The 72,089-nt window shown below is 38.5% G+C and overlaps 2 protein-coding genes across 4 annotated transcripts; both read left to right on the forward strand.

The window, feature by feature from the left end:
- The first annotated feature begins 20,384 nt into the window (after nucleotides 1-20,384).
- On the forward strand, nucleotides 20,385-29,609 carry nod2 (nucleotide-binding oligomerization domain containing 2). The gene is made up of 10 exons (XM_073837036.1): nucleotides 20,385-20,884; nucleotides 21,192-21,318; nucleotides 22,790-24,554; nucleotides 25,163-25,246; nucleotides 25,345-25,428; nucleotides 25,567-25,650; nucleotides 25,742-25,825; nucleotides 27,060-27,143; nucleotides 27,244-27,327; nucleotides 27,933-29,609. The coding sequence occupies exons 1-10, from the start codon at nucleotides 20,405-20,407 to the stop codon at nucleotides 28,003-28,005; spliced, it is 2,949 nt and encodes a 982-aa protein (XP_073693137.1). The 5' UTR covers nucleotides 20,385-20,404; the 3' UTR covers nucleotides 28,006-29,609.
- A 627-nt stretch (nucleotides 29,610-30,236) lies between these two features.
- Nucleotides 30,237-56,072, forward strand: cyld (cylindromatosis (turban tumor syndrome)). 3 transcript variants are annotated; one of them, XM_073836060.1, is made up of 17 exons: nucleotides 30,237-30,560; nucleotides 36,309-36,939; nucleotides 37,233-37,538; nucleotides 40,097-40,202; nucleotides 42,046-42,138; nucleotides 43,423-43,539; nucleotides 45,045-45,436; nucleotides 45,711-45,876; nucleotides 49,421-49,562; nucleotides 49,676-49,798; nucleotides 49,960-50,051; nucleotides 51,603-51,669; nucleotides 51,788-51,920; nucleotides 52,793-52,901; nucleotides 53,071-53,189; nucleotides 54,173-54,389; nucleotides 54,489-56,072. In XM_073836060.1, exons 2-17 carry the CDS (start codon nucleotides 36,448-36,450, stop codon nucleotides 54,671-54,673), a joined length of 2,859 nt encoding a protein of 952 aa, XP_073692161.1. In that variant the 5' UTR covers nucleotides 30,237-30,560; nucleotides 36,309-36,447; the 3' UTR covers nucleotides 54,674-56,072. The 3 variants fall into 3 exon arrangements, with proteins under 3 accessions (XP_073692161.1, XP_073692162.1, XP_073692163.1); XM_073836061.1 differs by lacking the exon at nucleotides 43,423-43,539; XM_073836062.1 differs by lacking the exons at nucleotides 42,046-42,138; nucleotides 43,423-43,539.
- The last annotated feature ends 16,017 nt before the right edge of the window (nucleotides 56,073-72,089 follow it).

Below are 72,089 nucleotides of genomic sequence, written 5' to 3' on the forward strand. Positions count from 1 at the left end.
ATTTAGACTATTATTGGAATATTGACTTTATTTTCGAAATATTTAGACTTTATTTTTTAAATATTTAGACTTTATTTTTTAAATATTTAGACTTTATTCTCGTAATATTTTTTAATTTATTCTCATAATATTTGGACTTTATTCTCAAAATATTATGAGTTTAATCTCGTAATCTTAGATTTTTTTGTTAACGCTGTCATACTTTTGAACTTTCTATTTCTTCAAAAAAAATCATAGAATCATTCTCGAAATATTTTGACTTTATTCTCAAAATATTTTGACTTTATTCTCAATGTATTACAATTTTAATCTCGTAATTTGTTTTAATGCATCACTGAGATGCAATTGTACAAAAGAACAGCCTTTGAAACAGAAATTATTATTTTAAAATTTGATCATTTTAATGGATCCTAGTATTAATATCTTTCAAACCACCGCAGACTTTGGAAAGCCAGATTATGTAATTTAATACAATTTGCAGTATGTGGGCAACACTATGGGCATAAACCAATTTACTGTACTGTACAATTGACTTGTACAGTCTTAAATTCTATTTAAGACTGAATGTTACACAGAACAAATATTTCAATGTAACGGTGCATTCAAAGTATTAATTTTTTATCAGCATGTGTGTTCCCTAGGGGTCAAAACCTATGACCCTAAAGCACTGCTGGCACCATGTGCTAACATTTGAACTTCTAGAACACACCTACTTTCCTCTCCCCCAGGACTTTTTTCTCCTCAGCTCAACAAATATTTTCACAAGAGTATAAAAGTGACACCAGGTTCACATTGGGTGCTGGATTTGTGTGGTGAGGATGAGGGGGACTGTAGGTGTGAAAGAGCCATATCTCTGTGTTACAAAAACAAACAGACAGCGAGCGAGCAAGCAAGCGAATGATGCTATTGACTTGAGCGTGAGTGAGGAGGCTGCTTCCATATGTGTGGAGTGTGCTTTGTCTCCTGTAGATAGACACAGTGCTTTGAAGTGCGGATTGGCCCAGTGGGGTGCTAGCTTCTGTTGAGAGGAGATGCTAAACACAGAGGATGTGAGGGACACGCGACTACGCGCTACACTATTACCCATACAGGAGCAAAGAGGCGAAAACGCAAATCCAATGATAATGTACATCTGTTCCAGAGTATTTAGAGGCTTTGAACGTTTTTTTTTTTCTGTGGGATAAGTGGAGCCCTTTTTCTTACAGTATCTCACAACTTCAAAGCAGATTCTCTGGATAATGCAAATGATTGGAATATAGCGCTTTTCTGCAGGCTTGAAAGCATGAAAAGAAAAGAGAGAGGAGAAAAAAAAGTGAATTAAAGCTAATTGGTGTGGCAGGCTTTTATGTATGAGAAGATGGGTGAAAATAAAGCACTTTATTAACTGTCAAGTTCATTGAATTAGGCGAGAAGCTGGCAGAGTGCTAAAGTTCACATTCCCTCTATCTGTCTTTGAGGTTTGTTTGGAGGACTCAAGGTCTCGGTGCCCTGTTGACATTTGCTCCAAGGCGACTTCTGTTAAGAGTATGATGAGATGACACTCATTGAGATTAAGAGCAATCACAAAGGAACGTTGTAATCACAAAAGTGGCTGAGAGGGAGATGGTAAATGGAGGTGTGAATGTGACTGGCCGCATAGGCCTATGAGTACATAATGCAGTGGAAGTCTTAGTATGACAGTGTTTTACAAAATATATCAATTTTAAGTAAATATGTGACCTTGGACAACAAAAAGCACGCATATATTCCATGGCATTGTACATTGTATGGGTCAAAATTATCGATTTTTCTTTTATACCAAAAATCATTAGGATATTAAGTAAAGATCATGTTCCATGAAGATATTTTGTACATTTCCTACTGTAAATATATCAAAACGTAATTTTTGATTAGTAATATGCGTTGCTAAGAACGTAATTTGGACAACTTTGGTGATTTTCTCAATTTTTTATTTATTTTATTTAAATTTTTTTTGCACCCTCATATTCCAGATTTTCAAATTGTTGTATCTCGGCCAAATTTTGTCCTATCAGATGAAGTTTCAGTTTTAAAAAAATGGACCCTTATGACTGGTTTTGTGGTCCAGGGTCACATATTTTCAATTAAATAAACTCTAAAAATGGGTGAAATATGGACAAATCTAGCGATTATTAGTTTTATTTAATTCAAGTATTGCTTATTTATTACTATATTTCTTGCTTAAGGGGAGACACTGCGGGCAAAAACACAGTTTTTTCATGCACCTGTCAAGTTTGAGATTTTGGGCTTTTTGGTGTTTAATAAAGTGTTTTTTGAGACTAGTGGAAAGTGTTTCTTTCATAGCACTTTTTCAATAGATTTCAATTACAATACATATTTTTAAAGGCTGTTTTCTCAAAATGAGTTTTTTTTGTCCTACACTGAAGCATAAATCTCCACTTCAGTAGCACACCAAATTTTACATTTTTATTCCTGTCTATATTCTAAAGGTTTTTTTCAGAGGGATTTGTTCTTGATTTTATACATTTTATTCCCCCAAAAATGGTAAAAAAAAATAAATAAATAAAAAATACGTGGTTATCTGTCTGTTCTAAGCTTTTTCTGAATTATGGAGTGACAAAATGATACCCAAAATCCCCTCTGTAAAAAGTGTTGACTCTAATACGTCCAATAAATTAAACAAGAATTTTGAGACTGACTTCATCTAGTGTTTAGATTTTTGTACTATTAATGTATGCAAATTAGCGCATATATAATTAAATAATGCCTCATTTGCATATTTAAACCTAACATTTTAGAAAACTTGTAATACAAAAAATGTTTGCAATTATCAATATAACCAGTCAACTGGGTACGTAAGGTGATAACTATTAGTTACTTTATAACCTGCAGTGTCTTTTTAAAGTTGCTTTTTTACTAAATGTTCACCTTTTGATCATTGCTGATGCCCGTAATTATGTATCTGATTTTTAATTTACAACCTATTTTGGTAAAGTATATTTTAAACAATAATTGAGTTAAATAAAACTACCCAGAAGGTTGGGTTAAACATTTAACCCACTGGCTGGGTCAAAACATCCCAATCGCTGGGTTTGTCCATATTCACCCAGCAAATTTTAAAGTAAAAGTATTAATATGACTAAAAATACAGTTGTGATGAATGAAAATTAAAAATAGCTTATGGTTAATGTTATTGATTTTGTTATTGTTGTAATTATTGCGCTTTATGGAATCCTTTCTAAACAATGGCTTTGACCAGTGTTTTTTTTTAACTGATACTCAAACTATTAAAGATTGTTGCTGAAATAAAAACTTAAATCAAAGCTGAAATAAAGTAAAATATAAATATAAGATGAAGAACTTAAACTTAAAAAAACATTTCCTGAAATTAGTATCTGAAATAAGTTTAGATACTAAAATAACTTACAAAAAATAAAAAAAATAAAAAAAGCAAAATATATATTATAAGCAAAAACTTATCAAATGAAAAGCATGTAACATTAAATTTACATTGTGATAAAAATAAATTCACAATGTAAAAATATTAATAAATAGTTTAATAGTGATATAGAAATAATACTAAAATAAAACTGACTGTGACTCTATCTGTCTATTGTGGTGCTGTTAAAAGACTTTGAAACAACTGAAGAACGTACTTACATAGTTAACATAAATCATAAGAATTTAATTTTAAAAAATCATACATGTTTAATGCTGATTGCTACCTCTCCAGAAACACATCAGAGAAACATATTCAGATAATGACCTCCAGCTATTTATAATAATGTTTTTGGACGGATTGCTCCATCATAACTATCTTCACATCAGCCCAGGGTGTAGTGTGACTGGAATGTGAGGGTGTGTGGAAACATCGAGACATTTTTAAAGTCAGGAACCCAAGGGCTAATGAACTGTAGTGAATTATTTAGATGGAGAGCAAGGGGGGAGAAGAAAAAGAAAATGCTTGAGGGCTATTTTCTTTTTACAAGACCCCTGTAATTACTGCATTTTAGATGGTAAATTAATACTGATAAGAGAAACACAATATGACATGTTTAAAAGCACTTTGTCATTAAGAGATTAGTTACTTTGCAGAGATCAGAACTCAAGTCTTCCTATAAAAGTTAAATGGATAGTTCACTCAAAAATGAAATTTTGTCATTAATTACTCACAAAATTGTTTAAACAAAACATGACATTGTTAAATAAAGTTGTTTTTGTTTTCTTTGCGCACAAAAAGTTTTCTCGTAGCTTTATAACATAATGGTTGAACCACTGATGTCACATGGACTATTTTAATGATTTCCGTACCACCTTTCTGGGTCATAAAACGTTTCAGTTGTCTTGCTGTCTATTCAGGGTCAGAAAGCTTTCGGATTTAATCAAAAATAGCGTTTAAAGATGAATAAAGGTCTTACAGGTTTGGAACGACATGAGGGTGATTAATGACAGAATTTTCATTTTTTGGTGAACTGTCCCTTTAAAGCCCGCTTTCACAGCGTAACCATGCCTTTACGAACATTAAAACCATTTTTCATTTAGCTTGAACCAGTGAGTTAATAATAATGGTCTGATTGTGCTTCACCTGCCCTTTTGTTTCTTCTGTTATTCTCAAGGACTTACTTTCTCAAAAGTCTGCAGGATCTTGCACTTGCATATCCTAGTCTTGAGTGTTTCCGCCTGTGATCCTTCTACAGAGCCACATGCTTCACAGTGTTCCCTCCTGAGTCACCTGCTCTTCTGGAGTCTTTTCATGGTAAATCAGCCCGATATACAAGAAAGCATTGACTTGAACCTCTTCAGCTTTACGACTGAATTGGTGATCCCTGATGTGTATATTCTTACATGACATTATGTGCAAGTCTTTTTTAAGAGAAGAAATTAACTTTTTACTTTCAAAAGTGTGTTACATTTCTGTGGTCAGTCTCTAGAGAAGTAAATAAGAAATACAGAAAGTTTCCACTGGCATTTAATCATTTTGAATGCTGGTCATGAATGTTTTGAACAACCTTGACTCTCCACAGTAAACCAATGATTTATTTAATTAAATATGCTGCGGTTCAGTAGATTTCCTCTTTGGGGTATTGGAGTATTAACATGCTCACACTGCACTGTGCAGGGGAGGCTTTCATTTAACATATTCTAAAAATGTTACTGTGTATTTTCTTATTTTGAGGTGTAAAGGTTTTTAATAAACCACACATGAGAAATGCATCAACCTAATATATAAAGTAAGAGCAGGCGCAGCCATTTTTAACTTAAATATATTTGAGGCTTCTGATGTCAGCTATACAAAAAAAGTCTGTTATGATGTTGCAAACTGGTATTTAGCCTATCACGTTATTTTATTCCATTAACACAATCATAAACACATGATTACATTTACAGCATTTTGGTCTTTTATATCTATTATCTACCTTTTTCTTCAACGTGGAAATATATGGGTAAGACTTCCGCTTCATTATCTGCTATAGAGGGTTTGCACTTATGTCAGTTACCTGGATGCATGGCCAAACTGGAATGCATGGTTAATGTACGACTGAATCTGTTGTTCTGCTCATTTATGCTGTCTAAACCATGGAAAAAAACATGTGGAGGCTGTTAAATCATATAGAGAAGGACTTAGTAAGCAGGAAAGGGCATAATATTTTGACAAACTAAAGTTAATAGGTGGTTGTTATGAAGCAGACGGGACCACAAGGTAAGTATAATACAAGTGATGTTTATTTTGTTAAGAGCAGCAGTGCCGGAGGTGAATGGAGTTCTCGTGATGGTGAGTATGACTTGTATAAATGAATTCGGAGCCGGGTGAAGACGTGGAGTGAATAACAGGTCCTTTCTTTTGCAGGTGGCGAGACTGGAGGATTCCAAGAACGATAGCCGGAGGGATACTGAGAGTTCGTGAATCCGCCACCCTCCGCTGACGCGGAAGTCAGCTTACGGCACACACCACTGACGACTGGAGACTGAGAAGACACAGAAGACTGGAACTGGGGGGACTGGAACGAGACAGAGATCAGGTAAGTACAATAAGGTAAGTATTTCAGATAGTGAGACTCGTAGAGAGACACTAGCAGTCCGCTTTCGCTAGAACGAGTAAACGAGCCCGGACCATGAGTGGTGTGTGGAGAGAGTTCATATAGTGAGGAGGATGATTGAGGACAGGTGCGCGGGTGATTAGATCCAGGTGACGGTGATCTGTGAAGATGAGTTGAGTGAGGAACGACTGATACGTGACATATGGCCCCCCTCCCGGAACGGCGCGTCCTCGCGCCGAAATGGATACACCAGCGGAGGGAGGGTGGGGGTTCAGGAGGCGGGTGTGGAGCAGGTGACGAAAGGGAGCTGGACATGTGATCTGGAACGTGAGACCAGGGTGGAGTGGAGGGAGGAAGGAGCCAGAGTGCAGTCAGGAGTAGGAGGAGGCGGATGGTGGTCCAGAGCCCAGCCAGGATGACACCCCAGGGCGGAGTTGAGGGAGGGAGGAGCCATGGTGGAGAACTGGTCCACGACACCCTGGGGACGAGCGACGGAGACGAAGCCTCTGGGGAAGATGAGCCAGGAGCAGCCGAGCAGACAGAGAGCCAGGGTGACACCGCAGGTCTGGAGGGCCAAGGTGACGCAGCAGGCTCAGGGGACCGAGGCAGAGCTGGGGCTCCGGAAGGCCGCAGTGACACCGGAGCGACAGAGGACATAGGCGGAGCTGGAGGGAAGGAGGAGCCTGACGGAGCCGGAGGGACGTAATGACGAGGTGAAGCCGGAGGAGTGAAGTCCTGAGGCAACGGATGGTCAACGACTGACCAAGGCGGAGCCGGAGAGACGAGGGAGCCCGGTGGAGCTGGTGGGATGACGGGCCACGGTGGAGATGAGGGAGCCAGGAGCCAAGGCGGGGCCGAAGGGTCGGAGGACCGAGGTGGAGTCCAGGACTCGGAGGATGTAGGCAGGGACTGGGGAATGATCCGCCTTGGCGCAGCTGGAGCCTGGATGTCCAACGATGGCACCACACTCCTAGGTGGCGCTGCCTGAGGGTGAGCTGTGGGACAGACGGGCGGCAGCGGAGACAGGGCTGGAGGACTGGCTGGCTTGCGTGGAGGCAGGAGAGGGAGGCTGGGTGGGAACTTCGGAGATCTTGGAGCATTTGACGGAACCAGCGGAGATTCTGGAGAACTGGACGTAACAGTGAAGGTTCTGGACAGCTGGACGGGACCAGCGAAGGCTCTGGAAGGCTGGACGGGACCAGCTGAGACTCTGGAGGACTGGACGTAACCAGTGAAGGTTCTGGACAGCTGGACGGGACCAGCGAAGGCTCTGGAAGGCTGGATTGCACCAGCGGAGACTCTGGACGGCGCTCTTGAGGAGCGGGCTCTGGGCGGCGCTCTTGAGGAGCGGGCGCTGGGCGGCGCTCTTGAGGAGCGGGCTCTGGACGGCGCTCTTGAGGAGCGGGCTCTGGACGGCGCTCTTGAGGAGCGGGCTCTGGACGGCTGGACGACCCCAGCGGAGATTCAGGAGGGCTGGGCGTCTCCAGCGGAGACACTGAAGGAGCTAGCTCTGGGCGAGTGGTCACTGGAGGGCGCTCTGGTGGCGCAGTCACTGGAGGGCGCTCTGGCGGCGCAGTCACTGGGGGGCGCTCTGGCGGCGCAGTCACTGGGGGGCGCTCTGGCGGCGCAGTCACTGGGGGGCGCTCTGGCGGCGCAGTCACTGGAGGGCTGGGTGGAACCAGCTGAGACTCAGGACGGCTGGGCGGAACCAGCGGGGAATCAGGACGGCTGGACGGAACCAGCGGGGAATCAGGACGGTAGGAAATTATTTCTCCAAACCAATCAATCAAATCTGCTTCAAATATCTCCAGTAATTCCTCAAAGTAACCTCCACAGCGCAGTTTCAGCTCACCCTCAGGGTTAGGAGTGTGGGCGGGGCTTTCCTCCAAGCCCTCGATCTCCACGAGTATCCCCACGGTGACGCTAGCCGGCTCACACACCTGGTCAGTCGCGACGTCCTCTGTCGCTTTAAATGCGATGGATCTTGGCGCTGCGGCTGCGGCGGGCTCTGGCTGGCGCTCCGTGCTGAAGGTTGATAGCTGCTGACTGGGCTCTGGATCGTGGTTGCACATGCTGCTGACTGTTCTTTGGTCCGGGCTTCTGTTATGAAGCAGACGGGACAACAAGGAGTACAAGTGATGTTTATTTTGTTAAGAGCAGCAGTGCCGGAGGTGAATGGAGTTCTCGTGATGGTGAGTATGACTTGTATAGATAAATTCGGAGCCGGGTGAAGACGTGGAGTGAATAACAGGTCCTTTCTTTTGCAGGTGGCGAAACTGGAGGATTCCAAGAACGATAGCCGGAGGGATACTGAGAGTTTCGTGAATCCGCCACCCTCCGCTGACGCGGAAGTCAGCTTACGGCACACACCACTGACGACTGGAGACTGAGAAGACACAGAAGACTGGAACTGGGGGGACTGGAACGAGACAGAGATCAGGTAAGTACAATAAGGTAAGTATTTCAGATAGTGAGACTCGTAGAGAGACACTAGCAGTCCGCTTTCGCTAGAACGAGTAAACGAGCCCGGACCATGAGTGGTGTGTGGAGAGAGTTCATATAGTGAGGAGGATGATTGAGGACAGGTGCGCGGGTGATTAGATCCAGGTGACGGTGATCTGTGAAGATGAGTTGAGTGAGGAACGACTGATACGTGACAGTGGTAAAGATACGTACAAGCAGTATTAATTAAAGTGGTCACCGGATGCCCATTTTCCACAAGTTCATATGATTCTTTAGGGTCTTAATTAAAAGTCTATAATATACTTTGGTTAAAAATTCTCAATAGTAGTGTGAAAAAACACCCTTTTACCTTGTCTAAATCAGCTCTGCAAAAAATCTACTCATTTTATTGCGTGATGTTTCATTAACAAATTTCAGGAGGAGCTCGCGCAGATAATTAACACGGCCAATTCATCATCAGCAATCACTCCCTATCCAATCACTCTCCCTATCCAATTACTACAGTCCCTTTAAATAACCAAGCAGTCCTACCTTCAGTTATCTCTGATTTCAGCATCCCTCCCACCCCCCCTTTTTATTTTTTCTTCACCTCCAGCTAGGGGGAGCGCTTTTGGGTTCGGGCAAAATGCCGAGCTCGGACCCCTCTCCCTGGGCAGGGGGAGTGCCCCGGGCTCGGGAATGACTACCGAGCTCGGAGCCCTCTCCCGGACAGCATGCCAAACACGCTTAACTTTTACGCTGTTTATTATATGCAAGAGCGAACTCGTGAAATAGCCCCTTTAAATGCAAATGAGCTTTGCTTGCCCCGCCCCTCTCTGATGTGGGATTATGAGCCGTAATGTTTACTTTAGCCGCGTTTAGCCGCGTTTAGCCCCGAAACTTGCCAACAAGCACATTATTAAGAAAGGCCGTTTGCAAAAATGCATAAAAATCCCTTATACTCACTTCTGCTGTGGGTGAAGCTGCATCAGAAAAGATTTGCACGAACGAAGACGCATATGTAGATCAGAATCGGCGCTTTCCTTTTAAAAAACGAAAGTAACGTTATCCTCTGCGTCTTCAGCAGCTCAGATGTTGGGAGTAAATGACTACTGCTATGTTCATTATTACATCCAACAACAGAACACCTCAATCGCTCAATCTGAGACATTCTTGTCTTCCCCTGCACCTGAGTCACACAATGGTGATCGGAGTCGGACTGTTTCAGCTCGATGAGGGCGGGTCTAAGGTAAGAAAATCCTGGTTCAGTTTGGCCTACTAACACCTTCTTACCTCAGACAGTTTTTGCACTCTTCTCCTTTATTTGTTATAACTTTTGGCAGTCTAGGACTCCAAATGTTTTTCCCGGTCCGACCGATTAGTACAGCCCAAAACATGACAATAATTGATCATTTTCAGCAGCAATAATCAGAAAATTATGCGTTCAGTGCCGCTAGTATGGCCAATTGATGACGCGTCGCAAAAACACTCTATAGGGAAATAACGAGAAGAATAACAACATGCAGTAAATGGTAAAACTGTTTGCACTACAAATCAATGTGTCATAATTAAGACATTAAAATAATATGGTAAGACACACCAATCTGCAATATCAAGCAGCAAAAGGGCTGTTTTGTACAGCTAAAAATAGCTGGACGTGGATGAGACCAGAAGCCACACTCATAAAATTTACAAATGGCTGTGCCCACTCTTATGAGACAAAAAAGGTGGATAACAGCTAACAAATCCCACACATTCACCAGAAAATAGCTTCTCAAGGTAGATACGCAAGACCTTTATATCTGCCATACAAACATTGTGGGATTCCCACTTTTTGGCATTGTACCATGATACAGTTCATAGGCGGAATGCTGTAGATGGTTTCCACTAAGGATGGGCACATGGCATTTTCACAGTGTGAGTCTAATTGAATTACATTCCAATTATTCTGCTTATCTGCATCTGACATTATATATAGCCCTTGATATGTTAATTCCATGCATACATGCTGTTCACATTTTTTCAAAGGTGTAAACGGCCGTTGTTATCATAGTTAGCCCTGGTTATCTTCCTCTGATGAAGTCTATCAGAGGGCAACAAAATGAGAAAAAGAGAGAGAGAGTGCGAGTGCGTATGGGAGAGAGAGGCACCAAAAAGTTCCATTGGTTTTGAGTAGATCATTGGGGCTCTTTATTTTTGCAACATCAAAGGGCTTGTGTCTGCTTTGATGTGGCAGCATGCTGTTTAAGGTACAGAGTGAATGGAAAGATGTCAAGCTGCAAGGTGCCTCTGTAGTTTGCGAGGAGGGCTCTGCAGAGCAGCAGATGAAAGGACCAAACAGGGTTTGATAATGAATGTCCAACAAGTAGCCCATCTCAGGCAGTGCTCACGCAGCGGGAGCCAGAGCTAACCTTCAACGACGCGCACAACGCCCCACACTCCTCCTCTAACTACTATCGCTCACTCCCTCGCTCGCTCGCTCTTTTTAGCCGTCCGCCGAAAACTCCCGAGAAGTGAGCTTTAATCTTCTTGTCAATTAAAACTCGATACAAAAGCAACCGCACAAACACACAGATAAAGGCGCGTGCCTGCGACTGCGGTCGCAGATGCGCCACAACACGCGCTGGCACTTCTTCTGTTCCATTCTCTCTCTCTGAAAGACATTTGATCTCTTTCTTTTTGACGGAGCATGTCTCTCTAAGCTCCGCACTAATTGGCTTCCAATTTCACCAAGACTCGACTCAATTAGGACATCGCTTACCAGCTTGCCTCTCCGGTCTGTTTGAAGCCATTGTCCACCGCTGTGCTGCCAGAGTTTTACATCAGACTCTCAAACAGTGTCAACTCACCTATTGCTTTGATGTGCTATTTCAGAAAAAGAGTGCGAACTGACAATGTCCTGCAATGCATGTGTGATGAAGTGTTGTTAGGCTGAACGCAACTGAAGCCTGATCAAACGGAAGGAAAAACTTGTTCGAATGTATCCTAATTGATGGCTTTTATAAAACCAGATGTTATAAAAATCGTATTGTCATGAAGGTGTGCCGGACAGAAATACTTATTTAGAGCTGTTACGTAGGCTAGTTTTCAAGTGATGAAAGAGAGCAGTAGCAGACCTCTTCTTTATATAAATATTTCAAGCGAGAACACACAGTCCAACACTTTGAGTGCAGACGAGGCTCTAACTTTAAAGAGCATCTATATAGAAAGTATGTGTGCTATTTTAAACTTGTGAAATGTGGATATTCATTTCAAGTTCTCTGGGGTAAATGTGGTATGAACCCCCCTTACCCAAAATTCCCTGGTGTGCTGCCCTTCCAAGCAGCCGTAACCATTCTGCGACAAGTGTAGCTCAGCAACATGTCTGCCTGTGGTAAAATGAGACCCTTAATGAAAATTAAGCTGGAATACAGAACCTTCAAATGAAGTTATTAATTCAATCCTTTGTAATTGGAGTACTAAACCTGTCAGAGAGACATTACATGTGTACCCTAATGTGTCCTATAACACTTTTTAGTGATGCTCACCCGCTGCTGAATCTTTAGTGCCTCTGCAAAGGAAATTATATGGCCCAGTCCCACTTTATATTAGAATAATTTGAATGAATCATTTGATACAGTGCACTTATTGTGTACATACTTGTTTTTACATTGTACTTGCATGTAATTACATCTGTAATTAATTTCTGTAATTACATCTAGTTACACTGTTGGCCCAAATCCTATACACATTAACCCACCCTTAAACCTACCCATACCACCAAACCTGTCCCTAACCTTACCCTTGTCCCACCTTAATAGCAGCAAAAGTGTTTTGCAAAACAATATGAACACAATAAGTACACTGTACTTATTTTTTTTATATACACTACCAAGTTTAGTTAGATAAAGGTTTTTTTTAAGTCTCTTCTGCTCACCAAGCCTGCATTTATTTGACCCAAAGTACAAGAAACACAGTAAAATCTTGAAATATTTTTACTATTTTAAAAAACTGTTTTCTATTTGAATATATTTTAAAATGTAATTTGTTCCTGTGATCAAAGCCAAATTTTCAGCTTCATTATCCAGTCTTCAGTGTCACGTGATCCTTCAGAAATAATTCTAATATGCTGATTTGCTGTATACAAAACATTTTATTATTATTATTATTATTATTTCAGGATTCTTTGATGAATAGAAAGATCCAAAGATCAGCATTTATCTGAAATAAAAAGCTTTTGTAACATTATACACTATACCATTCAAAAGCTTGGAGTAAGTATAATTTTTTTTTAAATTTTTTTTTTTTTTTTTGGGAAAAGAAATTATAGAAATACATACTTTCATTTAGCAAGGATGCTTTAATCAAAAGTGATGATAAAGGCATTTATAGTATTACAAAAGATTTCTATATCAGATAAATTCTGTTCTTCTGAACTTTCTGTTCATCAAAGAAACCTAAAAAAAATTCCACTCAGCTGTTTTCAACATAATAATACATGTTTACAAGCTGCAAATCAGAATATTAGAATGATTTCTGAAGGATTATGTGACTGAAGTAATGATGCTAAAAATTTAGCTTTGAAATCACACGAATAAAACACATTTTAAATATATATTTAAGTAGAAAACAGTTATTTTAAATAGTACAAATATTTAAAAAATTTCCGCTGTACTTTGGGTCAAATGCAGGCTTGATGAGCAGAAGAGATTTCTTTAAAAAAACATTACAAATCTTACTGTTCAAAAACTTTTGACTGGTAGTGTAAGTGCATATATCTAAAGTGGGACCAGTAATATTTTACTTGAGTTGTGAATGGAGCGCACACATAAACAACGTGGTAGCTTAGTCCGGTTCACAAACAAATAAAAACTGTTTACTCCTATCAACCAGTTCTTTTTAGTAAATCAAAAACATTGAGCACCACCAGTGTATATATTATGAGCTGGTTCAAAAAGACAAGATTGATAAGAAAATCACTCTTGTGTCATTTCAAACCTGTATGCGTTTCTTTCTTCTGTGGAACATAAAAGAAGACATTTTGAAGTTTCAGTTCCCATTAACTTCCATGTTATTTTTACCCATACAATAGATGCCAATAGGAGCAAAACTGTTTGGTTACCAACATTCTTCAAAATTATTTTCTTTTACATTCCACAGAAGAGAGAAAATCATACAGATTGGAATGGAGAAAATGATGACAGCTTTTTCAAAACTACAGATACACATTTGAGTTTGTTGTATAATAAATGAAGGACAATTCTAGCTGTGTGTATTTGTATGAAATAATGATGTGTGACTCTACACATCTGCTTTCACTCCACATGTATCGTCCTCAAATGGTAGCCTATCATATGGAGACAGGGGAGAGCCAAAATCCTGCATCTCTTCCTGTCTTCCAATATTTACAATTAGTGTACAAATCAGTCTTAGAAAATGTGAAATGACAAGAAATGACAAAAACAATTATGCTAAGGGAGTTCAATTGACGGTACTTCTCTGATTAGGATGTTAGCATTTCTGTCAGAACTCTCCTCTCTGTACCCTAACAGTCTTTGTGGAAAATCAACATGACAACCCACACCTCACTGTTTGTCATTACATCTGTCATTGTCGGACTCATCAGAGCTTTATATTCTACACCGATAAAAAAGATGACAAACTAATCATGGCACATGAGGAAATATGAGATAAAGCAATCGTGACAAACAGGCAATAAAGGAACAAAACAACTCTATTTCCAATGTTTTTATTATGTAGATCAAAGACAAAGACAGACTGAAGAAGCCACATATCTCTGACACACACACTTTGGGGATAAAGAATGTTTTTGCATTGCTTTCAACTGTTTGAGTATTATGCCAATAAGCCTGATTTGACCAGGGTGTCTAATTTAGTTTTCATGGCTAAAATCCTGAATATTTTTCCTAGTTCTGAAGCTTTATTGTTTTGATGAGAGTTTTGAGCAACTTCTGAAAAATCAGAGATAAAAACTAGAGTAAAAAAGCCATGGCACATTGAAGGTAATCTGTTTACACCGTCTGTCTGCACACTACTGCTCTGTTCCTCGGCTGAGTCATTGGCTAATTGTGTTGTCACTGTCAGCACATGTCAGCTGGCCACTGCATGACTGTTCTTCTGTGTCCAGTGCAATGCCAGAAATGCACCACATTCAGGATGATAGATAAGTTCATTGAGAGATAGCCTACTAAAGAGAGTCAGTTAATTTGGCTGTCTCTCCGTAATGGAAGAAAGTTGTGCTGATTGTGGTCTCCATTCTGCCAGCCAGGGTTTCAGAATTGATTTGAGAATGCCTTTTCAAATCGAAAATTAAGTTCCTGATTTTGAATGAAATTTAAACTGAGGAAGTATAAATTGAGGAAGCAAAAGGGATGCAAAGTTGCAATTCAGATTTGAACGCATTGAGATGCAGATCAAATTCACTGAAATTCAAAGAAATTCATGCAACTGTATTTCTTTTATCTATAAAACAAAGTTGTCTAGATTGGCCAGATAGGCTCTGTCTTTGACACTGTGGATGACAGAGCTTCAGAGGGGATGGAGACATCATGCTGATCAGCTCTGGTCTCATCAAAGAGAGACAGCCCCCACACAGCATCAACACCAAACCCTCACAGCATCTTCCACTGCCCAGACCGCCATAAATGTCATATAGTCCTCAGTTGGGTCTCATCATCAGAAGATATCATAACATGCTGCTGTACTTGAGCAATTAAAACTCCAAAAGTGACAATTTAGGATTGCAGACTAAACACATTAACTGCTCAGTATTTACTTATGGTAAACAGAACAGAATCAGTTTCTTGAGGGGTTTAAGGCAGTTGAGGCCACTATAAGCAATGTAGCAATATGTAAACAATTTGCTTTTCATTTTAATTTGAAATCATCGAAAATGTAAAAAAAAAAAAAAAAACTGAACACAAGAAGACTGTTAACATAAGACTATGAACTTTAAATATTAAATATGAATATAAAATATGCATTTATTTTACATTTTTTAAAATATAATTTATTACTTACTGTAATTCATGAGGTTGTTATGCAATACTTCCAAGAGTTACATTCCAGACATCATATCTATCCATTAAAACCTATAGATTAAGTGAAATCATTTAATTAGAATCCATAAAGTTGCTATTATGATACATCTTTTGTTAAAAAAGGGAATTTACATATTTATATATATTCATACACTACCATTCAAAAGTTTTTGTGAGTCTCTTCTGCTCACCAAGCCTGCATTTATTTGATCCAAAATACAGCAAAAGTAGTAATATTGTGAATTATTTTTACTATTTAAAATAACTGTTTTCTATTTTAAAATGTAATTTATTCCTGTGATCAAAGCTAAATTTTCAGCATCATTACTCTAAACTTAAATATCACATTATCTGTCATGTATCTGGTCTATCCTGTCATCATGTACTCTTGCACCACACTTCATGGACTTCATTCCCCACAAGCCACTGCTCTAATCACTGCATTCACCTGCTCTCACTTTACTGATTACTGCTCACAGCTGCACCTCATCACACTGTCTGCATTTAAGCCACTCACACACACAGCCACCCTGCGAAGTCTTACCGTTCCCTATGGTCGTAATTCCGAGCGTTTTCCCTTGTGTTGGTTTCTCTGTGTATGACTCTGGACTGTGTACCCCGTTGACGATTCCTGCTACCTGCCATTGCGACCATTGCCTGTGTATCGAACTGTTTCCTGGATTTCCTACGTTGTTCCTGTTTTCCTGGTGATTATTCCTGCCTGTTGACTATTCTCAATAAATGCTGCAAATGGATCCGCACGTCTCTGACCCTCCTTGTGACAGAAGACTTTGCCATTACAAGGATCCAGCAGCGAGTATGATGTCATCCGGTTCCAGCACGAACTCCACGGTACAGATCATGCTTCTGAAGCAGGGTGAGCGGACAATTGAGGATTATGCTATGGCCTTCATTGAATTGGCTAATCGGTCTACGATGGATGAGCAGTGCCTGATGATTTTCTTTCGGGGAGGACTCTTAGAGCCATTAGCTTCACTCATGCCCATGTTCGAACCTGGCTGGACTTTACAAACGTACATTGACTTTGCTCTGCAAATGAGTGGCTCTCTTTTTACTGTGGGAATTCAAGAAGAAGACGACAACAATGTCCCCACAGTAAACTCCAGCTCAGAGCCACCACACAAGATGGCCGCTAGCCCAGAACCACAGCACCCACATTTTACCACGGCTTGGCAAAGGTTAATGTCTAGCGTGGAGGACCCACCACTGCTGTCGGCTCGAGCAGCTGGTCTCCCAACCAGCCTCCCAGAGCTTCTGCTGGTTCAGCCCAGTCTTCCAGAGCTTCCGCTGGTTCAGCCCAGTCTTCCAGAGCCTCCGCTGGTTCAGCCCAGTCTTCCAGAGCCTCCGCTGGTTCCGCCCGGCCTTCCAGAGCCTCCGCTGGTTCCGCCCGGCCTTCCAGAGCCTCCGCTGGTTCCGCCCGGCCTTCCAGAGTCTCCGCTGGTTCCGCCCGGCCTTCCAGAGTCTCCGCTGGTTCCGCCCGGCCTTCCAGAGCCTCTGCTAGTTCCGCCCGGCCCTCCAGAGCCTCCGCTGGTTCCGCCCGGCCTTCCAGAGCCTCCGCTGGTTCCGCCCGGCCTTCCAGAGCCTCCGCTGGTTCCGCCCGGCCTTCCAGAGTCTCCGCTGGTTCCGCCCGGCCTTCCAGAGTCTCCGCTGGTTCCGCACGGCCTTCCAGAGTCTCCGCTGGTCCCGCCCGGCCTTCCAGAGCCTCCGCTGGTTCCGCCCGGCCCTCCAGAGTCTCCGCTGGTTCCGCCCGGCCTTCCAGAGCCTCCGCTGGTTCTGCCCAGTCTTCCAGAGCCTCCGCTGGTTCCTCCCAGTCGTCCTGAGATTCCTGTCTGCCCGGTTCTGGTCACGGAGCCCATGCATGGACTGTGTGGGTTCCCACCCACCCTCCCTGCTGCTCCAGTCCCGCCACCTCTGTCTCCTGACAGTCCCTCTGCTCACCCACATCCCACCTTCGGTGCAGAGGACTTGCTGTGGGACTGCCAGTCTCCATCGATGTCCAGACTAAAGGATCCCTCACCATCACCTCCAGTCTCAGAGTCCTGGACTCCACCTCGGCCCTCCGACCCTGCGGCTCCACCCTGGCTCTGTGCTCCCTCGTCTCCGTTGTCGGCCGTCGGCCCACCAGCTCCTCCGGGCTCCATCGTCTCTCCGGCTCCGCCCCGGTCAGTCGTCGTCCCACCTTCGCCTCTGGACTCTACTCCTCCGGCTGCGCTTCGTCACTCCGTCCTGCCGGCTCTGTGGACCTCCTCCCTCCCGTGGGCACAGCCTCGATCCTCTGTCACTCTGGCTCCGCTGCGTACCTCCGGACCTCCATCTCCGCCGGGGTCGCCAGAGCCTTGGGTTCCGCCTTGGTCCTCCGGATCCTCTGTGTCGCCCAGGACCATCGACTCTCCAGTTTCGCCTCGGGCTCCACCTCCGTCGGTCGGCCCCAAGCAGGAGCCAACCCTTCCTCCATCATGGCTTCTCCCTCCGTCGGCTCCGCCTCAGTTCGTGGTTCCAGTACCCCTACATGGACCTGGCCCTCCATCCCTCCCCCTGTTCCGCCTCCGCTCCACCACCCTCCAGGTTGTATTAGGTGGTTAGAGCGTCTGGAAGCCGCTCCTTGGGGAGGGGCTCTGTCATCATGTACTCTTGCACCACACTTCATGGACTTCATTCCCCACAAGCCACTGCTCTAATCACTGCATTCACCTGCTCTCACTTTACTGATTACTGCTCACAGCTGCACCTCATCACACTGTCTGCATTTAAGCCACTCACACACACAGCCACCTTGCGAAGTCTTACCGTTCCCTATGGTCGTAATTCCGAGCGTTTTCCCTTGTGTTGGTTTCTCTGTGTATGACTCTGGACTGTGTACCCCGTTGACGATTCCTGCTACCTGCCATTGCGACCATTGCCTGTGTATCGAACTGTTTCCTGGATTTCCTACGTTGTTCCTGTTTTCCTGGTGATTATTCCTGCCTGTTGACTATTCTCAATAAATGCTGCAAATGGATCCGCACGTCTCTGACCCTCCTTGTGACATTATCCTTCAGAAATAATTCTAATATGATGATTTGCTGTTCAAGAAACATTTATTATTATTTAAAACAGTTGAGATGAATAGAAAGATCCATAGATCAACATTTATTTGAAATAAAAATATCATATACACTACCATTCAAAAGCTGTAATAAATTACATTTTAAAATATATTCAAATAGAAAACAGTTATTTCAAACAGTAAAAATATATATATTTTTTAAATGTTGCTGTTTCTGCTGTACTCTGGGTCAAATAAATGCAAGCTTGGTGAGCAGAAGAGACAAAAAAAAAAAAAAAACAACAACACCTAAATCTTACAGTCCAAAAACTTTGGACTGGTGGTAGTGTTTAAGTGTATATAAGTCATAAAATATATGTACTTGTCTGTTATTGGTTATTCTGTTGTTCAGCTAAACTGTCAAAACTCAATTTACATAAACTGGCTGATTTTGTGTTTTTCATTAATATGAACTGTATCAAAAGTCATTTATACATTCTGTGGAAGTTTACCCAGGGGACTCGTTGAATAATTGTACATTTTGTGCTATGAGAACTAAATTAGCAAATCTTTGAGTTTATTTCTTATATCTAAATATGTTTTCTAAGGGGGCTTCTTCCTTAACGTTTTACATGATACTAGACTTCCCTCTTGTGTTTGAAGTGTGGTTCTACATGCTTCTTTATAACTGTAAAAGTCTCGTCCATGTTTCTTGTTCACAGTCACGAGACGCCAAAACGCCTCTACGTTTATTAGTTTGTCATTCGTCGAGGTAGAAACTCGTTTAACCAATTCACTTCCGCATTTAGACGCGGTTTTCACTCTCGAAACTTTGCCTACATGACCAGTTTAGGGGAATCCCGGGGAGTATAGTTTTATCGTGTAAAAGTAGGGTTTACAGGACAAATAATAAGTAATAAGCAACAACACTCTTTGTGCTTCACACTAACTGTATGCTGTATGAGTGATATTTCAAAACGTTTTGAAACTGAAGCAGATAGTTATGTGGACAAATCAAAGTTTACACATTGTGCAAAACAACAATCACTTACTCAATTGTAAACCAAGTGCCACAACATCCCGGTCTTCTCTGTAACAACTTTAGACAAAGACTGCTTTATGTGTAACCAACTTGACAGTAAGGACTTCCTGAAGATTCGGACAGCAGAACCTCCTCTTTCACTTTCGGTTCGGACGATCATTACCCTACCATAAAGTGGCTAGACGGACTGTAAAGACAGATAAGCATGTGTTCGTGATGTTATCATAATCCAGGGTATGTATCACAGTTACAGAATATCTAGTAAATAGACGTTTATAATCGTGTTGCGATATAGTTTCGAAAAATTCAATGAAGACGCACGCTTTTGTTATTAACTGATATACGTACAGGTATGATAACAAACGAAACATTTAATTTACAGCATAGTACTGCGGGAGCAATGATGTTCAGGAGCTATTTTAGACCTTGACTGGTAAGTGTTTCTTTTTCTTAATTACGTTTCCTAATGTCTGCAGGGTATATTAAATTGTATTCAAAGCCATTTTGATAATGTTCCTTATTTTAACTAAAAGTAGCCTATCACGCCCTAATCTAGACTTAGGCTAAGTTTAGAAAAAAATAAACAATGGGAACACAGTCCACTTTTGAAAAAAAAAATGAGGAAATCAGTGCCTAAATTTACACTAGCTGTTATAATATAATGTAGGCTATGACATCTCTTTGATATCTAATAAATGCTACTATATAAGCTACAAAAGGTTCTTTAGTGAGAAGTCGTGATGTTGTTGGTCTTCTGTCTCATCTTTTTAGCCAGGTTCTGATTGTCACCGTCTTTGAGACAAGGCTGAGTACCACTATGAGCACTCACCAGTTGGTCCTAAAACAGCGAGCAGAGCTTCTGACAGTCCTGTGTGGTGGAGGAACTGCTGAACCTCTGGACTGTGTTCTGGACCTGCTCCTGGCTTGGGAGGTTCTTGTCTGGGAGGATTACCTAAGCATACGAGTGGCGGAGAAACCTCTGTGTTCCAACGTCAGGCAACTTTTAGATGTGGTGTACGAGAAAGGAGAAGATGCATGCAGCCTTCTCTTAGCTGCGATGAACCAGGTCTTACCTGAGGAGCAGAAGGTTGGGCTGTGTTTTGGGAAAGAATGTGCTGTGGTGTACAAGGACAGACCGGACACGGCAACTTTAACACTATTGGCTGACAGGCCAGTGTTAGTGAGAAAGCTCAGAGATAATATTGACGGAGCATTGAATGCTTTACTGACAACTGGCTGCTTCAACATTAAAGACTGTGATGTGGTGCAACTGCCTGTGTACACACCCTCACAACAGGTAACTTGTTTAAATACTATTTTAATCCATTAATTTATTTATTTTTGACTTTGTGTTATGAAATCCCTGAAATTTAGAGTGCCCCGTGACTAACGATTATGACTAATTTTCAAACCACTGCCAAATGAAATTTGTCATATCGTAATATAACTATCATGCATACTCATGCATGAAAATTAAACTATTTTCCTATAGTACTTAATAAGTGCATTTCAGTTTGGCATGTAAATATTACTTTCTATCAAGCTTGCTAATAGTAAATGTCCAGTACTTGTGGATAGACAGTGATCTTGTTGGATTGTGGCAGGTTCGGAGGCTGTTAGACCAAGTGAGGTTTAAAGGGGAAACAGCTGCACAGACCTTACTACAGTATCTAGAGCAAACAGAGCCAACCAGACCAAACCCTGAAGATAAAGAAAATCACCTTTCTGCCAGTATGAGACATTTTTCAGTTGTGTGGACAGGGTATCTGTACATGTCTTTGTCTTTGGTGTTACTGTCTGTCAGATTTGGGGCATAATTACAGTGCTTTGCGTAAGTATTCATACCCCTTAATTTTTTCACATTTTGTTATGTTGCTGCCTAATGTTAAACTGCCTAAAGTTACTTTCCCCCCCACATCAATCTACACTCAATACACCATAATGGCAAAGCAAAAAACAGGTTTTTAACATCTTTGCAAATTTATTAAAAATAAAAAACTTAAATGATTCCCTTATCTGGGACAGCTGAAATGTAGTTCAGGAGCATTCATATTGCTTGTAGATGTTACTACACTTCCTTTAACCTGTGGTAAATTCAATTGGGTCTGATTTGAAAAGGCACACACATCTTAATAAAAGGTCTAACAGTTGAAAATGCATATCATAGCAAAAACCAAGCCCTGAGGTCAAAAGAATTGCCTGTAGAGCTCAGAGACAGGACTGCATCAAGCCACACATCTGGGGAAGAGTTCAGAAAAAAATCTGCTGTGTTGAACGTTCACAGAAGCATGTAGTCTCCGTTACCCTTAATGGAAGAAGTTTGAAACAACTACAACTTTTCCTAGAGCTTGCATCCTGGCCAAACTGAGCAATTGATGGAGAAGGACCTTGACTAAAGTGGTAACCAAGAATCTGATGGTTACTCTAGTTAAGCTCCATGATCATATATGCAGATGGGAGAAACTTACAAAAGGACAAACATCTCTGTAACATTTCACCGATCTTGGCTTAATGGTGGTGTGACAAGACTCATGGTGGTGTGACAGCATATACGGAGATAGCCTTATTGGAAACCCAGTGTAGAGCATTCAGAACCTCAGAATGGGCAGAAGGTTCACCTTCCAACAGGACAATGAAATTAAGCACACAGCAAGAGTGGCTTATAGACAACTCTGTGAATGTCCTTGAGTGGCCCAGCCACAGCCTGGGCTTGAACCCAATCAAACATTTCTGGAGAAACCTGAAAATGTCTGCCAGATCCCATCCAAACTGATAAGAGTTTGAGAGGTGAAGATGTGAGGCAAAGAATTGCAGATAATTGCCCAGTGGTGATGTGCAAATCTTGGTGCATCATACCCAGAAAGACTTGAGGCTGTAAAGGTGCTTCAACTAAGTACTAGGAGTTAAGGGTATGAATACTTATGCAATGTACTTATTTCAGTTTTTTTATTTTTTAATAAATGTTTGAAGTTGTGACAGTAATGTTTTTGCTTTGTCATTATGGTGCATGAATTGTAGAAGAAACTACTTTAAAACAGTTTGTAAGGTAGCAACATAACAAAACGTGAAAAAATTAAGGCAAGGCACTGTATGTTAGATTTTCTCACTTATAAAAGCTGTTAAAGATATGAATATAAATGTACTGAATACAAGCTATACATTTGTCAATACAGTTTGTCTTTACCTTGCATTGTTTCTCCAGATGTATTGCTGTACCAAAAGAAACTGAGAAGCTCTGTTGCTGCCCAGTCCCACTCCCTGAGCACCTACGGTGGGACAGGACGTTTCTCCTTGGATGACATTTACACCGACGGACTTCTTGAAGTGATGGATGGCTCTGGTGAAACTACTACGCTAGGACTAGAGGATGTGGTGGGTCCCTTGGGCACTCTTAATGAAGATGCTGACACCGTTCTTGTTTCTGGAGAGGCAGGAAGTGGCAAAAGCACACTGCTTCAGCGACTGCACTTGCTTTGGGCAAGAGAAGCTTTGCTCACAAACACTTTCCTGCTGTTCCCCTTCAGTTGCCGCAAGCTGAATGCAGAGCACAGAGAGCTATCTCTGAAAGAGCTCCTCTTCCTGCACTGCTGCTGGCCTGATCGAGGTCAGGATGAGGTTTTCCAGTTCATCCTAGACCATCCTAATTTGGTCCTCTTTACCTTTGATGGGCTCGATGAGTTTAAACAGGGTTTCACGGATGAAGAACGCCACTGCTGTCCTACTAAGCAAGTGCCTATACCCGTTTTGCTTTTCAATCTGTTGCAGGGTACGCTAATGAAGGGTGTAATGAAGGTGGTCACTAGCAGGCCACAGGCTGTGGGGCCTTCGCTTAAACGTTATCTCCGCAAAGAAGTGCTCCTGAAGGGTTTTTCACCTGGAGGTATTGACTGCTTTATTAAGAAACATCACAGCGACCCTGCTATGGCTAGACGTGTCATAGAGTCCCTCCAGGCTAACACGGTGTTGCTAAGTCTTTGCCACATCCCAGTCTTCTGCTGGATTGTGACCAAGTGCCACCAGGAGCTTCTGGCTGGACAAGATGGTGTTCCCCAGACTATCACTGATGTGTACCTCCTGGTCTTACAGCATTTCTTTCAGCGAAAGTCATCTCAGTCCCAAGGTGTCCTGGGAAAGGCCTGGTTGGAGGAACATCTGGACACAGTGATAAAACTCGGACAGCTGGCATTCGAAGGTCTGGAAGCCTCTTGTTATGTGTTCTCAGGATATGAGCTACAAAGAAATGGACTCACCGAACAGGATGTTGGCATGGGTTTCCTCATCTACTGCAATGACCTATCTGTTACAGATTGTAAACACTACGAATTTCTCCACATCACCTTACAATGCTTCTTCTCTGCTCTCTATGTTGTTCTAAATCGTAACAGCGATCGTTCTGCTATCTCCAGACTCTTTCAGCCTCAGTACAGACAGCTGTCAGGCCGGTCTCAAAGATGTCTGGGACACTGTATTGACAGTTCTGTAGAGGAGGGGGAGTCCCATGTGACAGAGACACCGAACCTCCAGATTACAGCTCAGTTTGTGTCAGGACTTCTATCCCAGCGGCACCATCAACTCTTGGTGGAATGCTGTCCGGCAGCTGTGCGAGATCGCAAGGCCAAGCAGGCAGTGAAGTCTTTATCTAAAGGTATGCAGAGACATTTCAAGTCAATTCCTCGTCCTGTAGAAGGTGAAAAGAAGAGCATGCATGCCATGCCAAGTTTTGTTTGGCTAATTAAGTGCATCTATGAAATGCAAGACAACAGTATTGCTCAAGATACCATGGCTAAATTGGACGTTGAGCACCTGAAGCTCACCTACTGTAACATTGGACCTGTGGAATGTACTGCGCTGGCATATGTGCTGAAGTACCTAAGGAATCCTGTTGGGCTCCAGTTGGACAACAATTCAGTGGGAGATGTGGGCGTGGAGCAGCTTCTTCCATGTCTACATATTTGTCACTCCATTTAGTAAGATGAGAGGTTAACTGCTTGTGTTTTTGTCTGATTTGTTGTTTAAAGGAATAGTTCACCAAAATGTAAAATTTCATCATCTATTTGTTCTTTCAATTACTCAACCACTTGTCATTCCAAACCTGCATGCATTTCTTGACTCTGTCTCTGTTGAAAAAAACAGCACATGCTGGTTAGGTATGTTTCGAAGCATGGCAGCTGGTTTGAGCTGGTTTAAGTTGATCCTTAGTTGGTCATGAGCTGGTTTAAGCTGGTCATGTGCTGGTCCTAAGCAACTAGCTCCTGCTCAGGACCAGCTTACACCAGCTCATAACCATCTTATAACCATCAAACCAAACATATGCTGTTTTTTTCAGCAGGGGTGGAACCCAAAAGAAGATTTTTTAAATTTTTGTTTGTTCATACAATGCAAATTAATGAAGTACAGTGTTGTTTGGACCCAAAAAACCTTCAAAATATATTATGTTCTGCAGAAGAAACAAGATAATACAGGTTTGGGGTGATGTGTGGAAAAATACATGACAGATTTTTAATTTATGGGATTTTTTGTTTGTTTCTGAGAACTGTTTTGCAAATGGATTTATAAGAATTTCTGAACCCTGCAGTTTAAGGAACAATAACATATCAGATGAAGGTATTCGGAAACTTCTGGAAAAGGGAATGAAGTGTGAAAGCTTCCAAAAAATAGCGTGAGAATATTATCTTAACTCTGCATTTTATGAATGATGTTAACTTATATTATTATAATTGTTATACAAGTTTCATTGCTACCTCAATATTTCTGCAGGCTTTTCAACAACAACCTTACAGATGCTTGCACCCAACACTTTGCTTTGCTGTTAAAATCAAAGCAGAACGTCCTGTCTTTGAGGTCAGTGTTTATTTCAAGTCAGGTTATTATGCGCTTTTACTGGCGTGTGGGATTCTGATCATTCTAATAACATTTTTTCAGGTGGTACTGCACATGTAGAAACACGTTTCTCATACAAAATCTATAATTGCTTTGTAGGCTTGGAAATAATAACATCACATCGCAGGGAGCTGAGCAGCTGGCAGAAGGCCTAAGCTACAACCAGTCTTTGCAGTTTCTTGGGTGAGGTCAATAATGAGAGGAATTCACTTTTGTATGTTCCAATACTGCGGCTATATTAATTTGTATTTCCATTCTGACTTCTTATTTCCAGATTATGGGGTAATAAAATTGGGGACAGGGGAGCTGAGGCATTGGCATCTGCGCTGAAAAATAGCACATCACTAATATGGCTAAGGTAATCTTGTATAGCCCTATATTACCATAATTCTACATTCCATATACAGTTGAGTTTGAAAGTTAACATACATCTTGCAGAATATTCAAAATCTTAATTATTTTACTAAAATAACAGAGATCCTACAAAATGCATGTTATTTTTTATGTAGTACTGACCTGAATATTTCTTTCACATAAAAGACGTTTACATATATTCCACAAGAGAAAATAATAGATGAGTTTATAAAAATGACCCCGTTCAAAAGTTTAAATATGTTAAATATGTTTGATTCTTAATACTGTGTTGTTAACTGAATGATTCACAGCTGTTAAACTGCCCGCTGTTCTTCAGAAAATCCTTTGGGTCCCACAAATTCTTTGTTTTTCAGCATTTTTGTGTATTTGAACTCTTGATTTTGAGATCCTTTTTTGAATTTGAAGATCAGGGTAAACTTACCTTATTTTGTCTTCAGGGAAACATGTAAGTATCTTCTGTAACTTCCGAAAGGCAGTATAAAAAAAGAAGAAGAGAGATTTAGGCAAAATAAGAAAAAATGTACACACCTTCATTCTGTTCAAAAGTTTACACCCCTGGCTCTTAATGCATAATTTTTCTTTCTGAAGCATCAGTAAGCGTTTGAACCTTCTGTAATAGTTGCATATGAGTCCCTCAGTTGTCCTCAATGTGAAAAGATGGATCTCAAAATCATAGTCATTGTTGGAAAAGGTTCAAATACATGAAAATGTTGAAAAACCAAAGAATTTGTGGGACCTGAGGGTTTTTTCTGAAGAACAGCAGGCAGTTAATTGTTTAAGACAAACAAGGGATTCATGAACAACTATCACTAAACAAAAAAACACAGCTGTGCATCATTCAGGTAACAACACAGTATTGACAATCAAGCGTATGTAAACTTTTGAACAGGATCATTTTTATGAATTCGACTATTACTTTATCTCATGGAGTCTATGTAAACATCTTTTATGTGAAATATCCTATTCAGGTCAGTACTAAATAAAAAAATAACATGCATTTTTGGTATGCATTTTTACATTTTGCAGATTCTGCAAGGTGTATGTAAACTTTTGACCTCAACTGTATTAATATAATAATAATAAAAAAACTTTCAGCTAGTTTATGCGAAATAGCGAAAAGGTTGCCCAGTCAGATCAAACTAAATGTGCAGAGCGCTGAGCCATGTTATGCAGCATGTGTTACTTTAGTGGGTAGTGATAATGTTGGTTTGTTTCAGTCTGGTGGATAATGGTGTGGGCAGTGCAGGTGCATGTGCTCTGGCTGAACTCATCAGTCAGACCAAAACTATGAAGGAATTGTGGTGAGTGACTTATTTAATCCACTTCATTTATTTTTTTTAATTGACATTTATATGCCTGTATATACCTTCAATTTACATGCCATCTCTCTCTTTCACTTAGGCTAAACAAAAACTGTATCAGCAAAGAGGGGGTTGAGTGTCTAATAGAGGCACTGAAAATGAACACTAGTATTAAGGAAGTCTGGTAAGGTCATTTCTTAGTATTTTAGCTGACTGTTTGTGCTTGTTTTTACTCAATAAATGTTCATACAATACACTCAGTCATTCGCTTAATCAAAAGTCCAGTTAGACAAGTGTTTGTTTTCTCTAACAGTGGTATTTGTTGTTTTAAAATGCCTAGTTCACACCCTCTTAAGTTATAATAATGTTTATAAATTCTGTCTGCCAAACTAAATGTCCAATATTATATTTTATCCTCATCATTGTAAAAACAGGTGAACACAATGAAACCACAATAGCATATGTTCAGTCAAAACAGAGAAGTTAAAATTGTGAACTAAAGTTGTCACATGTGAAATTGTGAAATACATTTGCCTAGTGTTTCTATATTCCTTACAATATTTTTGACCAAAACAATAGTTAGACATTTCTGTATGTCTTTTGCTGTTTAATGAATTATTCATAGAAGTTAACTGTTTACATTTTGCTGAAAGGACTAAAGCCCAGTTTTTAACTGCTAGTTTCATTGTGACAACTTTCCCCATTCAATTTCAATAGAGATTAAACGCTTCATGTTTGTGTTGTGAATAATGCCCTTAATACAAAGGCTTTTGCTTTGTGCTCTTAAAGGCTGATGGGAAATAATTTGAGCCCAGAGGAAGAGGAGGAGCTGAGCAAGCAGGAAAGCAGATTGACCTTCTGAGGGCAAGACAGCTCTGTAATGCCTGCCACCAAACTGCAAAATACAATGCTCATCATTTTCCTTTTTTATGAGAGAAAAAAAAGACTGGACCTAGCTGAGGCACACACACACACACACACACACACACACACACACACATACACACAAACAGGAAGTGCCCGTTTCATAAATTCTGTGGAGTTGAGGTATAGCTTAAAAGCTATACAATGACTCAGATCACTTGTTACGATTGTCTTGAATCTGTGTTATGTAGCTCCATCCAAGATAAAGGTACTCTAAAAGTTTCACTGTAGTAGAAAACCTCACAATATTAATAAGTAACATTCAAACTGTCAAGCCAGTACACAAACTGAATTTATAAAGGAGGGAAAGTAACACACAACTGTCCCTTGCACTCATTCTGACTTTACAATTGTTGTACATGGTAGTTTATTTTAATAATGTTTTTGTGTTTGTGTATATTCATAATCTATTGAAATTTTGTGACTTGCATCATAGAATGCCAGAGTTATGATGGTTTTGAATTCCTTTGCTTTAATTACACCTTCTATGACTTATATTAAGCTGCATAATAGCCACAGATTTATTTGTTTATTCATTTTCACACAAAATTACAGGAGCTGCTATCCAGAACATATGTAAAACGTGCTGTAAAAAGTACCAAATGAATAATACTACTAATGAACCTCTTGGTCAAATTGTAATTAAATATGCATCTGTATTTGCAGTAAGCATTTAGACATAAATGCTTGAGAGAACTGAAAGGAAATAAACTGTGATGTACAACCTAGAGCCCTGCATTTGAGCCAGAGCCCAGCGGGGCCCGACTTTTTTATGCCCCTGGCCCTAGGGCCGGGCTTCGGGCCAATTTTCACGTCATAGCTTGCACGCATATCGGGCTTCAGGCCTGCTTTAGAAAAAAACTTAAAAAAAAAAAGTTTAATGAGATCTAATGCGTGCGGTCAGGAAGCGCCAGTGATGCCTAACCCGCGCATAGCAGAGTATGTGAGTGGAGCGGTGTTATTTTGAATGGAGGGAGGAGCGGATTTTTTAAAAGTCGGAGCGTCATGGTTTGCACTCGCTCCAAGAGCGCTCCACCACCGCTCCATCATGAGTACAATTCATGCCAACGGTCCGTAACATAACTGCATATTAAGCAGGAATTCATATGTTAAACATGTTTAGCAAGCTTGATAGAGATGGATCACTCAAATCAGAAATAATGTGAAGGCTATGATGACGGCAATGGACATGAGCGGTAAATTACAGTTAACAAGGAATTAGTTTGTTCCTTCAAGATACTGAATATTTTCAGGTGAAAGCATGATTTAAACAGGCACAACACTTATTCACACGCAATCGCTCTGTCAATAATGCATTAAAACAAATGAAATTTTTTGCCCCACCACTCCGCTCACATACTCTGCGCCGCATAGAGATTTCCAGCCACGTGGTAAAGTTGTGTTTTTGAAGTTTTCTATATTATTATTTATTCTCTATATATTTGTTCATTATTCGTTTACTTTACCACTGCGACTTTGCATGTTCCGGTTTTGCGCAGCAGAGCTGCCTGCCCTGCTCTCTATTTTTGTTCGAAATGCCTTTGTTCTGAGATGGTGATAATAATAAACTTTAAATCTAACATTGATGTTTGTTTTATATCTGTGGATTGTATTGTAGACTAGTCAAGTGTTGATTTGATATATGGGTTAAATTGAGTAAACTCACTGTGGACCACATGCCGCTTGGATATCGATGTCACTTAAAAAACTAAAACTTACGTTTAAAAAACAAACAAAAAAACTCCAAACATTCTCAAAATTATTCGGATAAAAAAACGAAACGAAAAAACATAAACTTTCTATAAAAAACAAACCTGGTCTATTTTAATGGCTGTAACAGTATAAGCTGTTTGGCGGGAAAAAAGACGGGCTTCGGGTTGGACTCGGGCCAAAATTTTTGATAAGCTGTCGGACAAGGGACGGGCTACAGCCTGTGCATCTCGGGCCAGGGCCGGGCTAGGGCTTAGATTTAAGGCCCGTGCAGGGCTCTAGTACAACCTGTCACATTGCCAATTCCTTAAACTCATACAAACTACTGGAAAACCCCAAGAGGCGGGGCGAAATAAAAGACAGCCGAAATGATCAATAAGCGCTGTAGCTGTCAGTCACTGGCCAATAGGAGAGCAAGTTTCTTTCCACTGACGTAGCACGTTTGGTTGAACCGTCAGATACACACTGTAAATAATACTCACGCTGATTTCAAATGAAACAACGCTCTCGGCTCTACCAATATTACCGGATTTATTCTTGTTTACCTCAACGTCTCGCCGAGATTTTTCCCAGCGGGTTAAAAGCGCACGGAGGAGGCGGCTGTCCCTCCATTAACCGGTAGTAATGCGGAGTGTAGCCAGCGCTGGCTTCAGCTAAGCCCATCCGACAATGTCACATAAAGAGCATCATCTCTAGCAGCGCCACGAGAGTTTCACTGGAATAATCTCTTTCCCAAATGCCATCGAAGACGGACGGGTAATTACCGGGATATTTAAACCTCAGGTAAGAGGAGTCTGATCTGCTCATGCTGATGTCACCTGTTTACCTCTAGAGTCTGACTCTGATACACGATCAGCCTTAGATCTGTAGCTGTAACAGGGTTTACTGATTATTCATGACAACACAGCGTTATCCAGTGATGATGTTATATCTAAACCGAGCGCCGGGACTAGGAATAACAGTTAAAAGAGAAGCTGTTAGTTTGCGTCCTGTACCTGATCATTGTCATTTAGTGTAAGGCCTGTCCATCTTCGCTGCATCGTTTTCACCCGGCAGTCACTGTTTGGAGAAAGTGCATAACACTGACATTGTTATATTACATAATGAATTCAGTGATTGCTCTTCTAAAAGCCTGGTCATATTGCTAATGCATTGGTATTACAGGTGGGTGTTCCCAGCTCGGCATGTTTTTTTGTGTTGACAAGGCATCAACTTCTCAGATCACTGTTTTGTTTAATATTAAAGGATGGATGATGTGAAAGGAATGACAGTCAGCATAAAAATGGTCATTTTTTAGAGTTGTGGTTGCCTGTTTTAAATGTCAAGCACTTCACAGCTCAGATGATTGACTCAAAATGCTGCCATTGAGATGAATGGGAATGCTAACAGATTGCTTTGTCCAGGTATTGTTGACCTCCTTGATCCTGTCAGCCTGAAATCGAGTAGGCTTGGCTTGATTTAAAATCTCCTTTGACATGTTTGTCAAGATTCCTAATGTTTACCAGCATGGCAAGCTATGTGTGGTTCTGATGAAGAGCTATGTTTATCAAAACCGTGTTGGTCTTTTTAGTATGGCCCAAATCACTGCCTAAACTGTTGGATTTTTCTTCTATGTTAGACGGGAGATGACATGTGCAATATCAGTTAAAGGTCATGCAGTAAAGCGTTCTCTGTCTCGTCTTATTTTCTTGATATTAGTCATTATGCAGTAGTGGTGTTTGTGCACCATTATTGTGCATACAGGAAGCTCTTGGTGAGATTTAATTTGCTGTGTGAATTCCCCTGCTGCTGGGGAAAAACCAGACAGTCACACAGTTTGTGTGTTGATACAAGTGTGTTCGGCTGGCTATTGTAATATCACGGTCATTGATGAAGTATGCCATTTAATCAAGGCAGTGATTGTCATGTGATGTTGCTTAAAGGAGTAGTTCACCCACAAATTAAATTCTGTCATCATTACTAACCCCAATGTTTTTTTAAAATGCATGACTTCTGTAGAATACAAAAAAAGATATTTGAAAAATGCTGAAAGACTGTATCCATACCTTTCAGTGTATGCACAAAAACATTGAGACATCTTAAAAATACTTTGTGTTCCACAGAAATGTTTAGAATAATTTGAGGGTGAATAAATAATGACAGAATTATTTTATTTTGGGGTGAACCATTCATTTGGAGAACAATATGTTAAACTGAACATCAAGTTGTAACCCAACAGAGCACTAGTATTGTTTATGCTAATAAGGTTAACAAAATTGTTCTTAAAACCAAACAAAGTAAAATCAGTTAATTAATTTTAATGTACAGCACACTTTTTTATATTGCTAAAAAGTTATTATATTAACACGTACCATGTGATATTTTTGTTAATGCACAAACAATAGAAGAAGTGTTATTATTATAATAACTATTCTTTTTTGTGCATAGTTAGGATAGTCATAGTAGCAAGTAGCAATACATTATTGTGTAAACTAAACTATATATATACACTACCAGTCAAAATTTTGGATACACTTCCCCATCAAAGAGAATGGGGAAGTGTGTCCAAACTTTTGACTAGTAGTGTATATGTATGTATGCAAGTTTGTACACACAATAATGTATTGCTGCTTGCTACTATGACTATCCTAACTATGCACAAGCATAGAAGCATTTTATTATTTGCAGTTAGCATTGTTTTTACCCTAATCTCTGCAGCCCTGTTAGAACAGATGTGCGATCTCTTTTTGGGTTTCAAAACACCAGTTGAGATCAACTGTTTTAAATTATGATTTAAGATATGTTGTCAAATTCTTCTAAAAATTTTGACTAATAAAAAGAACAGCAGAGATGGGTTTAGGTTGAATAATGTTACCGTCTTGTAGTGTATAGGAAGATGAATCAGACCACGTTCAAAGTGCTCTGAATGGGTGTGTTACATTTTACACTGTTCACTTCATTTATTTTGCATAAATTATGCTGAAAATAGTTGTCATACGTCATAGTCTTGTTTTATTTGCTTAATTTACTTAAAATCATATGAACATTATTTAGAGAAAACCGATGGCACAGTATTTAACAGTATTATTCTGATAGGTGTTGGCAGCGTTTTTAATATTGAGCCGTTCTCATACATTCATTAACCTCATGTTTATTGTCTGAATTTTAACCTCATTTAGGCATATCTGCAGTAGTCGAGTCTGCATGCATCCTTGCACAATGTTCCCAGCTATAGCCCTGCAGTTGCTAATTATGGTAATAATATGGCAAATGCTAGTGGGTCACTGCTAGTTCCCCAGAGGGGAAAAGGAAGGATTGGTCAGAGCTGGTAATTTTAGGTGGCAACACAAAGGTCCCTTTAAGGCTAGTCGGTTCACTCAGGAGCCATAATTGTAACACCCCCAGACAGCTATTTCCAGTCATGCAAGTACAGCTCCTGTTTATCCACTTGAATGGAAAAAGATCAAATCTAAATAACATATTTGAAATCAGGAATAAAATCTGACAACAATGATATAAATTGTGATTCCTTATCACATCTTGTAAAAAAAAATGCACATGCATGTTCTGAAATGAACAAAGAGCCTATTAAAACTTTTCTCATTTTCTCTTATTGCAAAAGGCTAGGAGTAAATGCATTTCCAAAACTGTTGCTTTAAGTATTTAATTTATTTTATTACATTTATATGATTTAATTTATATTTATGTGGCTGAGTGTGAATGTTTTAACAGATTGCATAGCTATCTGATCAGTACAAATGTATGATTGGCCAAGTATAAATAGGCCTAAACAGATGATTTGTTCTGTAAAGTGGCACTTCCATACTATACAAAAGTGCACAAAAAGAACTTACTGGTGATCAGCATATCCTGTGGACTGGGGTGTCCAAAGGCCCCGATATACTTACTGTAAAGTTCTTTTTTTGTGTTCTTCACTTATAGGGCTAAAAGGAATTTTAAAATATGCTGCTGGAAGCACTTTATACAATAGGTTGCTTTAAAGCATTACAATCGTTGATTAGTAAAGTCAGCGTGTCACTGCAGCTGCCGTTAGAAGTCCTGGTTGCTATAGAAACGTTCGGCGCTCTAAGACGTGCGCTCAGTACTGCGCACTGGCTCGTTTAGCCGGAAAAATAAGCGTTTTTTTACGCTATTGGAGCGCAAGGAACCATATTTATGAGGCAGTTCTTGTTGGATTTCTTTGGAGATTTAAAATATGAAATTTAATCCTAAACTTGGTGAACAGTTTTGGAGAATTTGATGTTTTCCCATTCAAAGAGATAGAAGCTGCAGTTGCTAAAATATATTCCAATATAAAACAGTCATTTTAAATAGTAAAAACATTTCAAACTTTTACTGTTGTTGCTGAACTTTGGATCAAATAAATGTAGGCTTGGAGAGCAGAAGAGACTTCTTTAAAAAGCATTACAAATCTTACTGTTCAAAAACTTTTAACTGGTAGTGTATACCAGCTGGAGCAAACTTTTTGGAAAGTTTGCTTTGGCAAGCTGTTTAGAATTCCCAAATAGAACTTCAAAAGAACTTCGTTTGGTCTGATTTTGTAAGAAATGACGTTACACCAGTTAGTTCTTCGATATTCCTTGAAGTATAATTGGGCCTTGGCACCCTGTCTTTTTTACTAAATCCCAAAAATCTCCCACCACTGCCAAGATAACGTTTTTGGGTACACTTAGTGTTTCTCTATTTTGTCTGTCATCTCCTCTGTAGGGGTGGGTATCGTTTGAATTTTATCGATTTCGATTCCGATTCCGATTCCACTTATCGATTCCGATTCTTTTCGATTCCCAGTTTCGATTCCGATTTAGTAAAAAAAAAAAACAACAAACACAAAAGTCAAACAGTAATATATTAAACATGTTTATTTTCAGTGCTAGATTGCAACATATTATTTTATCACAGGGGTTCTCAACCTTTTTTATATCAGGGCCCCCTTCTTCTCGGGTCAGTTTTGCAAGGCCCCCCTATGCCTGACATTTCCTCTAAAGGTGTTTATTTTTTAACCTTTTTTATTAACCTAAACATTAGTTTTGCCTTTTTATTTTTCTCCTGCATGTTATAAAAAAAATCAAACAAACTTTAAATTAAAGCTATACTTTTGAATTTAAAAGAAAATCCTCTGCTCTAACTTTTTAACATGAATACACATATACAGATTTAAAGCACCTAAATTATTTAATTCAGACATTCTTCACAACTTCAGAGTACTCTTTCTTAAGTGACTGAATATCTACTGTTTGTATTTATTATAAAATAAACATATAAATGAAAAATACAGTAAATACATTGTAAATCTGTTTATGCTGGTGCTCATATGTGCTTAAACACCACTGACCCTTACAAGATCCACCTCTATGGGTAAGCATTCATTATAAAAAACTCACAGGACATTCATTTTGAAAACTATGCAAATATTTTGAAATTTCACGCAAAAATACTATGGATCAGAGCACCGAAAGCATGAATAGTTTGTGAATCAACAGCGGACTTATGCGTGCCTAATGTACGACTCCGATATACAAGAATGAATACATTAGGTATGCGCGAGTTCGTTACTATTACTCTGGTCATCTTTGCCTTTACATTACCGGGAGGGTTTGTTTCATGCAGCCAAGAGATAAAGTAGATACCTGTCTTCCCGCGGGGGTATAAGTGACTTTTATGTGGGCTTTTGCGGGACGAAATAACATATATTCCTTCTGGAGTGGGCGGGCGCAGGACTAAAATCCGTCCCTTGCAGATCTCTAAGATGAAGTTTGCGTGCAGCGGTAGATTTGTCTTCGGTTTTTACAAAGCGTAGACACACTTTTAAACGCTTACCGTGATCCATCTTTTCGACTGATGTTTACATTACCACGTAAAGTCCTGGCAGATTGCACGCGCGGAAGGTCCTGGCAGATCACTAGATGGAAAAAATGCAACCAGGAATCGAAACGAGGAATCGAAATTTTAATATTATAACAAGTATCCGATTCTTTATCTTAAGTATCCGATTCCAGAATCGGAATCGATTTTCGATTCCCAACCCTACTCCTCTGACATGATTTTGTGTGGCAGTAGTTTTTTTCTTCTGTTTTTCTGAGAGGGTGCTCGCTGCAGAGCCATATGGGAGGAGCTGGAGCTCCAGCTCCCCCCCGCTGGAGGTAATGGGTGGAGATAGACACCTAACCACACCCTAACCCTACCCCTTACCCTATCCCTAACCTTAACTCCACCCATTTGTTCACTCAGAGGTGGAGCTGGACATCAAGAGAGGTGGAGCTGGAGGCCATTTGGCTCTGCAGTGAGCAGTACTTGGTTTTTCTAGGAGTCAGTCAGATTTTATGTGCAATACCACCACCAATTGCATTGGAGTGTCAACTAGGTTTGCTGGCATTTGAATATAGTGGCTGGCACTGGATTAATTACAATATGTAGTAATAATTTGATACCAATATTTCATTTTTTAAGATACAAGACAGGCTCTTAATCTTAGGTTATTAAACCTTTATACTTTCATTTTTTTTTTAAATATTCTCTTTCTCTTTTTTCCAGCTCCTTATGTCCATTCAGTCCATCCATCCCATTGAAAAGGTCATGAAAGATCCCTCTTCCTAGTCCCACTTACCCCTGACGACCCACTGACCTTTGACGTGTGTTCCTGGCATCTTCAACCTTCTCCTGATATGCAGCCATGAGCTCTGCGCTATGGAGCCAGGAGAAGCCAGCAGGCAGTTTCCGGGACGACTGGCGCTTCTACATTGTGGTGAAGGAGTGTACTGTGGAAAAGCCGGGCCAGAAGACTCAGCGCATCCCACGTGGCAGCCTCGGCCAGGCCTGCCAGGAGCGCAACAGCCTGGGTCGCACAATCCCGCCTAGCAAGGGTAAGCGCAGCCTACGCATCCTGGACCAGACCAATGTGGTGGTGAGCGTAGATGAAAGGGACGTTATGGAGCTTGAGGAAAAGCTGGCAGAGCTGCTGTTCCCCATCACCAACTGTGAAGAACGCTACAGCCTGCTGTGTAACAGAGCGCGTCTGGACAGGGCCCACGACATCAACTGCGGATCAAAAGTTCGAGTGCAACTGAGATCCGGTGATGAGCCCCTTCCAGGCGTGGTCCGCTTTAAAGGAGCTTTGCTGCCTGACCGAGCACTAAGCGGTATCTGGTTTGGTGTTGAATTGCTGGTGAGCAACACTGTTTGTCTTGTTTGACGTTGTTTGTCTAGTTTTGGGTTCACCTGGTTCTTGAACATGTGATCTTTCAGAACAAAGCTGTGTTTGTCTCCGGGCTAAGCTGGGAGATTTAGATGAGCATAATTTAAGCCTGTAGGCTGCTTGTGTGGGTGAAGGCCAGTCTCAAACCTACCATCATATGTCAACAATGGTTTTTGTTTATATGGCACAAACGTGATGTTATTTATGTGAGTTCTGATGTCTGTGTTGGTGTATGTAATGTCCTTTTCTCCTCTGTCTTTCAGGAGGAGGGCCGGGGTCAAGGTTTTACAGAGGGCTCTTATCAGGGTCAGCAGCTGTTCCGATGTGAAGATGAATGTGGCGTCTTTGTTGCACTGGATAAACTGGAGCTCTGGGAAGATGATGAGCTGGAGGTGGATCGCGTGACGCTAGAGGATAATGACCCGGAAGTGGAAGGCGAAGGACCACCACTGGAAATCAACTCTCGAGTGTTGGTGCAGACACGGGACGGACCGGAACGGGGCACTGTTATTTTCTGTGACTTATTACCTGGCAACGAGAGTCTTGGATACTACGTTGGTGTTGATATGGTAAATGAGTTAGACTGTTCAGATGGTAAATAACTTTTCTTAGCTGCAGAGTTAAAGTTAATATTGAAGTGATGGTACCAATATATGGTACATCCCTATAAAATACACTACCATTCAAATGTTTAGGATCATTAAGATTTTTAAAGAAATATTACTTCTATTGAGCAAATAAAAAAAGGTTTCTTGAGCACCAAATTAACATACTAGAATGATTTCTGAAGGATCATGTGACATTGCGGACTAGAATAATTAATAATAATAATTGCATCAAAGGAATAAATAATATTTTGAAATATATTACAATAGAAAATGCACTCTAAAAAATGCTGGGTTAAAAACAACCCAACTTGAGTTATTTGGCAACCCAGTGCTGGGAAAATATTGGACAGAACACATGCTGGGTTATTTTGAGCCAGCTGGTTGGGTTAAATGTTTTTACCAAACATGCTGGGTTATTTTATATAAGTCAGCTATTGTTTAAAAATGATTATATTGCTGGCCTATTTATTTTAATGGAAATTAAAAATCACACATGGAATTATAGAGGCAACAGCAATAATCAAAAAATGAATATTTATTATTAAACAAGAACACCCATGGACAAAAATAAAACACATTAAATTTATTTGGGCGAATATAGTGTAGTTTACAATATTACATACATTTAAACTAGGGCTGTCAGTCGATTTAAAACATTTTAATCTAATTAATTGCATGATGTTTTGATTAATTAATCTAATCGCAAAATAAATTTGAATGTGAAAATACCCACAAAAGATTATTTACTTCAAAGGTAATATGTTCACTGCAAAATCACATAATATTGGGTTTAAAAAAAGAACAATATCAACTTAAAAATTAAATTGAATATTCTAATGGGTAAATTGGATAAATTTATGTTATGCAAGACCAAAAGGCATTTCTATCATGTGAAACGACTGACATTTTGTTCTTGTATGTTGTGTTGCTTAAAATAATATTGTTTACAGCACAGTTAAGACTTTATTAATGAAATAAAATGTATAAAAACCTTTGTTTCGCTGAAGTGCACCGAGAAACGCTCTCCCATGTAGAGTCAGCAGCTGGGTTGTTGCGCTGGAGACAGGCTCAACAGCGGTTTAGTAGAAAAAATAACCCAATATTTAATAACCCATTAAAAATGACCCAGCAGCTTAGTTACAGAAAAACTACCTAGCACCTGGGTAAAAAATATTAAAAACAACCCAATAAAATAACCCGGCAGGCTTTTTTTTAGTGAAGTTATTTTAAAGTGTAATAATATTTCATAATATTACTGTTGTAGACTTTGTGAGCAATGTTGGCAAAAGTTACTAACTAGTTAACTAGTTAAAAGATGCATTACAATATTGCATTTCTCCCTAAAAAGGGATTGCATTACATAATTACTTATATAATACTTATATAATTGCGTTATTAAATAGAGTTTGCATTCTACTGTTTTTATTCATTTTGAGGAATAGTTAATCTGTTTTTGTGCAAATGAGTTTAGTCTAGATCTAATGCAAGCATCTTGTCTAAACAGCGCACACAACGCCTCTACACTTACTCCCAATTTCTCGCAACATGGGGACAGGACAGCTGTCAGTCAATAAACGTAAAACAAAGTAACTGGCGTTACTTATTTAAAAAGGAAATTTAAAACTTACTTTACTAATTTCTTGGAAAAGTAATCAGATTACGTAACTTGTTACTTGTAATGAGTTACACCCAACACTGTTTGTGAACATAACTTTATAACATTAAAAACATAAAAAAAGCTTACATATCCCAAAATTTTGAATAGGAGTGTTCATCAAAAAAGAAAAATAGTTTGTATGTTCACCTCCAGTGGGACAGATGTCAGCGTGAAGGAGATGAAGGGACAGCTCAGTTTTCTCTGTGTGACCACCATAATGGCGTACTGCCAAATGCTCACACAAGACACAGCCAACACACGCCATTCCACTGTTCTCCTCTTTTCACCCTTTGTTTCTCTCTTCTGTTAAGCTCTCACTGCTCTCTCAGCAGAGCTCAGCTGGACTTGCTGTCACTGACATCTAAAAGGCGTAGATGTGAATAGGTTTAGGTTTTAAACAGTTTTACTTGTTTTTTTAGGACAGTACATTATTCTAATAGATTGTATAGATTGGTTTTAAAATGTTTTTGGGTCTATTTAGTAACTTAATGCATGTAGTATTATTATTAGAACTGTATTTGAATAAACACTAAGGATATTTGATGAGTTAGTATCTAGGAAAAGACTAAATTGGTCTGGCATGTAAAGGGTGTGTAGAGTCCAGAGACAACGGCCGTTCTGATGATAGTGTAGGTTGTGTAGTGTAGCCATTAGAGAATTACAGCTCTCAGTTAGTAAGATGGGTCCTGTCTGGGTCAGAACAAGAACGCAGATGAAGATTTCCATTTTGAGATAAAGACAGGCCAACCTTTGTTTGGGACGTGTTTATTTTGAGATTAAAATTACAGTGTTGTAGATGCAAACGTTAATGAGATGATCTAGTTCAGGTGCAGTAATAGGGTGCTGTACCTCTCGCCCTCAGGACAATCCCATTGGAGACTGGGATGGGATCTTCGACGGCAAGCAGCTGTGTAATTTTGCTAGTCTTGAACACACCCGTCTCGTCCCCATCTGTGATGTGATGCCAGGTAAGGGCTCTCACTTCATACTTTTGTATTTGTTAGACGTGAGTATTAGATTTTATTCTGGCTTTGAGAGTGATTACTGCTAGAAACCTGCCGTTATTGGCACTGTTTGTTTCTAGATTGAGTTTGAGCTTCTCAGATTCAAGAAGTAACTTTCATAGGAAATGTAAGGTTTTAAAAAATAAATATAAATGAATTAAAATATAGAATTTATAACACATTCATTGCATTTATTTTTATATGTATATACAGCTTTTTGAAAATGTAAATAAATTGCTTTTCTATTGAGTTACTGTTCATAGATTGCAGATATTTCTTTGTGTGTTTTAGACTTCAAGTCAGGGTGTAGGCTAAATATTTGTTGTCAGAAAGCACAGGGCTCTAGTGTGTGTGTGTGTGTGTGTGTGTGTGTGTGTGTGTGTGTGTGTGTGTGTGTGTGTGTGTGTGTGTGTGTGTGTGTGTGTGTGTGTGTGTGTGTGTGTGTGTGTGTGTGTGTGTGTGTGTGTGTGTGTGTGTGTGTGTGTGTGAGTCATGTTAACAAGCAGGAAACAGAAGCTCTTTTGTCTAAAGGCCTTGTTTTTGTGAGTGGAGTGTGTGGAGCTCTCTTTGTTCCCTCTATTTATTGATTTATTTCTTTGTGTGCATGTGTATGTGTGTGGGCAAAATGTCTTGTCTTGGTTAATGTCTTAACACTGTCACTCTTAGTTTAGTTTATGTGAAACTAAAGGAATCTGTAAATGCATACTGTACATCAGGGTGTAACCTGCTGTCAATCTTATGTCAAAGTAGTATTTTGTATCACAGTAAATGTGTGTCATGATATATTTGTTGGAAGTTTTACCCCAAAAATTAATAGAGATGTAACAAAGACAAATGAAAATTTTGGAAAAAAAAAAAACAATTGCACTGTAAAATAAATGAAAATGAATATTTCATAGGTATAATATTTTTACTTTACACTACTGAATTCCAATACTTATTTTCTAATTTCTGCACTTGAAAGAGATGTTTTGAATTTGGACTGCAGTAACTTTACTCATTTAAATCACTAGCTGTCTGCGATTCATTCTGTACTATTAAGAATTTGACGGAAACAGCAGTCCAGTTTTATTTTGAGGGAAAACTCCAGCTTTAGTGAAAACAGGCTTGCAAAAACACGCCTCACTACAAATCTAGTGAAATGCTGTCGTGAAAATATTGCATAACTGGTGGCCGTTGCTGTAAACTTACAGCATATGCAATAAACAAGTTCACTGCATTTACTGTGAACTGAGCTGTTCTGAGGTGCGGAAAACACTGGATCATAAGCTGATCGCCTGAACAAAGTGTGCACTACACTTTGAAACGTGCAGCGAAAACAGACTTGATGAATAGATTAAGCCATTATATTTCCGGTTTTAGTTCGTTTGACAGATACTATGCCAAAGCATAATGGCCCAAAACACAACTTTGAAGACCTTAGAATAATAAGTTTAAATATATTTTAAAAACTACACTTTGCCCAGAAGACCTATCGTTTCATATGGTCATGTGACCATGATGATATCGATACCATGAAATTAATAATACCGTTACATCCTCAATATTTCATAATTATAAAGTAGTACCTATTCTTAAAAAAACAACAACAACACATTTTGTTCTTTTTATTTGGAACTCGCACCAAAAAAAATCAGATTATTAAATTGTTAATGTTACTGGACAAATCAATATAATACAATTATCTTGAAAATTTAAATTTAAGTTTAAAAGGAAAAAAAAATATTCTTTAAGAAAGATAATCTTATGGATTATAAATAAAATGAGCTTTTTGCTTGTATTGAAACTTATCCTTATTTGTTTACAGAATACTCCATGCAGGATCAGAGGCTGCCCAAAGTCTTTGCCTGCAGGGGTGGCAATGACAAACCTGCTAGCCAGAGCAAACCAAAGAGCAAAGGTATTCATCCTGTTATATATTTACAATATATAGTGGTGGGCGATAAGAGCAAACTTTTGTATATGAGTAATTCTATTTCATTATAGTTATTTTTAGGAATAAGTTTACAACATCAAAATATAGATACCAGTGGAATTCCACTATTGCCATACCACAAAGGCTAGTCTAACCAATATAAGTAAAAAGATTTCAAGTAATTACTGAAAAAATAACTGATTGATTTCTCTTTTGTTTTGTCATTTAATTAACACTAACACCATAGACAGCAGCAGGTATATGAGGCTGATGTTGCTTTTAGACCTAATACACAGATCTGATATATTATTGATACACATGCAGTTTTTTTTTTTTGCTCTTTACGTTCACTTAAAGAAGTTTACTTCCAGAATGAAATATACTCACCCCCATGTCATCCAAGATGTTAGTGTCTTTCTTTCTTCAGTCGAAACGAAATTAAGGTTTTTGAGGAAAACATTTCAGGATTTTTCTTCATATAGTGGACTTGGAATGGGTTAAGGGTTCAAATTGCAGTTTCAATGGAGCTTCAAAGGTCTCTATGCAATCCCAGCTGAGGAATAAGGGTCTTATCCAGCGAAAAAATCTGTAATTTTCTAAGTAAAATACAACTTTATATACTTTTGAACCAAAGATGTTCATTCTGGAATTGAACTTTGTCAGGATTTTGGGTGCATGAGAAATAGTTAGACACAGTTGTCCATTATATACTGCTGATGATAAATAATAATTAAACATTTGCTATGCTTAATTAACCTAAATAATTAACTTAATTAACTTAAGTAATATTTGATGTAATTTGTTACTGACCATATATGTCCAGTTATTTAAAACTGTAAATGACTGTACTGCAGTTCCACAAAAATATTTTTGTTGGACTCGTCTTCACAGTGTTATTAGGGATACCTGACATAAAGATTGAATGCATTTGTTAAAAGTACTGAATCTTTATATTTACTTGATATAATGAAAGTATGTGGTTTTGAAAACAGTCTGAAAGAATTTTTAAGTACTTATGTACATCCTCTTACTCTCACTAGCTCTAATGTCTTTTGCTGCTGTTTTGCTGAAATTTGTACATTTGTCCTAAATTTCATCCTGATGGATCATGTGAAATCCTCACCAGGCATGTGATTCCGGCAAGAATACACAAAGTTGGTGAACATGTAATCCCACATGTATTCCCTCTTTCTATTCCTCTGTTCACACACACATACACACACATGCTGTTTACTGTCTTCCTATCTTCCTATCGTGACTGTTATTCAGGGTTAGGCCTACAGCCTGGCAGCAGGAGCAAGTCTGAGTTTTATTATACGCTAAATGGCAGCTCGGTTGATCACCCTGCTCAGTCCAAAGCCAAAAGCACATGGTACATAGATGAAGGTAAACAATAATCAATACAGATGGAAGACTGGGAAACTCTAATAATAAACATCTTAACAGCAAGGTGCCCTCCTACTAATCTCTAGCCTGAAATTAGACCACTCTCAACTTTAGTTCCCTTTAATAGTCTTGGCATGAATAAGTAATCACATGTTAATCAATGCCTTCGAATGCATCAGCGGCGATTTGAAAAGGCAACTTGCTGCTGAGATCTTTTATTGGGAGTCCGGTTCACACGTGACCTCATAGCATGACCTCATTGATCAGAAACAAACATCTCAGGTGTCATTCTTGAATGTTCTGTTCTAGTCATTTGTGTTTGGGAAAGTCAGTTAAGTGTTTAGTTATTTACTATTTTTTTATTTATTTGTCTTTTTAGAAAACTGTTAAATTGCATCACACATAGAATGTTTAGTATTTATGGCCAGTTTTATGTATGATTTGTGAAAGCCTTTTATATTTGGTATCAGGCGTATTTGGTTTATCTCCACTCATCCATTGTGCAATTGTGTGTGTTAGAATGTTTGTATTTAGTATTGAACACATTGGGAGACTGTATTCCTTATAACATTGCTTTCATCTGTGTAATTATTTCATATTTCATGTCACTCTGTACTAACATGCACATTTGGAGGATGTTGCAGGGGCGGTCTGTGATTGGTTAAGGGGTATATATTGTGTTTGTGGCCTGTGCTGCTTTCATTCTCATTCACCAGGCCGTCATTCTCACAGTGGTGATTTTTTTTCTGTAGCCTAGTGTTTCTCCAATATCTTCATATGTCATGTGTTGCTGTGTGCTTCAGTGAGGAGAAAACAGCCAGCTTTGAAAGTTTTGAAACCAGAAAGCTTTACAATCATATTTTGGCTACCGTTCAAAAGTTTGGGTTAGAAAGATGTTTTTTTTTCTCCAGCAAGGATGCAATAAATGAATCAAAAGTGACAGTATATTTATATACTTATATATTTTTATATATTTAATATTTTTATTTCAAGTAAATGCTGTTTTTTTTAACTCTCAATTCATCAAATGACACTGAAACAAATGTGTTTTTTGGCTGTTTTTTTGTTGTTGTTTACAACATTGATATTGAGAAATTACTTGAGCACCACACCAGCATTGACTTCTGAAGGATCTTGTGGCACTGAAGACTGGAGAAGATTTTAAAATTAATTAAAATAGAAAACTGTTATTTAAAATTGTAATAATATTTGAGTTGTACTATATTTTGGCGAGCATAAGAGAACTTCTTTCAAAAGCATTTAAAAGAAACCCCAAACTTTTGAACGGTAGTATATAAATGCAAATCTTCTTAATGACAGATGACTGTTTAATTCAAGATGCTGAACCATTTATTTGTGCACCCATTGAATCCATTTATTATGATGTCATCTGATCAGTTTATACTGATTGAGCAAATTCCTGGTCCTCCACACTGATGCATCATCTGGTTATCATGACCTCTTGGTATACAGCCTCTTATTTCTTTGACTTTGTTTCTTGTTAGTCGGCGAGGACCCGGCCAAATCCTTGACGGACACACCCCCAGACTTCAACCCAAGCTCGTCCCCTTCTCGAGCTCCGCCCACAACCTCCTCGCTGTCCAATGATAACAAGTTCCACTCCCTGCCCTTTAGCTTGAGCCACAAAGTTGGCCCCAGTGGGAGCATGAGCCATGGCCCTCTCTCCCTGTCCGCTGGCTCAGTGATAGGGGAGCAGCAAGAGATCCTGCCACCTGCTACTACTCCTGTCCAGAGACCTCCATCACCACCACAAGGCCAGCCAGGGTTAGAGGTCGGGTCATTGGTTGAGGTCAAAGAGAACCCACCGCTGTGTGGGGTCATACGCTGGGTTGGTCTACCTCCAGGACTACAAGAGCCACTAGCTGGGCTAGAGCTGGTCAGTAGGTTTATGTGTGTTTGCTGTACTGTAAATATACATTATAAGCACCAAATCAGCATATTAGAATGATTTCTAAAGGATCATGGCTGCTGAAAATTCAGCTTTGCCATTACAGAAATAAATTACATCTTAAAATGTATTAAAATATAACAATATTACTGTTTCTACTATACTTTTGATCAAATAAATGCATCTGAGCATAAGAAACTTCTTTCAAAAGCATAAACAAATCTTGCTCTGTTTTAACTCTGTTTCTTTTGTGTGTGTTCAGGAGGAAGAGTGTGTGGGCTGCACTGATGGAACGTTTAAAGGGATTCGTTATTTTACGTGTCCACCAAAGAAAGCTCTGTTTGTCAAACTGAAGTGCTGCAGGCCTGACTCACGATTCCCATCCTTACACCATTCACCCAACCCCATAGAACGATGCAACTCCATAGGTAAGAAACACCCAAACATGAAAATTCTGTCATTAATTACTCACCTTCATGTCATTCCAAACCTGCAAGACCTTTGTTCATCTTCAGAACACACATTAAGATATTTTTGATGAAATCCGAGAGCTTCTCACGCTGGATAGACAGCAATGCAACTGACACATACAAGACTCAGAAAGGTAATAAGGAGGACATCGATAACATAGTCCATGAGTGGTTGAATCGTTCTGTCGTAGAATGTCCGTCTTCCGTTGTTCATTGTCAGTATATTCTGGTTCAGATAAGTAAGGCTGGGCAAAAAATCGAAAGTCATCCTCTGTGGAAATCTTCAGACATGTTTACGAAAACTTTTATGTACAGTGTGCGTCTTCTGCTTGTAAATAAGGCGCAGCGGATCCAGGTTGTATGTCAGAATGCTAGCCTCTACGTCAGCAGCACCACATGCATGCATTGTACTCTTGTGAATATGTGTCGAAGACTGACACAGAAGAGAAGAAATCGTTGAATAAAGTTGTTATTTTTATTTTATTTGGCACAAAGTATTTGTGTAGCTTCATAACATTACAGTTGAACCACTGATGTCACATGGAGTATTTTAACTATGTCCTTACTAGAGGTTGCATTAGACTTTAACATTGTCGGTAGGGATGTGCACGAGTACTCGATTAATCGATTACTCGAACCCATCAGCGACGATCGAGCATGAAAATCATGATCGATTGACTCTAAAAATTTGCGGGGCTTCAGTTGCCGTTGTTTTAAAGTAACGGGAGAAGCGCATCCACTACTTTATCATTGGCACGTAGTTCAAGCTCTCATGCATTTTGTGTAGATAAATACAATTTGTAATATAACATTTACGTATTTATGTATCTAGGCTATGTGATTAATTTTATATACAATGCGTCATGTATAAAAAGCGCTTCAGCTTCACCTCATGCTGTTATTTCTTTTAAATGTTTGCTGTATACTGTGACGCAAACGCCCTGCCCCTTGCTTAAACTCCACCCCCGATTAATCGAGTACTCGTTTCTCAAACCTGTGGATTAATCGAAATGAAATATGATCAGAAATGCCCATCCCTAATTGTCGGTCATTTTGACAGACATGGTCTTAAAAATTCTGTCATAATCTATTATTACCCGTCATTTTAATTTTCATAGTTTAATTATAATAACACATTTAATTCACATTTAGATTTTTAATGATAAACCTACAGAGTGAGCATACTGTACAGGCTTATGCATTTATTTATGAAGAGACCAGATGAACTGTACGTCACTGTTCATGTTCAACACCCTGCAGTGACAGCAGATGACACTAAAAAAAAAAAAACATGCTAGGGCTGGGTAAAAAAGATTGATTTTTAAATTTTAATAGATTCTAATTTTTATGAACCAATATCGATTCTGCTATCGAAAATGCATGCTAAATATAACGTTATTGGGGTCGCTTCAACCCACATACATGAAAAGCAACCTGCGGCAACAGTGTTAAAGTAGCCCAATTCCACGGGAAAACCGTGGACTTGGCAACATTGCACCGTAGCTTAAAGTAGTTCACTTCCAGAACAAAAATTTATAGATAATTTACTCACCCCCTTGTCATCCAAGATGTTTATGTCTTTCTTTCTTCATTCAATAAAAAAATTACGTTTCTTGAAGAAAACATTTCAGGATTTCTCTCCATATAATGGACTTCAATGGTGCCCCCCAAGTTTGAACTTACAAAATGCACTTTAAATGCAGCTTTAAAGGGATCTAAACAATCAAAACGATGGGTCGTTTTCGAAACAAACTGACAATTTATATACTTTTTAACCTCAAACACTTGTCTTTTCTATGCCTGCGTGAACAGTTTTTTTCCAGTTCAAGACTGTTAGGGTATGTTGAAAAACTCCCATCACGTTTTTTTTCCCCAACTTCAAAATCGTTCTACATCACTGCAGAATACCGACCCAGTGTTTACAAAGAAAATACAAAGAAGAATTGCACCCTTTACAAAAAAAAGAAGGTAAAACAGCGATGTAGGATGATTTTAAAGTTAAAGAAGAAAACGAGATGGGAGTTTTTCGACATACTCTAACTGTAATGACCCGGATTATACAGACTATGCATGCGCATCACAGAGACATGACAAGACATAGACAAGATGCGCATTTGAGGTAAAAAAGTATATAACTTGTCAATTTGTTTCGAAAATGACCGATTGTTTTGCTAGATAAGACCCTTCTTCCCCGGCTGGGATCATTTAATCGGGATCGCATTTTAGAAGTATAAACTTGGGGGCTCCATTGAAGTCCACTATATGGAGATAATCCCTGAAATGTTTTCCTCAAAAAAAAAAAATTATTTACGACTAAGGAAAGAAAGACATGAACATCTTGGATGACAATGGGGTGTGTAAATGATCTGTACATTTTCGTTCTGGAAGTGAACTACTCCTTTAAACTGGGTAGGCCTACTCGCATGTGCATAATCAAAACACATAGCAAAAGATTCGTATACCCTCAATGTAATCTGTCAAAGTGACGGATGGCCTTCAGATTTTTCCATGACTGACCTTCCAGACCTTGCGTTGCTGTCTATGCAGGGTCAGAAAGCTCTCAGATTTCATCAAAAATATATTAATTTGTGTTCCGAAGATGAATGAAGGTCTTACAGGTTTGGAAAAACTTGAGGGTGAGTAATTACTTTTAATTTTTGGGTCAACTTTTCCTTTAATGTCCAGTGCTACACATGCTTAATAAACAGCATTTGCAGCATAATGTTAACTAAAAAAAATATTCAGGTTTCTTTTTAAAAAGCAAAAAAGCTGTTGGTATACTTCATTTTCTGCATTCTGCTCTGTCTAGTGCATAATTGAAAACACAAGCCTGTAAAAGTATACTTTGTTAAACCCTGAACGTGGATAGATGCATTCTGTGTGTGCAGAGGTAGCACTTTGTTTTTGAGTGCTCAGATCACTAGTACATACTGATGATGTGATTTGAGCACCATGCAAAAAAAAAAAAGAAAAAAAAAGGGCAACACAGTGTGTGTACAGACAAAAAATTACACCAGAAGTAAATGAACCAGAATTATCTATTATTTATTTTTTGATCTGTGCATTTTTCAAAGTTCCTTTGTATGTATACTTTGCAAAGCTGATAAACTGGTTTGTATTACAGACATGTGGGTGTAGTTAGCTCAATGTAAACTGCTTTACTGATGTGTCACATCTTTTTCTAAATCGTACATAAGCATATGTCGCCATGACAAAACAGATTAAACTTTGCACAGATAAGAACAGGAAGCCATACTAGTATTATGTTAACATGTACAATAAATAAATATTGTGGCTATACATTACATTAAAAATAGCATGTTTTCATAATATATATTTTTATAAACTGAAAGTCAAAGTTTATTTTGTGTAGTAATTAACATTTGCACTGTCAGTAGATTTTAACGTGTTGGTGTCAGAACATGTTTTTTAAAACCTGTGAGCAGTGAAGCGCATAGTGTATTTAATCAATATAACTAATCAATATGTTTTTTTTCTGCAGCTTTTGGTGGTTACCTAAGCGAAGTAGTTAATGAGAACACTCCTCCTCGGACAGAAAATGATGGTTTGGAGGTGATGGTGGGGAAAAAGAAAGGAATACAAGGACATTACAACTCCTGCTATCTGGACTCTACTCTGTTCTGGTGAGCACAAACACAAATGTTTAATTTCTCTCTGCATGCATACATTTGCTTAAAGATTATTTCTTTAAATAAATTTGTAAATATGTATTCTTCTGTCTCTTTCTGTATGTCAGTCTTTTCTCCTTTAGTTCTGTGTTGGATACGGTGCTCCTTAGGCCAAGATCTAAAACTGATGTAGAATATTACAAAGAGACACAAGACTTACTGCGCACAGAAATAGTCAACCCACTACGAATGTGAGTGGCACACAGTTTATTACTGCACATTATTTGGCTCACAAAACTTGTGATCATTCTATATTTAAGTATTCACTCAATTTCTTTTTCTCATTCTCTGTCACAGACCTGGTTGTAATATTTTAATAATCTGTGTGTATGTGTGTGTGTGAATTTGTTAGACATGGCTACGTGTGCGCCACTAAAATCATGAAACTGAGGAGGATATTGGAGAAAGTGGAGGCAGCGTCAGGATTCACTTCAGAAGAGAAAGGTCAGAAACGTCTCAGTATATTTAAAAAAAATGTATTGATGAGGAAATGCTGCCCTCTAGAGGTGCAAACAGAAGTTGCTTAGCTGAGATATTTTCATGTTGTGTGTCTGTAAAATTGAGGACCATCACAAATGGGTAGAGCATTCATTATAAGAGGTGCACCAACATGATTTTTACAGGAAATGTTTATACTACATTGATTGTAAAACACTACTCTCTTTTCAAAATATTAAGAAATAATATTTTCAGCTGTATGGTAATACAGAAATATAATTATGTCAGACCTGTTATTATGTGATCACTTGTTACATTTTTGAGAACATGCTATCCCTTCTGTTCTCACGATACTGAGTAGTTTGGGAGTGATTTTTTTTTCAAGTACTTGATAGAACTTACTAAGGATCTTTTATCTTGACTACATCCTGCTGTTTTAGGGAACATTGTGCAACCATACTGAACACAGGTGGCACCTATTATGTCCACTTTGTGCTTTTATAAAGTTATCACACACAGCTAATTTATTGTACTCAAAAATGAATTGTTCAAAAAGAGAAATAAATAAATAACTGCATAATATTTATTTTACTTTGTTTATATTACGGTGGTCTAATTTAATATAATATAGACCCACTTTATTTATTGTATTGTACTTTTATTTATAGTATCTTTTGCTACTTTGTAGTAACATTTAAAATAATCGCATACATGTTTTTACATTGTACTTACATTTAAAACAAATACATGGATGTAATTACATCTCTAAAAAATTTTTTTTGTTGTTGACATAAGTACATAGTAGTTAATGACACCTATTATTAAGTGGGATCTCGTATTTAGATTTGTTCAACGCCAAACAATATACAGTCAAGCATGAAATTATTCATACCCCTGGCAAATTCTGACTTAAAGTTACTTTTATTCAACCAGCAAGTTTTTTTTGTCCAGAAATGAAACAGACTTCTCCCAAAAGATAAAACTGTCAAACTGTTGCAAACTGTCACAGTCTGTGGGAAAATCCAAAGTTCTATACCATTCCAAATTGTCCAAGCTGTTCTAAAGCATCGCTAAAGATGAATGCGCAAAAATCCCAGTGGAGACATGCAAAAAGCTGGTCAGCAATTATAGGAAGCGTTTGATTGCTGTAATAGCCAAAAAAGGCTTTTCTATTGATTATTGAGAAGGGTATGAATAATTTTGGACATGACACTTTTTGTTCAAATGTAAATAAAAGATGAGTAATATTTCTTTCCACAATGATGTCTCTTGTACATCGTCTTATCTTCTGGGAGACGTCTGTGTCATTTCTAATAAAAAAAAAACTTGATGGTTGAATAAAAGTAACCTTAAGTCAGAATTTGCCAGGGGTATGAATAATTTCAGGCTTGACTGTATATATAAACTTTCATGATTACCTACATATAAACTACAAATATTTGTGAGGTAAATTATAATAAACTGATTGATTGCCACAGTTCAAATATTATCTAAATATGTTAAAGTATCAAAGATTCTGTGTTGAGTGATATAATAAAGCATTCTCTTTCTGTTTAGATCCTGAGGAGTTCCTCAACATCCTGTTTCATCACATCCTGAGAGTCGACCCTCTTCTCAAACTTCGGTGCGCCTCTCACGCCTTTCAAATCCATGCCAGAATCAACATTCTTGGGATCTTCATAAAGCTGTTATTATAAAATGGTGTTTTTGTCTTTGTAAAAACATGATTGTGTCATTTGCAGGTCTGCAGGACAGAAGGTTCAAGACTGTTACTTCTATCAAATCTTTATGGATAAGAAAGATAAAGTGCTGGTGCCAACCAGCCAGCAACTTCTGGAGTGGTCCTTCATCAACAGTGATCTCAAATTTGCAGAGGTATGTACATAAGGCATGGTATATAACAACATAACTAATGGAGAGGCCACTTTCACTTTCATGTTTTACTGTTCTTTAAATATGTAACCCTGGACCACAAAACCAGTCTTAAGTCGCTGGGGTATATTTGTAGCAATAGCCAAAAATACATTGCATGGGTCCAAATTTTTGATTTTTCTTTTATGCCAAAAATCATTAAGAAATTAGAAAAGTTCATGTTCCATGGAGATTTTTTGTAAAATTCCTACTGTAAACATATCAAAATGTAATTTTTGATTTGTAATATGCATTGTTAAGAACCTAATTTGGACAACTTTAAAGGTGATTTTCTCAGTCTTTTTGATTTTTTTGCATCCTCAGATTTCTGATTTCAAATAGATGTATCTCAGCCAAATATTGTCCTATCCTAACAAACCATACATCAATAGAAAGCTTATTTATTGAGCTTTCATATGATTTATAAATCTCAGTTTTGTCAAATTTAACCTTATGACTGGTTTTGTGGTCCAGGGTCACATATATTCTTTTGTTTTTCTGTTTAAAATCTTTTTGAAAGAAGTCTCTTATGCTCACCACGGTTGCATAAAACAGTAATAAAGTAATATTGTGGAATTGTGATTTTGATCATTTGAATAGGAAGTTTAAAAGAAACTACTGTAACCTCTTAAATGTCTTTACTGTCTTCACTTCTGATGAATGTAATGCACCCTTGCTAAAGTGAAATGTTGATTTTTTTTTTTTTAATTAAGCACATAGAAAAAAAATTAAAGATGCATTTAGAGAAGAATTTACACATTCAGATATGTTGTTTAGTGTGGAGTAAGGACAAAATAAGGGAACTGTCATATTCATGTTTGTTTGTTTCTATCTAGGCCCCTTCTTGCCTTATAATTCAGATGCCTCGGTTTGGGAAGGATTTTAAGATGTTTAATAAGATCTTCCCTTCTCTGGAGCTTGACATTACAGATCTATTAGATGACAGTGAGTCAATTCAATAACTTATTTGTGCTGCAATTAGAATAACATTCCACATACCAAAGTAATGTATCTATGTTTGAGGTAAAGAACTAATGTTTTAATATGCATCATTGTGGCTATGTTCCATGTTTTCTGTGTTTAAAGTAAAATGATATAACAAATTTTTTGTCAGCTCCTAGAGAATGTCGAATTTGTGGTGGCTTAGCTCTTTACGAGTGCAGAGAGTGCTATGAAGATTGTGACATCACACCAGGAAAGATCAAGCAGTTCTGTGAAAAGTGCAATACACAGGTAGGAAAATGACACAAACATGCTCTTCTTGCTCTATGAACATTCAATTATCTTGTCTGCAATACTTTTCATATCCACTAGATGGAGACTTTTCCAAATGAATAACACTAATGCATTTACCTTAGACATCTGTAGTAGTTCCTTTCAGTGGTTAATTATACAAGCCATTCTACAGAATTGGTCCAAAGTCAGAGTTGGAAACATCTCTCAGTGTATGTATGCAAATTGTATAATATTCAATAATAGTAATTTGAGGGTAATTCTCATATTGTGTTTTCAGAATGTTTTGGTATTTGTCTTCTGCCCAAATTTGTCACTACCGCAACACAGTAATACATAATTTATTTAGAAGGGTTAAATTGACCTATTAAGATTTAGTTTACATCTACATTGGAAATATATTTTCTGCTATTTTTATGATTTGTTGTATTTTGTAAAAGGCAAAAAGTTGATCATACTAATTTAAAAGTTAAGGATTTTTACGTTTAAATATACATTGAACTAAACACTGTTTTGTTAGTGACATGAAAATGCCGGACACATTTTTTTTACTTAAGGTTTAATTTAAAAATAAAACATAATATATATATATATATATAATTTTTTTTTTTTTTTTTTTTTTTTTTTTTTTTTTTGAACTTCACTTTTTATAAGAATCAGAAAGATACCTTTAAAAGCAATGGAAAAAATACAAAAATTATTTCAATATCATTTCCATAAGCTGAAATTTAGGAGTTAGGGTTTGGGACAGCCACCTCCCAATTAAAAGTACTTAATAAATGATGATTTTAAATGTATTAAACTTACTATTATTTTAAATATTATTATAGGTTTCGATAGATAATAGAAGGATCTTAGTAAAAATCTAAGATTTGCATACTTAAATGTGTTTTTTGGTTGTGGGACAGCATTATTGTGCATATTTATGTTTTTTTTTTCTGTATATCTGTCACTGCACATGTGTTCACTTCCTGGACCTTTAGGTACATCTGCACTCACGGCGTAAGTCTCATCGGTATGTTAAGTTATCAGTCCCTAAAGAGCTGCAGGAGTCGATTTGGAGACAGGGATCTTACCCTCACCAGCAGATGGAGCTGTTTGCTGTGCTCTGCATTGAGACGAGCCACTATGTCGCCTTTGTCAAATATGGATCCGCAGACTCGGCCTGGCTATTTTTCGATAGTATGGCTGACCGTGACGGTACATCATTTTAATAAAACTCTTAGGCTACTTCTTGAGTCACAATAATAAATTGACTCAGTATTCTTAATTGTCAACTTTTTCTGTTTTTGCTGACAGGCGGTCAGAATGGCTTTAACATCCCACAGGTGTCCCCATGCCCTGAAGTAGGGGCCTACCTAAAGATGACCCCAGAGGAGCTCCACGCATTGGACCCCAAGAACATCCAGGGCTATGCACGCAGACTTCTCTGTGACGCCTATATGTGCATGTACCAGAGTCCCACCATGAGCCTCTATAAATAGAGAGGGAGAAATAAAGAAGGATGGAAAGGTAGGAAAGGAAATGGCCGAGAAGGAGAGAGATGAGGAAACAAGGCAACAGAGGAAAGGAGCTGTAGTGAAGAGAGAATGAGAAAGAAGAAAAGTGCCCAGGAAAGATCCCACATCCAGTTGCCTCATCCTCTCTTCAGCGTCTCTCTGTACATACCACAGGGTGAATATGGTCATGAGAGCGAAGGCGAGATCAAGAGAACGAACGAACGAAAAAGCCTATTTGCACTGTGTGAGAGCATATCTGTTTGTGTGTGTTTGTTGAAGTGTTGTTGTTGTTTTCTCTGATTTGTGCCGTCTTTGGCTCAGCTCAAACTCTTGAGTGTTCGGAGCGGTGTTTTGCACGGAGAGAATTCGCAGTCTTTCCAGCCCTCAGGTGTTTCGCAGACGCTCACTCACCTGACGGCTTCACATTCACCACCTCCCACCAGAACTGACCCCTCCAAACAGCAACACATTCTACCCCTGTAAATGAAGCCTTGGACGAATGAACAAAACGGGATGTTTCCCTTCTGTCTGAATGGCTCGTCACCAAACCCATCTTAATGCACTGCAGTGTCCAGCATTAATTATAGTTCAGACGCACTGTGTGTAGTCCCTGTTTTTGCCTTTATATTTTGCTGTGAAGTCTTTGTCCGGTGTGTTCACATACAGCAGAGCCCTTGACTGCCATGCACTGGTCCCAGATCAAGACCGAAGAATGAGATGATTAAGCACACAATGAAGAATAATATAATTGAGCTTACTTGGTTTTATTCAAATTTTGTTTTTATAAATGTGGAAACTATATTATTTTAAATATCGCAAAAAATGCTATAGCAGCTCCCCAGGCCATGCTCTCAAAATCAAAATTAGTGGTCAATTACTTCGTACAGATGCAAGTCGATTTTTGCAAATACTATGATAATATTATGATATTCCAAAAGTTTTGAAGTCAAGGACATGTTCATGTTTTAAAGAACTGATTCCAGTTCCTGTTTGTATATGACGTGCTCTGGTTTGAGCGTTCACGGCTGAGGCTGAATAGGCAAGAGCTGTTTCACGCTATACTGCAGTGCTGTTGGCTAATTTGCAGTAACACTGTTCATCGAGATACTGGTTTGATGTACTGTGTGCATTTTTCCTATGGGTTATTGGATTGTTTACACGGCCTGGTTTAAACTGAAGAGATATGAAAAGAAACATGCATTGGGATTGTTTTTTAATCTCTGCTGATGTAACCGTACACTATGGGAGAGATTCTCCGTGAGCGGCTGTAATGGGAGAAAGGATGACGACTGGTGTACTTGTGTAAAATGAAGCCAGGTGGACTTTATTATCTCTGTGCTGTTCTCTTAAATGTTAACTAAATTAAAACGCCATTTTGAAAACAGCTTTTGTGGTAATGGCTGCACTGCTTTAGATTTGCTCATTTGGGATTGTTTGTTAAAATGTGTGTGTTTTTTTTTTTAATAGAAGTGAAGACAAGCAAGAGGAGGAATGAGTGTAGTTTGTGTGTGTGCGTGTGTGCGTGTGTGCGTGTGTGTGTGTGTGTGTGTGTGTGTGTGTGTGTGTGTGTGTGTGTGAAGTGAATATTTACCTTGAAAAGTTGACAGATGTGCCACCAAGCTGTGAGAATCTCTGTCTTTGCATGTCACTGAGATGTGTGCAGCATTTCTGCTTTGATGCCAGCAGTGTTTTCATCTGCCACGTGTGTGTGTTTGTAGACGGTCTTCTTAGAGGTGTGTTTGGATGTCCGTTGCCTTCAGTGTTGTCATAAGTCTGTGAGTGTTTGTGTGGGGATTTGTCAACTGCCAGCGGTGCTGCTTTCACCTGTCACCTGTGTGGATCTCATTAACATGGTGTCACGACCAGGGCATGATGTGGTCTCGGACGCAAACACACCAACGCTGGACAGATGGGTCTGATCTGTAGTGAAGGCTCAGCAGCTGGAGACACGGATGTACACACACAGACACACACACGCAGACACACCAAGTCTTCACCCCATGACTTCATATGGTCACGTCCATTAATGCTCAGTTGTACCAGTAGATGTAGCAATATTAATTTTCGTTAATGTGTTTTGTTATTGTTACAGTGTGATTACACAAACAAGTACTAAGTAATATTAAAGGATTAGTTCACTTCCAGTACAAAAATATGTAATAATAATGTACTCACCCCCTTGTCATCCAAGATGTTCATGTCTTTCTTTCTTCAGTTGTAAAAAAATAGTTTTTTGAGGAAAACATTTCAGGATTTCTCTCCTTATCCTCCTGGGACCCATTTTGTGAATATTTAGTATTTTTCCATGCCATTACATGGTTTACATCATTAGAAAAAAAAAATGGAAAATTAGCATTTTTGAAAAATGATATTCATATTTTATTCTATGTCCTTTGTAGAGGACACTATGATTCAGTTTTTCTAAAAAATAAAATGGCATGAATATACATCAAAAAGGCCAAACTTTGTTTAAGGATGATTCTCAACTACACTCTTAAAAATAAAGGTGCTTCACGATGCCATAGAAGAATCTTTTTTTGTCTAAATGGTTCCATAAGAACCTTTAACATGTGAAGAACCGTATAAAAAGGTAAGAAAGAGATGGTTCTTTAAAGAACCTTTGACTGAATGGCATTGCTTGAAGAACTTTTTGAAGCACTTTTTTTTAAGAGTGTAGTTGAGAATCATCAACTACAATCATCATATGTTATAAAACATATAACAAAAATAATTTGATATATTGTTTCATGCAGTATGTGTGTAAAAATTTCCATAAACTGGTTTTCCCATTAAACACTGTGTATCTAATTTGGATATTAATGTGTTGCTGTTGGGACAGGATGTTGAAAAAAGAATGGTCATAATGGGAGTAATAATTGGCCAGATTTTCAAAATAATATCTAATATTTCATAAGAATATTGATATATTATTTATTTTCCTATTAAATTGATATATCTCCCGAAATGTATAATAAAAATTATATTATTCCTGGTGTCATACAATGTATGAAATGATGTCCTGTTTCATAACAGGAAGTGGATTTGGATTTGAAAACCAAATTGTTGCTTTATGATAAGCAATTTGAAAATTATTCAGATTTAAATGACAATTACAAAATATTATATTTCCATAAGGATGAACAATTTTTCACTAAATAAATTTGAGCCATCTTTAAAGACCAAAGAGAGGGTGTGGTCATGGTCAAACGTCCAAACATTTGGTACAAGTTTTACAAAATGCAGCTTCAAAGGGCTCTAAACGATCCCAGGCGAGGAAGAAGGGACTTATCTAGCGAAACGATCGGGTATTTTCTAAACAAATTGACAATTTTATATACTTTTTTAACTTGCTCGTCTCTGCAATGCGCATGCGTAGTCTGTGTGATCCGGGTCAATACAGTTAAGGTATGTCGGAAAACTCCCATCTCGTTTTCTCCTTCAACTTTAAAATAGTCCTACATCGCTGTTTTACCTTTTTTTTTGTACAGGGCGTTTGATCTTTTTAGTATGCTCCCTTTGTAAACACTGGGTCCGTACTTGTACTGCGATGTAGACCGATTTTGAAGTTGGGGAAGACAACGAGATGGGAGTTTTTCGACATACCCTAACTGTCTTAAACCGGAAAAAACAAGAGTTCACACAGACCTATAGACAAGAGGAGCGTTTTAGGTTAAAAAGTATAAAAAATTGTCACTTTGTTTCGAAATTGACCGATCGTTTTGCTAGATAAGACCCTTTTACCCTGGCTGGGATTGTTTAGAGCCATTTGAAGCTGCATTTAAACTGCATTTTGTAAGTTCAAACTTGGGGCACCATTGAAGTCCACTATATGGAGATAATTCCTGAAATTTTTTCTTCAAGACATAATTTCTTATTGACTGAAGTAGGAAAGACATAAACATCTTGGATTACAAGAGGGTGAGTACATTATCTGTGCATTTTTTGAGTATGTTAACTACTCTGTTAACAAGTGTACTTATTGTGACTTTACTATAAAGATTTACTTTAGTGTTAGTTATTAGTATAATTTACTTTATTTCCTATAATACATACGAGTAAAGTTTAAGAAGGACACATTCAAATAAAGTACTACCAAATTTCCCAAATTGTTGATTGTCCACTCTATGTTTGGAAAAATCGTTGTACGTCAGTTGGTGTTTTATAAATTATGGGTAACGTTAACTCTTACAAGAAGAGCTTATTTGTTAACAATAATGTGGCAACTACCATGAGACATCTTGCAGCTTTTATTAACCTTTGTTAATGTTAGTCAATAAAAAGCTTAAAAATATTTTAGCAAATGTTGAGGTTAATGGTAATTAAGAATAATTAATGTTGTGTAAGTGTTGTTAGTTCATGCACTGTAAACTAACATTTTTCAAAGTTCTAAATAAAACTGATTAGGGCTGGGTCAAAAATATGTGACCCTGGACCACAAAACCAGTCATAAGGTTAAATTTGACAAAACTGAGATATATACATCATATGCAAGCTGAATAAACAAGCTTTCTATTGATGTATGGTTTGTTAGGATAGGACAATATTTGGCCGAGATGCGTCTATTTGAAAATGTGGAATCTAAGGGTGCAAAAAAATCAAAATACTGAGAAAATCACCTTTAAAGTTGTCCAAATTAAGTTCTTAACAATGCATATTACTAATCAAAAATTACATTTTGATATGTTTTTTTTTTATATGAATTTTACAAAAAATCTTCATGGAACATGATCTTTCCTTAATTTCCTAATGATTTTTGGCATAAAAGAAAAATCAATAATTTTGACCCATACTATGTATTTTTGGCTATTGCTACAAATATACCCCAGCGACTTAAGACTGGTTTTGTGGTCCAGAGTCACACATACATTTCTCGATTTTAATTTATTCTCATTTTTTTACGTAACAATATTGATTCTTAAATCTCAAGAATCTATTAGTCTAACCTGTTTTTAGGAGTATTGTAGTGCACCTCCCATCTAACAAATCGTAAAAAGCTTTGTGCTTTGTTACTTTTGATATGAATCAAAGTCTCTGTTTTCATGTCCATTTTATAGGTTTTGTGTATTTGAAGCCTTTCCAACAATGACAGTATGATTTTGAGATCCATCTTTTTATACCAAGGACAACTGAGGGACTCATACACAACTATTTCAAAAGTTTTAGATGCTCACTGATGCTACTGAAGGAAAAACTAAGCATTAAGAGCCAGGGGTGAAAACTTTTGAACAGAATGAAGATGTACACATTTTTCTTATTTTGCCTAAATATCTTCTTATTTTCATTTAGTACTGCCCTTTAGAAGCTACAGAAGATATTTATATTTTTCCAGAAGACAAAATAGGTTCAATTTACCCTGTCACCAAATCATGTTTCTCCCAAATAAAATTGTATACTCCAGTTTCACTAAAAGCACACCACTGCTTCTTAGCCTTGTCGTCTTGTGCATTTCAAGCCTGCGAACTGCACAATTGTCATGCTAGTATTTGTCATCACAACAGCTGGCACACGATGCTCTCATGTAGCTTTATGCTGGGGCATATGCCTGCTGTGTGCCACGTGCTAATTTTGCCTACGTTGGTGCTACCTGACCAGATGGAGAACAGTATTGCCAGTCTCACCATTAGAGTACAGCCTCGGGGGGTGAATGTCAAATAAAATCAAAGCATATGGATTCCTTCTCTGTCGACTTTGATTCTGATAAACAGGAGATCTGCTGTTGTCAGAGGTTTACCTCAGAGTCTCCTGATGAGAGTTAAGGAATGTAACGATTAGTTCTGTGTGCGCTTTAGCTATGTGGACGGATAGTCCATGCACTGTACACTCAAAAATGATTTTTGCTGCTTGTTCAGTTTACTTAATAAGCTAATGGAACACAGTTCCTGAACATTTTATCAACTGTGTGCAATTCACCTAAATGTCTAAAATAGAAGTTTACTTAATCTGTTTATGTTTGGATGGCCAGTGGATTTCTCATTCCCAGCATGCTTTGCATGAGACTGGATGGGCAGAGTAAATGATGACATTTAGTGTTATGTGTTTTCAAGCAAGATGAAAAAGGGTGAGAAGCTTTTCTTGAGTTTTGGCAGTTACCATAATGCCAAAAGTGGCACTTGTGCTTAGGTTGAGAGTGCTAGCTTGTGACTGTGGTATACATCGCTTTTCTCAATGAGCACTTGGACTTTACACACAACCACTTCCACCTTTCCACTGCTACTTTTGGTGCAGCAGTGTATGGAAATTGTGAGAAAATTAGGCACAAAATGTGATCCTGAGTAAGTGTCAAGGCAGGACAAAGCAAGTATTTATAGCCTCTGGAAAACATTCCAAAACATTGTTTTAGAGCTAGTAATTCGGTCTGTGTCTTTTGTAGTTTTAAATTCTTTTGCTGTTAAACATTGTAAGGACCTTAGAAATAAATGAAATAACTTGGCAAAGTGATATAAAACTGTAATGCAGTTGACAGACCTAAAACTGCTTCATAGCTGTATGTTTACTGCACACCTTTAGAACCAATCAACCAAATAGGAATCAAGCATTTAACAGCCCTGTGATAGTTTATAGAAATATGAAGAGTTTAATAATTCTATCATTTGCAATGGGAGATGCTATACTGCAAGCTCACATAACACACACAGAGATTTTCATGGCGGTACGTTGACGTAAATAGCCAACGTAAATGTTCAATGACTGTGCACTTTTTTTTTTACCTAACCCCATTACTATTGTTAGCTTATTACTATTGCTAGCTAGTTTTTTGAGCTCCTTTCACCTTTCATTCTCAGTTCAGCTTCTAATACAAATTATTTGAGTTGAGTTAACACAATTCCACGTGAAGCAATCTCATTTCCAACATGTGGTACCACTGTCCACATTTAAATTAAGTTCAGCCAAAATATTTTTGAGTGTATAACAATAGTGATTTAAAGCTTCTAAACTGGGCTTAGGTTGAAAATGAATGAAGAACAATGTGCTTTTATGGTATTAGGTCAGGCCTTCAGTTTTGCCTGTATCTTGTTTTCCATAGTGGTCTATAATCTGTGCACTCAGTATGGAAATATACAGACATTGGCTGTGATTTGACAATTGTTTTCTGATTCACCCTGTCTAATTCTTTACCTATACTGCTAGTTAGTTGAAATTCACTCCTTGAGCTGTTCCTTCTCACGTTCCCAAGGGAAAACATCCACGGTGAGAGAGAGAGGGAGAGAGAGAGTAAATGTTTAAACCTACTCAGACAACAGGAAAACAGTGATTTCCAGCAGTAAAGATGAAAGGGAATCTCAAGACAGAGCAATTTAAAGCCAATCAGTACTAACCCAATATAAACCCAGAGAATCACTTTAACTTCATCCTAACAGCAGCTTTTATTGGCCATCTTCAAAGCTCAAAAACTGGAGCAGGTAATGCCTGAATGATGACTGATGATAGCATTACCTCTTCTTATTCGGCCTTCTTTAAACGATCTCTTTGATTAAGTTTCATCTCGAGCTCTTAATGATCATCTTGATGCCTGTGATCAAACTTAGATCAAACTTTATCTGTATGTCATTTCAGTTGTAAAACACAGTCTTCGCTAATCAAAGGGGAATTTATAAAGGTTTACGAATAGTGAAAGGTGCGAGAGATAGGAGAAAAATACACATTGTGTGCTTTGCGTTTAATACATTTGGTGTGTATCTGTGCAGCCATTAATGAGTTGTGTAGCAGATGCTGCTGTTGGCTCTGAAGAACAGGTGTTGCAGAGCTACATATGCAGCATGTCTGTGTAAAATATTTAACCTCATAACAGGCAGCACACACGCATACACACACAGTGGCATGTGTAAGGTGCTAAAAGCAGTTAGCATCGGTGTGCGACTTGTGGCAGGACTGGTGTGTCTGACTGCACACCTGCACACCCTTCATTCTCTCTTCTCTCCTTTCGTCTGTCTCTAACACTGCATTATTTACAGGAGCTTACTAGGACACAAGGAAGTCTTATGTGATTTTTTCCACAAGTTCCAACTGCTGGCTTTTTATTTGCATGTTTCATACTACCAAAAGTTTGGCATTTAAATTCAAAACAGTTATTTTAAATTGTAATAATATTTCAGTAATATTACAGTTTTCACTGTGGTCATATAAATGCAGTCTTGCATGAGCTCGAAACATTTAAATAGTATTGTTCATGTATGTTTATATTACATTTAATTTACTAAAAATAACCAAAGGCCCCAATGTGAATGACATCTCTCATTAAGACATCAAGACCCCAAAAAATGAAAATTCTGTCATTACTGTGTTTACTCTCATTTTCGTATAGCTTCATAAATTTAAGGTTGAACCAGTTGAGGTCAAATGTTTACACCTCTCTTTCAGAATCTGTAAAATGTTAATTATTTTACCAAATAAGAGGGATCATACAAAATGCATGTTATTGTTTATTTAGTACTGACCTGAATAAGATATTATAAGGTCGTCCACAAGAGAATAATGACATAAAAATGACATGTTCAAAAGTTTACATCCTCTTGATTCTTAATACTGTGTTCTTACCTGAATGATCCACAGCTGTGTTTTTTTTTTTTTTTTTGTTTAGTGATAGTTGTTCATGAGTCCCTTGTTCATCCTGAACCGTTAAACTGCCTGCTGATCTTCAGAAAAATCCTTCAGGTCCCACAAATTCATTGGTTTTCCAGCATTTTTATGTATTTAAACCCTTTCCAACAATGACTGTATGATTTTGAGATCTATCTTTTCACACTGAGGACAACTGAGAGACTTTATTGTAGAAGGTTCAAACACGGACTGTTGCTCCAGAAGGAAGCACAATGCATTAAGAGCTGGAGGGTGAAAACTTTTTGAATTTGATAACAAGTAAATTTTACTTATTTTGTCTACTGGGAAACATGTTACTGTCTTCTGTAGCCTCTGAAGGGCAGTACCAAATGAAAAAAAATATGATATTTATCTAAAATAAGAAAAATGTACACATCTTCATTCTGTTCAAAAGTTTTCACCCAGTGTGCACCTCAGTCTCAGATTTCATTAGAAGTACCTTAATTTGTGCTCCAAAGGTGACGACTTGATGGTAAGTTATTAATGGCAGAATTTTTAATTTTTGGGTGAACTATCCCTTTAAGGAAACTTAATAATAGTGTAAATATGAACCCTATGACCTGTATGAGACCTCTATATGTGTGTATTTACATGTATTAATTTAGCAGATGAATGCAGTGCAGTATCGAGCATGCCGAAGCGGAGGACCACACAGGGCCCGCAAAGGAAGACTGAATGCGAGAGCAGGAGCCTCATCGCCATGCAGATGACACGAGTCTATCCCCTCGACTCTGAGGTAAAACTCATAAAGAGTGCTTGTACACACACAATAGCATCTTCTTCCTGTGCTGGCAGTTCTATTGTGCTATATGGCAAGAGGCCATGCAGAGTGCAATTATTCGTTTGTGATACATCCTTTTTTCCTGTCATTCCTGTTGTGGCGCAGAATGCTGGTTTTGTTCCGACACTCGGCGTTCCGGCTGGCAGCTGTCAGCTCCGATACCGTCTACTGCTCTCAGTGTTCCCAGCCGCTCCAGTCGGAATTCCTAATTAGATTTGCCATTTTCACGCGTCTGATTGCCATACATAACAACACAAAGAGGCCGACGTCGCCACACACACAACTGTAACAATTCATAACAATGCTCATTAACATGTATGGTGTGGCAGCATTGATTATGACATTACCATCTAAATGGATGACCTGCCCACGCAATTTCATTACCGCCTTGTAGATATGGATTAATAAACTTCTTATTCTGGTCCAGGGCTGGTTATTAATTACACAAATTAGTGAGGGCAGGGTAATCAACTTAGGGTCTGTTTGCCTTATAATAATTGATCTAATTTTTAGCGAACGTTGCTGTTGGGCAAGGCTGAGAGATCACCTCGTTAGCAAAAGTTTAATTCTGATCATAGTTCATGAGTCATTTGCCTTAAGGTCAGATCTGAATGTCAGAAGCGTTTGAAATTGATTGGTGTTAAATTGAATCAATGTCATGTTCAGGAAAAACAATAACAGTTAATGGATGAGGCTGAAACGCCATCTGCAGAGGGAGGGCGAGATAGAGCAGGACGGAAATGGATAGAAAGAAAAAAGAAAAAGAAAGAAAGAAAACTATGAACAGTACAGGAGGAAGGAAAGGAAACAGAAGTATGGATAGGAGGAGGAAGACAATCAGGTGGCAAGAAAGATGGATAAGGAAGAAAGGTATGGATTGGAAAGAAGAATGAAAAGTATTGATCAGGATGGTAGGAAGAAACAAAGAGTGTTTCATATTTGTTTACGAGCAGGAAAAAACGCCAGACAGAACACATAAACGCTTCAATAGAAACAAAACTTGAGTTTAGTCAAGTTAAGTTCACATCACTTCACCCCTTTATTTCACTAAGAGCGGCAGCAGCTAATAACTGCTATCAAAGTTCGCAGAATGCAAGCGCATGTCGTTCTCTCCATCAATTCACAATTTTTTTCTTCTCTCTCTCTCTCACTCACTCGCTCTTTGTTTCAAGTGACTGGAAGAATGCCAGCTGTTACAAATCCTCCTGATCCTTTACAAAGCTAGCGCACACCGATGGAAAAAAAGAGAGAGGAAAAAGATAGAGAGAGAGATTTAGTAGTTCTATGAGGTCTTCACAAACACCTGGCTTCTCTCTCTCCACCTGGAAGAACAGCAGTCGTTTTCAGAATTGTGTGAAATTTCACACTCGTTTTTCACAACACATTTTAATATGCACTGTGCTTTTTCTCGTTCCTCCTTCCATCCATCCCTCCCTCGCTCACTACTCTCAGCCTGCGAGTATGAAATCCTTTCATTCTCCTTTATTCGCTGTTGCCAAACTCGGCCTCCCTGCCAATCATGGCTGAACGACAGCACATACAATTTTCCGCCAGCAATTTGCCCCCTTAAGAGGAAAATTGCTTTGGATAGAACCTCTCCCAGCAAGACAACCACAATAAACAGCTACAACTGTAATGGCATTGGTGCTGTCAGCCCCGGGCCGGGACGGGCGTTCTCACACACCGAAGAGAGATGCTTTAAACCAACCCTGCCCTGTAATATCCACACCTGCACAGAGCCGAGCGCTCCGCCAATCCTCCCTTAAACATAACTCACTGCCATCTTGCCAGAATGACTGCTATGAAAGGCTTTTGTCAGATATGCCACGGGACGGCCTGTGTGCGTGCGTGCGCGGATTGTCATTTATTATATGTTGTGTGGTTTTCTGTCAGTGCGCGTATTGATTTGCGCGCCGGCGGAGAGGCAGAGGTCACTTTGATCGGCGTGAGATGAGGAGAGGGAATAGCAGAGAGCTGACATTCCATTAGCTGAGAAAAAAGGACTCCAAATAAAGAGGAATATGTTAAGGACAAGCGGCGGCGGCGGGGTGATATGACTGTAATTAAGAGAAGAGAGAGAACAGCGGAGTGTCTGCTGCGGGAGGCTATTGTCTGACGGAGACGGCCGAGATCCTGCTCTTATATTACATGCTTGACCTTTCGGCAACCGCACCCCCGCCCGTCCACTCATCCGTTCTCCCTCTGTTTCTTTCGTGGGTCTCGCTCACAATCAAACTTTTCGCTCTCCTCACCTGCCCTTTTACATCAGAGGCCTCGACCCAGATGAAACCCGGTCGTTTTATTATGTTCAGATAGGGAGGATTGGTCATCTGGACCATGTGTTGTCTTTCAGTGCTCACCTCAGAGTGCTTGGCCCATGTTTGAAGGGGTGAAATTTGGACACTTTTCATCTCAGTGACAAAAAGTGACCTCGTTTTCACCTTACGGTGACCTTTTCCAACGGCACTGGGGAAAACGTGTGATACCTTAATAAACAATATTCTCTGACACACTGAGGTGTCACTAACATTACATTTGATATCTGTGTGCACTGGGTGTGTGGCAGTCAGACGGCGTTTATTAGTTAGGCGTTTTGAGGTCTGCATCTCCTCAGAGTGTCAAAGACATAAGAGCACTACTTTATCATTGTTTGTCTGACTGGGGATCCCTCAGGGGCTGAGTGTGTGTGTGTGTGAGAGAGAGAGAGAGCGCGAGAGACAAAGAGCAGGCCCTCTGGATAGGCTTGTATTTTATTCTGGGTCTTGGGCTTTCTATTTTGGGCTATGCAACAAACTGGATATTTATTTAACATCTAGCATATTTGTGTTATGAGTGCAGTTCAATGCTCTTAACCCTGCTGGAGAGGGTGAGTAAGAAATTGAATGAGCAAGTGAGCACATGAACAGAAAAAGAAAGGCAGAAAGAAAGAAAGCATACTGAACCAGTGCTCTTATCCCATTCCCTGAATTTTGATATGAATGAAGCATGATGGAAACTTAATCCAGAGAATGAGTCATACCTGTCTATGTGTTTCCTTAAAGGCTCCTGAGCAGTGTAAAGTTATACAATAAGAAAAAAAAGTGTATGCGCTAATACAGGTGAGTACACGCACAGTTTAGTTTAGTTTGAAATACCATGTTCTCTATCTGGCACAGCCTTGAGACGTTATCCAATGGTATATTTATTTATAAATATATTTATTTTTGTTAAAAAGAGGCAAATAAATAAGTGATGTAGATTTTAGACACTATATTGACTGTTGCTCTATTTCACCAGTGAAAACAGTTCCAAACAGAGTCACAGCAGAACATTTGTGTCTCTGATCAACACAGTGGTTTCATTTCTGAATGATTCAGTGTTTTTTAATTAGGCGAGTCAGTGATTCAATGACCCATTCATAAAGACAGTCACTTGCTTTGTTCCAGAATGAATCAGCCATTTTGAACAAATGACTCATGCATTAAGACAGTGACTTGCTGCCACCTACCGGCAATAGTTTCATATTTTATAGTACTTATAAATTTAAAGCGGTCATCGGATGCCCATTTTCCACAAGTTGATATGATTATTGAGGGTATTAATAAAAAGTCTACACACTTTAATTAAAGTTTCTCAATGGCAGTGTAAAACAACACTCATTTTATCTTGCCAAAAGCAGCTCTGTTCAGAGCAAGCCGTTTCGGTGCATTTCTCTTTAAATGCTAATGAGCTATGCTCAACCCGCCTCTCTCTTCTGTGGGGGGAGAACAGTTTTCTGAGAGACTGTAAACTTTAGCTGTGAAACTTGATAACTAGCACATTATTAGTAAAGTTGATTTGCAAAGATTCATAAAAAAAAAAAAAAATTATACTCACTCCTTCTGTAGGTAAAGCTGGATCACGAATGATTTGCATGAACATAGACACAATCAGGTAGATCAGGGACACATTCCCTTCAAAAACAAAAGTAATCCTCTGCGTCTTAGGCAGCTCAGATGTCGGGCCTAAATGACGACTGTTTTGATCATTATTATATCTAATAACAAAACACTTCAATCACTTATGAGCTCAGGCGTCGAAACAATGGCGGACTGTTACACCTAACTCAGGGCGGGTCTAAAGTAGTACGGTCGTGTCAATCAACATTCGTGGAAGCGGCCTTGGTCTGTGTGACATTACATAGCCAAGAATCAGAGAATGGCTTGATTTGAAAAAGGGGTTATGTTTTACAGGAATAAAAAAAAAACACTGGGTCAATATTTATCATTATAGGGTGGTTGTGTACACAAACTGCCAACACACATTTATGTTCAAACAACATGTAAAAGTGAATTTTGCATCCGACGACCCATTTAAAACATTTATCTTATAACTTTACTCATGCAACTTTAACTGCTGTGTACATGCATTCATGGCATCTCTGAGTTGCATTACACATGAAATATAATGCTATTTCAGATACAGCTTCTGTGGCACCTCTGCAGTGCAAAGATTGGACCTCATTCATGAAACTTGCGTAAATATTTTTTTTTTTTAGCTGAGACGCTTTGGTTGTTAATTTGTATTATTTGGAATATCCAAATATGCCAGTAACATATTACTATAGTATCTCATTTTGAAGAGCCTACTAAATATGAAAGCGAAGATCCAAGAAAAATGTACTTTTCCATTATTGTTCAGTCGTTGTACAAGTAGGATGGTTGGTCGGTGTACGCACTTTTTGCAGTTGATAGGGAGCAGGTGTACATTTCTTTCATAATAACTAACAGATTAAAAATCCAAAGATTTTCATACATTTTATAAGGTTTATGTCAGAACAGCAGAACGATTTACACCAAAAATCATTCTGCTCATTTCATGAATGAGGCCCGTTGTTGTCGATTTTATTTGATTGTAATTCCCCTAGATGTTGGTAATAATAATGTATCTTTATTCCAATTGCATTCATTGAATAGATTTAGGAATTTAGATGAAAGGGGCAGCATATAATTAAAAAAATTGTATACTGTAGGTATGAAATGATTATTTATTTTTAAATCCTGTGAAGTGTCCTCCTTTTTGGCCACCGTACCACATGTAAACCACACCACCGTGAAACAGAACCCAAGAACATCACCGGCTCCTGGAATATTGGTTAAAAGGTCAAAGCGAGCCTTTGTGATGATATTGGACATAACTCAGTTTAATTACATTTATAAGTAATTCACACAGATGAATCAATTTCATCATGTCACCATCTCTGTTCACTATTGTCCAAGGGCCAGACACAACAATAGCTGGGTCACGCACAAAGACCTTTCTTAAATTGTAAAGCAAGTAAACGCTAAAAAAGCGAACGTTACAGTCAAACAAAGAAACAGGGATTGCTGGGGGAAGGGATACATCACGCAAAATTGATTAATATTTGCTTTCAGAATGACACTGGCATGATGCATGGGTGCTTCAGTCATGCAAATGAATATCTTAAAGAGACGAATCACAGCAGCCCCAGTAAAGTTCAACAGGCAGATTTGCATATTTATATTAGCTGTAACAGATAGTAAGTGCATCAGGGAGGAGGAAATATAATGCATTTGTCAAAGTACGCCTCTAACATGGCCGAACGCTGAGCTTATTAACTTCTAAAATTCTGATATCTTCAATTATTCACACAAAGCATGCCTCGCTAGATGTATTGTAGGACATTTTGACAAAAGGAACAGGCATTAGAGAGAACATAATGACCCAAATGGAGCCTGTACTTATTATAAAAGCACAGATATCAAAAGCAATATACCACTGATCCAAAACAATACAGCTATACCATAACTTTACCGTTGTGATGTAATCATAAAACAGCCCTAGACAGTGGGATTGTGTAAGAGGTATGGTTAAGGCTACACTCCCGGCATTAAAAGCAAACTAAAATCATTTATTGCTTCTTCTTTTAACATATATTAATCTGAGCAAACCATTCAAACAGAATCTCTTAAAAAGGGGGGTAAATGGAAATCTCTCAGCTTCTGCTGTACTTTTAAAAAACAATCCAAACATTATCACTACACTGCTTCTGCTATTATCAAATAACAAAAACACATTTCAAAAAATGATACACTTTAAACTTTAAAATATGTATAGACTACTAAAAATGTCATTAAATACTCACCCTCATGCCGTTTCAAACCTGTAAGATCTTTGTTCATCTTTGGAACACAAATTAAGGTATTTTTGAGCTTTCTGATCCTGCATAGACAGCAACGCACCTACATTTATGGCCCAGAAAGGTAGTAAGGACATTGCTAAAATGGTCCATGTGACATCAGTGGTTCAATCATAATTTTATGAAGCTATGAGAATGCTTTCTGTGTGGGAAAAAGACAAACAAAAATAACGACCTTATTCAAAAATGTATTTTCTTCTGTGTCAGTCTCCGTCGCGCATTCACAAAGAACTTACAATTTAGTAATTACTACAGTGTGTTTTAATTTTGTGATGGCAAAACCAGTCCAATTATTCCACAATCCTTCAGAAATCCTTTTAATATACTAATATACATTGTAATATACTGATTTCGTCCCCAAGAAGCTCATAACATGATTTTGAACATTTATTTGTGGAAACGGTAATACTTTTTTTCAAGATTTCTTGATGAATCAACTGTTCTAGGGAATAGCATTTATTCATCTTTACAATCACTTTTGATAAATTTAATGTATCCTTCTTGATATAAAATTATGAATTTTTTTCTTAAAAAAAGACCTTACTGACACTCATTTTTTTAACAGTAGTGTATATAATGTCCTATATAATGTCCAATATAATCATAAATGCTCTTTGAACTTTTTAACCAAAATTTCCATATATATTACAAAGATCATTTTCAATCTAAATATGGTGTGGATTGTATAGATTTCACATGCTCTCTAGCAAAATGTAATATGCGATGAGTTAATCCACTCATCTTCATCCTCCCACACTAATGGCCAACTGCCTCCCTATTCATGATTACAACTGATAATATCATGTGACGCCACATGTAATTTATGGACGGAATAACATATGCAATATGTGAGAGGTTGTATGCTGCCTTGACGAAAGGTGATACACAAAATGAGAGACGGAATATTCAATTAGTAATCTGCTGAGCCATATGTTAAGCACTCTAGCCGTTCCTTATTCTAAAGAATATTTTGAAAAACAACTCCATTTTGAGCCATATCAATGAACGCCATTAGTTTAATGCAGTCCAGAGGAGTGAACTGTAACTTTATCTGTGCGCAGTTTGAATGGTTGGGTTTAGTGTTGGCAGACACTCAATCTCTTGGGTTTGCTCATTGTTTTCATCAGGTGCACTGTTCCTATTCATAGTGTTAAACAGGCCATTATACAACTGCAATTACAACACACTCCACCGCTCTGCAGGTGCTAGGAACCCTGGCAAAAAGGGGAGTTTTAGCTTTGCTCACACTCGAGTTGAATGGCAACCCAGACTTTGTGATTGCCAGTTTTGTAGTGTTGGTTCACTGCATTAGTGTTGCCAGATTAGGATAGTTTTACACCGCTGGTTGCTTTACACTTTGCCATGACGGTAATGTAACCCTGAGGAAAAGGATTTAGCTTTGTAAATGTTGCGTGAGTCTTGTGTGTTAGTTTGACTTCGCTTGCAGGATTTTGGCTCTGAATTTTTTAAAAATTCTGACAAAATGTCACACAGTTTTTAGATACTGCACACAACCGGTCTATAAAGATTTTTATTTGATCAAAAATGTAGTAAAAACTGCAATATTCTGAAATATTAGTACAGTTTTACACAACGTTTTTTCATTTGTTTAAATGTAATTTATCTCAGTGGTGTGCAGTGGTGTTTTGAAATGAGGATGCAAAGGCCTCAAACTTTTTTTTTTAATGAAATTAAAATTCATATCAGTCACGTTTTCCTGGTTGAATAAACACTATTTACACAATCAGAAAAAAAAATCATTTGTGAGCTTATGTTTAGCTATTATAATTATTTTAATTTTTCGGATCATCAGTTATCAAAGCTTGGTAAATATTGGTCACAGA

The sequence above is a fragment of the Garra rufa genome, chromosome 3, assembly GCF_049309525.1.
Source record: "Garra rufa chromosome 3, GarRuf1.0, whole genome shotgun sequence".
In the NCBI taxonomy this organism is placed as follows: domain Eukaryota; kingdom Metazoa; phylum Chordata; class Actinopteri; order Cypriniformes; family Cyprinidae; genus Garra; species Garra rufa.

Coding starts and splice junctions, on each gene's coding strand:
- nod2 (XM_073837036.1), top strand. CDS start 20,405: ATGAGCACTCACCAGTTGGTCCTAAAACAGCGAGCAGAGCTTCTGACA. Junction 25,651..25,741: donor CAGTCTTTGCAGTTTCTTGG/GTGAGGTCAATA, acceptor TCTTATTTCCAG/ATTATGGGGTAATAAAATTG. Junction 25,826..27,059: donor ACATCACTAATATGGCTAAG/GTAATCTTGTAT, acceptor GGTTTGTTTCAG/TCTGGTGGATAATGGTGTGG.
- cyld (XM_073836060.1), top strand. CDS start 36,448: ATGAGCTCTGCGCTATGGAGCCAGGAGAAGCCAGCAGGCAGTTTCCGG. Junction 42,139..43,422: donor GAGCAAACCAAAGAGCAAAG/GTATTCATCCTG, acceptor ACTGTTATTCAG/GGTTAGGCCTACAGCCTGGC. Junction 49,563..49,675: donor CTGGACTCTACTCTGTTCTG/GTGAGCACAAAC, acceptor TCTGTATGTCAG/TCTTTTCTCCTTTAGTTCTG.